At 40.7% G+C, this 61,356-nt stretch overlaps 2 protein-coding genes across 2 annotated transcripts; both read right to left on the reverse strand.

Moving 5' to 3' along the window:
• Positions 1-2,488: 2,488 nt before the first annotated feature.
• On the reverse strand, positions 2,489-41,015 carry prkcea (protein kinase C, epsilon a). Its single transcript, XM_083933460.1, has 15 exons — positions 39,892-41,015; positions 20,956-21,019; positions 15,058-15,223; positions 14,908-14,942; positions 13,138-13,226; positions 12,813-12,942; positions 11,722-11,864; positions 10,601-10,703; positions 9,848-10,047; positions 8,917-9,090; positions 8,675-8,829; positions 8,133-8,271; positions 6,880-7,068; positions 5,584-5,730; positions 2,489-4,373 (listed from the first exon to the last, which is right to left on the reverse strand). Exons 1-15 carry the CDS (start codon positions 40,234-40,236, stop codon positions 4,224-4,226), a joined length of 2,229 nt encoding a protein of 742 aa, XP_083789586.1. The 5' UTR covers positions 40,237-41,015; the 3' UTR covers positions 2,489-4,223.
• A 6,364-nt stretch (positions 41,016-47,379) lies between these two features.
• On the reverse strand, positions 47,380-48,896 carry six3b (SIX homeobox 3b; the record flags this gene model as incomplete). The annotated part of the gene is made up of 3 exons (XM_083932423.1): positions 47,380-47,518; positions 48,074-48,757; positions 48,859-48,896. The coding sequence occupies 3 exons, from the start codon at positions 48,894-48,896 to the stop codon at positions 47,380-47,382; spliced, it is 861 nt and encodes a 286-aa protein (XP_083788549.1).
• Between the last annotated feature and the right edge of the window lie 12,460 nt (positions 48,897-61,356).

The following is a 61,356-nucleotide window of genomic DNA, read 5'->3' on the forward strand; positions in this document are numbered from 1 at the left end:
ACTGTTGTGAAAAATAGTTATTTTCCTCGGAAACTGCTCTTTACTTTTCTACAATTTCAGTGGGTTCAGTATTTATGAACAAAAATGGTTGATTGCGGATGTTATAGCTCACAATCAGTGTGTGTGTGTGTGTGTGTGTGTGTGTGTGTGTGTGTGTGTGTGTGTGTGTGTGTCTCAAAACCACCAGTTTTGCGACTAAAATTTACCACAACAGCCGAAGATACAGTTCTGCAAAAAGTACATTTAGATTTTTACTTCAATACATAAAATTAACCCAATAACTGTCGTTGTACATGTACATTTAAAGGTTTATTTGAAACATACAGTATTTTGGACACTGGCCCATGAATTTCTTTAAAGAATATGATGGAAACCTGATGTATTTTAACATCTATCAAACTTTCTGAAAACCTAACGCATCTTTATACGGTATTGATTGAGCATGCAGACATATCACAGAATCACTGTGACTCAACCAAATATTTGTGGTTAAATGAAAATGTTATTTTGTTGATGTATAATAAATAACTTAATTTCTGTTATTCTGAGTAGAAAAAAAGTCTATAATATGCGAAAGCTAAGTATTTTCATTTCTTTTGACTAAATATTGCAAAAATAAAGTAATATGCAGATGACAGCCTTTGATATATTGATATCAATGAATATCATCTGCATATAAAAATGATTTTTTTGTTAGTTTTGTATGATTTTGAACCACATCCTTTGACCAGAGATGGTGTTAGATGTTTGCCTGTACACGTAGAAGGAGACCCTGTTTAACGTGTGTGACGTGTGATGACCATTGGTACCTTTGAGCAGTGTTTGCATGCGTATGTAGCTGAGGGTGAGGCGAATGACCGAGGGCTTGTCCAGGTGATCTCGGACAGACTGTTGCAGCGGCAGGAGGCGAGACAAATCTCCAAACACCTCAGACTCCACCCGTCGTCTCCTTCTGGCTGCGTCACGGCTGATCGCCCTGCAGAGGACAGGGCAGGGAATAAACACTCAAAATGACTCAAGTCATCTTAATAACATTTACATGGATCTTATGCAATAAAAACTACATTAATTACAATAAAGTCCTATGAACTCACACTGCATTACCTCAGACACTACATATGATAGATATTATAGTTGTTTTGTAACTTTTGTTGTACTACAGACATATTGGTATCTATCTGTATCAGCGTATGATTTTCTGTATGAAAGTCTTTTTTTCCAGAACATATAATCCAGAAAATTTGGGTGATTTAGAATCTATTAATTTTATTTTTTATTTATTCTTAAAAAGAATAAACTGTCAGAAATTGACCGATACGGAATATGTTTATTTCTCTATTTATTCTAATTTATTTTATCAGTGTTTATTTCTAGAATTGATTGAAAATGGTTTAATCTTTAATGCATAAAATGTTAAATATTGTTTAATAGTTATTAGTAGTTTTTGTTTAAGAAATCCTTTGCAGAGTCATATCTTTGTAAAATCAGTGAACAATCAACACAGAAAAGGCACATTTTTTATTCCAGCTCAAAAATTCAATATATCAGCCGACTTACTGGTGATTAGTGGATTGTCCCCCTCTAAAATCTGTATCGGCCTCAAAAATCCCATATTGGCCAGACTCTAGATGAGACTGTAGAGAGTTTCTCAATCTGAAGGGAAGCATGTAATACTTCAACTCAGATCACACTGTTGAGTTACGAAATCTCCAATTGAAGTAGTTCTACCACTGATGAACAGATGGGGAAGGACACAGAGGAGTGCATTGTGGTCAATATTCAAGATGCCCAGTGTGGCCACAACACCATCTATGGGCTCACCACATCACCTCAGTTACTGACCAAACTGGCACAGTGACAATTCAGTTGATCCCAAAAATTAAAGTTGGAATATATAATACTGTGTAGATGGTTATGAAAGTGCCTCAAAGCAACGCAGAGCTTTACCTTCTTTTTTCCTTGTCGGCTGTCATCGTGTCGCGTCTCTATCAGGCGTCATGGTGAACGTTGGCTCAGAATAAGAGAGATGGTGGCAGGCAGCAGGAGTTCACAGCACAGCAGGGGATCTTCCCACTCCAATTTGCACCATCACATGTACTCTAATTAATCAGAGTGGCAATTAGTGGTGCCAAATGTCACAAGGCAAGTATTCCCCCGAAGCACGGATGACTTCAACAGTGTCTCCTCTCCCCTCTGAACGTGCATCACCTACGGGGCCTCCAGAAGTGAGCATGATGATAGGTCAGGAAAGGATAACACTCTCCTCCCCTTCCTCTCTCTGGACACTCCCCCTCCCCTCTCACTTCTTCTTCACTTAAACTTTGAAGCATCCCACAGAACAGAATCTGCCTCTGAACAGCAGCAGGCGAGAGTCAATAAAAATGTTAAAAAAAAACGAGGAAGGAAAGACGACAAGTCTGGGAGTGATGTAGACAGCTCAGTGTTTTATTGGAATCAGACCAGACAGGACTAGCCTGGCTGTTGCACTACATTTTGGCACAGAGTAAGATAGTGTGACCAGGAACAGCCCTACCCCTGGGTGCACAAAGCTTCACTACACACCGACTCTACTGCACACAGAGCAACCAGCTCGCCTTCAGATCACTGTACAGTACACGCGACAACAGTCCTTCTCTGTGTGTGCATGTGTGTGTTTATAAGAAAGAGAGAGAGAGTGAGAAGAAGAGGGAGAGGGCAAAGGAGAGAGTCTGTATGTGGGGTTTTTGTCTGTGTGTGTGTTTGGTATGAGAGGTAATTCAGCTGCTGGTTTTCCACATTTCTTTTTGCCCGGCTGTAACAGACCTATGATAGAATAGTTATAGTATTATACACAAAGGTTTCCTCCAGATACACTTTACAATAATAATAACTATAATAAAAAAAATGAAATAGAGCAATAAGAAAAAAGCCATTCTTGAAAAAAAGCAAAAGTCAGAAAAGCAAGTGGTTTTGGCTGAGTGAGACGGCTGCTGGAGGCAGGAGAGGGGGAGGTTGATGCTTTGGATGAGAGGGGAAGGAAAAGGTGGAGGGAGGAGCTGAAAACACTGATGGTAACTATAGAAACAGAAATGCTGAGGACGAAAAGTCCCACACTAAGAGGGAGAAAGAATTCACACACACCAAAATGTACATTCACGCCAAAACAAAAACAAAAAAAAAGAAACGCCCACAGGCCAGCACATTCACGCCGGCGGGACAGACACGGACTCTGAAATTAGCATATAGATGACGTAGCTGGAAATCGGGCTTGATGCTGCTACACAGGCCGCCTGTAACACTCTGCTCCACATAATTAGTTCAATAGCCTGTAACTTGAAAGCTCGACATTCACTTTATACACACACGAGACAGGAGAATGATGATGAGCGAAAGTATTCAATCATACCACAAAAAAAACACATTTTGAGGAGAAAAAAATAACACATGAACAAACAAATAAAATATATAGATAGTCAGGGTATTGCACAAAGGGTATTTGGCCCTAACTGGTCCACAATAAGGACAGTAATAACACAGGTAGGGTGCTTGTCCATGCGCCACGACTCTCCTTTACTAGTAGACAATACCAACACAATACAGCCACTCAACACAGGCTATATACAGGCCTCTGCACCCAGCACCCACTGCACAGTCCTGGTGCTGGGGAAGAGAAGCAGTGTGTGTGTGTGTGTGTGTGTGTGTGTGTGTGTGTGTGTGTGTGTGTGTGTGTGTGTGTGTGTGTGTGTGTGTGTGTGTGTGTGTGTGTGTGTGTGTGTTTGCGTGTTTTGGTTGTCAGAGCATGTGCAGTGAGCGTGTTGAAAAACGTGGGATTGTCGTGTGTAGTGAATCTGCATTTAAAGTGTGCAACGAATGTGGGAGTTTGTGTGTGTGTGTGTGTATGAGAGAGAGAGCGCATGTGCATTTGTGTATAATCATATTCATAGTCATATTCATATTTATATTTATATTTATAATAAACCCAGGCAACAAGAACAACACAATGCAAGTAAAGAATATTCCAAAAAGTAACAACAACCAATAGCTTCAAAGTAAAGGAGTGTTCGTGTGTGTGTGTGTGTGTGTGTGTGTGTGTGTGTGTCTGTGTGTGTGTGTGTGTGTGTGTGTGTCTTGTAAAGGGATTTATGGTTCTACACATGTATGAGTGTCAGCAATATGTGCATATGTGCGTGCCAGGTTTAGTGTTGTTGAACCAGTGTGTGTGTGTATGTGTGTGTGTGTGTGTGTTAGGTCTGGGTCTCCTCGGGGGCGCAGTAGGAGAAATCTTTGAACTCCTCCTGGTTGATCTGTCGGATGATGGCCTCGTCTGTAGGCGTCAACACGGGGTCCTCCTTGGTGAAGTCCTGGTCAAAGTTATTCACATCTCGCTTGGTCTTCTGCAGAGGGGGGCACACACACACACACACACACACACACACACACACACACACACACACACACACACACACACACACACACACACACACACACACACACACACACACACACACACACACACACACACACACACACACACACACACACACACACACACACACACACACACACACACACACACACACACACACACACACACACACACACACAGAGGGGAAGGGCGTCAGAGGAAGGAACTTCACTACATTCGAGTGTTTTAAAAGAGACATTAGAGCGACACCTTCTGACTGCAGAGACTTGCTGCCTTTTCTGTGACCTGTGCATACTGTTGTGACCTACATGTGTCTATAACAGAGTTTGAAGACATGGTTCGAAACCTGGCCAGTGCTCCCTCGGCTTGTTATCCTCAGAAAAGTGTAATTTAATTTATGATGATTATATGTAATTATTTCTTTCTTCTCTTTACTTCTTTTTCCCAGTTGTTGCAATTTTACTGCACCTAAACATCTAATTATTGTTTTTTTTTTAATTTTTTCAAGCAAATTTCTTCTGGCTGGTTTTTCCCTTACCGTTGTTTTTACATTTTATAGTGAAATACTGTAATTGTGTACTCCCTCAGACATAAAGCACTGTATTGTTCAAAAAAATATATTACATATCTCTTAACTTATACCTGACACCATAGCAACACAATGCTGTTTTAATACTTTCCTTTGAGGAATGTCGACATGTTTGCCCACAAATATTTAACAAACATCTTGAATGGATCAGAGTTGAACTTCTACACAAAGCAGCCATACAGGAACCAAATACAGCTTAAAATGAGTAAAATTATGATTTAGAGTGCAGCTGTATAACAAACTGGAACATGAGCGGTGGCTTATTTGCATTATCCCTCTTTTTTCCATCACTATAAACGTTTTGTGAGCTGTTCGCCACCAGAGGACCTCGTTTTACTGTAAACTGGGTGTTCTTGCAGCAGGACACAACAACTTGTGGATGTGTGAAGAATAAAATCTTAACACACATTTTTTTTCCATCAGTAAAAAAGGAAAAGAAAGAAAAAGTAAAGAAATACTTTTAAATGTAGCATTGATGCAATAATAAGTACATCGAAACCAATATATTCTCACAGTTTTGACGGATTTAAAATGAATAAAACAATAGCGTGTGTTTGTTCGTGTGTGTGTGTGTGTGTGTGTTTCTTACAATACGGGGTTTAAAGGGTGGTTTGACTTTTCTCTGCTCCAGCAGGACCCAGTCGATCTCCCTGAAGAAGGCATGGGTCTTGATGGCCTCCTCACAGGCCTGGCTCACCACGCAGCCCAGACGCTTGGCCGGGTTCTTGGTCATGAACTGCACACAAACAAACACACACTTTTGATTTCCTGGTGATATCATCTGAAAACCAACCCCATGTAAGACGCTCAGCTGTGGTTCAATCCATAAAATGAGGAGGACAGAAGCAGAACGAGGGGTAGAGCAGAAAGCATTTTAGTGCTAATAATAGAGCGGAGGCATTAATGGCTGTGTGTAGTGTCAAAGAGATGAAACAGGTCGGCAGAGTGCTTGTGTTATTTACTCTCACTGAAAGCTGTGTCTCTTTTGTTCTGTTATGCGTGCAGTATTGTGAGAGCACTTTGCGGTTTTATGATTGCAACCTCTTTGACTGACTTGTTTTTTTGTCCTTCTCTGTATCAGAGCAAGAGGACCCTAACACCTCTGCGTTAAATGCACTTTGAATGAGTTTCATTTGTCCATGTGCAGTTCTCAGGATAAAAAACATGAATGAGAGTGCAACAACGATGACAACAGGAAAATAGGACAAGTTCAATCTTTACAATGTAAAGTTTGAGAGGTCAAGGACATCCATTTTATAATGCAGCATGGTGATTTGAGGGTAAAAAGACAATTAGACTTCTGGCCAAATCTGGCGGAAACGTGAGCTTCTAGGTTACATATAATTGCAGCATTTAAATTACGTTCTGTCAACATTAACATCTAGCCTTTCAAAATGTGCAATATTCCGCATTAAAATGTCTAAAAACGACTATGTTATAGTTCTTACAATAGCCCAAATGTTCATTTTATCCAAGGTAACGGTCGCTACATTTGGTCGCCTGTCCATGGCGTCATATTGCCGTTGTACATGGGACAGAGTTGTACTTGTCGGGCAGAAATTGACTATTTCATCCAGTTTTAAGCCACATTTTTACGATCTTAGATGTTTTCAGTCATCGGATAACCTGATCTTAAGTATAAGAGAAACAAGCTGAGCAAACGTGAGAGCTCCGACCCTCCAGGACGTCCTGTGTTCTTAAAAATCTTGTTTAACAAACACAGTACATGTTCTGATTGAGACAAAATCTACTAAATTCAATTGTTTTAAATCATTCTTCATTTCGACACGGATATGCCTGCCGAAAGAGAGGATTTGATCCCTCTTCCAACTCTAATTAATAATCAAATGGAGAAAATATTGAGTGCTACAGAGACGACTCGTACCGCTCTCAGGATGGAAACAGCTTCTTTGCTGAGCCACACAGGGTAGAGGACGTCGTCATGGAGAATCGACTCAAACAGGTCGTCTTCATTATCAGCTTCGAACGGAGGCTGTCCGGCCATCATCTCATACATCAGCACCCCCAGGGCCCACCAGTCCACCGAGGCTCCGTACTCCAGCTCCTGCAGGATCTGAATCCAACAACATGACACAGTTCAACAAGCTGGACAGGAAACACAAAACACAAAACACGAGTCGACTGGTGCAGAGGATTTGATTAGAAACACTCAGACTCCCAGTGCACTGATGACCTAAAAGCAGGAAATACGTCACCCCACATCTTAATAGTTAACAACTCCGGTGTTAGAGCACAAAAACACAAAATGATTTTACTCTAATTTGAGGACAAGGAAGGACAGAAGGAAGGAAAGAAAGATGAGAAAATATATGTATATTGGTTTCAGACTGTTCGTTGTACAAAACAAGACATCTTAATTTCCCCTATAATTTACAGGCAGGAACCCCACCAGGCCAAAAATACTGCTAACTATCCCTGTGTTCATTGTGCAGCAGCTCACAGACAGTGAGTACATGAGCGAGGCAAGTGTCTGTGGTTTGTTCACGTTTGTAATAACAGCAGGAGAGTCGAGTGTCTGTTATCTGAACGGCTTAAGTCAGCTGAACAGGTGAAGCATATCTGCCAGCACTCCTCAGGTTTTACCGGTTTTAACCCTTTCTCCCACTAATCCCCCCATTTCATATTGATATACAAAACAAAAGGGTATTTCTCGTGTGTTTCTGTGTGAGAAATATGTTGCCAGATCAGATTGGAGGACAGTATGAGCTCCTTCACACATTACCCCATGGCCTTGTGTGCTCTAATTAATTTGGCATACAGTTACCGTACAAGTTATAATTTTGTTTTAACAAAGACTCAACTCCTGGCATTGGCTGTTCTCCACTGCTGCTTGGAAAGATGGAAATAATGGAAGTAACAGGTGAAGCAGCTTTAAATAAATAACATTTATAACTGCAGTAAGTGACGGACAAATATTTAAAGACTCTTTAAAGTAATAAATGTGAGAATGTAATGTGGCCCATCTGTCAGGCCAAAGCAGTCCAACCTAGGGGAAACGCTTACATATGTTGACTTGGACCATCAATATAAAACTGCACTTTAGTAAATGTACTAGATCAGAAGAACCAGGGGAGAATAAACCACAGTGCAGCACGTCCTGTGGACGGTTCAGCTCACCTCGGGGGCGATGTAGTCAGGCGTGCCACAGAAGGTAGTGGTGGTCACTCCATTCTTGATGCCCTCTTTGCACATGCCAAAGTCTGCCAGCTTACAGTGTCCCTCTGCGTCTAACAGGATGTTATCCAGCTTCAGATCCCTGAGAGAGAAACACAGAGACAGACAGACAGACAGAGACAGAGACAGAGAGAATTAGCACCATCTGGTTTCAATAACAGTCACTCGCTGGGAGAAGTGAGCATGCGATGAAAATCTGTGAGAATCACCATGTAATGCAATTAGAGTGTGAAACATGTTGTCATGCACCTTCTGGCATGTTCCTGGTAAGATAATAGACATTTGTGTAATTCCCTAACGATCCTTTAAGTACTTGATCAAATTCTCTGGACTTTCCAAAGAGGGTTCACATCTAAAGAAATACAGAATATGACTATCATGAAGAATCTGTTAGATATTTCTTGCTCAAAGGGCTTTTTTTCAACAGTTTTCCTTTACTTTAGGTTGTCCTTAGCTGAAAAACATAACACTAGGGGAGCGCTTACCTGTAGATGACCCCGTTGCGGTGCAGGAACATGAGGGCTGAGGTTACTTCGGCGGCGTAGAAACGAGAGCGAGGCTCATCAAACTTCCTGGATCGCTGAATCTGGAACATCAGGTCTCCTCCGTTCACATACTCCATTACAAAAAACAAGCGGTCCTGCGCAGAAGGAGAGAGAGAGCGGTGTCAGACCCAGAAGACTATCAAACTATGGCATCTGTAATTGTGTGTGTCTCGTGGTCCTACCCGTGTCTGGAAGCAGCAGTAGAGCTGGGTGAGGTAGGGGTGTCGGCGGGCGAGGGCCAGGATGCGCTTCTCGGTCATGGTGCAGTCCACATCGTCGTCCTGCAGGATCACATCCTTCTTCAGGACTTTGACGGCGTAAACCTCCTCCGACCCCTTCAGCTCCGCCAACATCACCTGAGAAATAAGAGATTAAAGAAAAGAAATCACCGTTATGTATGAAATCAGCATTAGGAAATCTTTGTCAAATCAATTCTGCAGGATGAAAAATTGGTTATTTAACCTACTATTAAATTAAAAATCTTTTGGTTTGAGAAAAAGCTAAATATCTGTTGACTTTGGGAAACTTGGGCTGTTAAGATGGCTTGAAACAGACGTTTGGGGAATTCACTCTCCTTTTAGCTTTGTTTTGGTCTCCTTTTTAGCTGCTTAGCTAGTCGCTAACTTTGTCATATGTGTGGTAATGTTTGTTAATTAAGAAAGACAGCTGCCTGCTGCTAGACCAGAAAAAAAAATGATGCGTATAGAACCAAAATAGTAAACTTGTGTCTTTTAAACCAAAACAATAATCTTAAAGATGCTAAAGACTCTGCAAAAGGGAACTGAAGCCCTTATCTACCCTCTTAAAAGCCACCAGACTCCATTGACAAAACCAGTCATTTTACCTCACAGAACACAGGAGTTGCTGGTCTACTGTTGCCTCGATTCATATTTTTTATTAATATAAAGACATTGACTGGTGCAGCTTTCATGTTATCCATAACTGCATTTGAGAGATTTTTCATCATTTTGTTCGTTGATGCTTTGAAAGTAAAAAACATAGCGAAATGTAATGTCTGCAAACAGTCGTCTCCATACATGCAACATAATTGTTATTTCAATAATGAACATAATGAGCAGTAAACAAACAAACACCCTCTCTGTGTCGTCGCACCTTGCCAAAGCTGCCTTTGCCGAGAACCTTGATAAAGTTGAAGTCCTTGAGGGTCCTCCTCTGGATCTGTCCGTTCTCCCTGACTGCTGAGGAGGAGGAGGAGGAAGAGGAGGTGGTGGAGGAGGAGGAAGAGGAGGAGTGTTGGGGTCCCTGCTGGTCGAGTGACAGTGCGTCCTGCAGGCGCTCTAACTGTGCCAAGTCTGTGGGCGTCAACGGAAGAGCAGTTCAGACATCAGCGGTAAAAACAGGCCGACTGTCTTTTTCGTTTTTAATGCTGCTCATTATTTGTTACCGACAACTTTCTTTAAACTTTCAAAAATGAACTGAGGCAAGTCGGTTACAGTGACTCTAAACAGGGTGATTGAACAGCAGCAGTGGCCTGTGTTGTTTGGCTCCATACAAAAAAAAAAATTGGGAATCATTCCACATAGGGAAAGTTAACTTTTATTTCTCAGCTTGCAAAGTGAGAAAGGACGATGACTAACTGTGACAACCAAATGGTGGTGGGCGGTGGGAGATAATTCTTAGATCATGCAAGTTTAGTCTTATATACACACAAGGACAATAACACGTTCAACTACTTATTTCTTGAAAGGAGCAACAATATTATTCCTGAAATGGAAATACTACCTCTTACTGGTAAAATGAACACATTAAAACCACATGCTGCTAAGAACGCATCTCAAAAGGCTTTGAAATGTCTGCCTGTTTGAGTCAAATGTGTGTCTTTTTTTATGTTGTGTTCAGTGTTACCCTGCTGTGAGGGGGAGGTGGGGACAGCTGGCTGGCTGAAGCTGTTCTCCTCAGTCTGGGAGAGCTCAGGAGGAGACTGGGGAGGGTCCTGCCCTGGAGTCAACTGGGGAAAGACAGAGACAACATGAGCGTTCCTTTGGGCTCAGCGTTTCAAAATCGTTTACTTGAATCATGAGCAGTTGAATGTCAGTATCTCAGCTGAAGCGCGTGACTTTGCATCAGTCTCCACAGAAATACACAGAATAAAACCTTGAGCAGGCAAAAAATTGTTTCGCAAATCACGGGGTCTCAAAAAAAGGCATGTGCTGAAACCTCCCCACTTTTCTCGAAATATAATAAATAAGCTATTTTTGATTATACTTCAAACATGTACCTTTATTTTTTAAAGTGCAGTTCATGAGTACAGACTAGTACAACTTAAGTTAATTTTCATACAACCAGACAAATCAATTACCTTTACCTACCAGTGGTAAATGGACTTGTACTTATATAGCGCCTTTCTAGTCATCTGACTACTCAAGTGTTTGTCACATTCACCCATTCACACTATATTGTGCATTATTTTTAATTCAGGCACATTTTTTTTAGTGAAGGTAGAGAAACACATTAGATAACCCCGCTGTAGGTCTCTACCTCACCTGCACATGTATTTTATTTTGTATTTACTTTCTTTTCAGAACATTACAAATAAAACATAATAGATAACATCTGATTTGTAAGCTAGGGTAGGCAGGTTCTTTTAGCTTGGTCTTTGCCATCATTGGGCAACGTCTTGTACCCACACAGGTTAATGTATGAAGGGAGGGCCTCAGGACAGGGAGGGGAGGTCTGCAGGAGAAGGCAGCATATTCAAATTCAGTTTTTTTCTTCCTGCCCAAAACAACTTTAATTGACTTGTGAATAAAACTTAATATATCATAAAAACAAAACCATCTGTATAAGTAATGACAAAAAACAACCTTACAGAGATTTTAAAATCCCCCTCTAAGTATTCAAAGTGTGCGTTTGAGCTGAAGAAATTCAACAAGGGCAGTCCTGTGTTTCCTGCTTGTACGTTTCAAATGTTTGAATAAACCCTTAATAGTGGAAATATCTTTATTTGTCCGAGAACAGCTCAATACCTTCCTCCTGCGCTGTGCGGTGTTGGAGATCTTGTCAGGCGTGACTCCCAGGTCGGACAGGACCTTAGCGATTCCTCGGGCGTCCACACCGCAGTTAGGAGCTACATTGCTCTCACACCGCCGGTGCACATTCATCTTACACACTGCAACAACAAGAACACATGAAAATGGTTCAGGTTCGGCTCTCTGGCTCAAAACACTGGACCATTGTTGTTTATTTTGGATTCCAGCCACTCAAACACTAAATAAAGGCTGCATTCAAGTTAAAGTACATTATTATTAGCATCAAAATGTACTTAAAACATCCAAAGTAAAGCACTCATTATGCAGAATGGCCCATTTCAGAATAATATATATTATAATAGTGGATTATAATAAGTGATGCATTTATGTGTTCTTCACTTGAATGTTGCAGCTGGTAAAGGTGGGTCTAATCTTAATATTTTAATATATATTAATATATTAATCAAGATAGTGAAAGTATGTCCATGACATGTTCTGAAAACATGACACTTATAAATGTTTATTAACAGTCCACAGCTCACAAATATTACATTTAAAATGATTGGAAACCAGAGACAGCTGTGAAATCCCATTTGAGGGGCTGCAGGCTCCTGGAATAAGGACATGTTTGACATTTGGATCGATTGCATTAATAATCGATTCATATAATCATTCGTTTATTATAAAAAAACATTAATGCACAAAGACAGATGGGATACACATGGCTGTTTTTTTGCACTGTTTCGTTAAAAAACAGCAAAGTTATTCTCAAAGTGTTAAAAAATGCATTGGTTCATAACTTAACATTTCAAAGAATGTCTGTAAATCTGTCCACCAGTTTTTGATCCTGTAAATAAAAAGTAAAAAAAAAAAGCAGGATGCTGTTTGTTGGGTGTTGGCATTTCTTATTCAACTGTAATGAAATGTAATTTTGAATTTCATTGTGACTTCCTAAATTCATTTACATTTACTGATACATTCGTCTTTTTTATTCACAGCCCTTGACTTTGAATGTATGCACGTTAACGCTCCAAGGCAGGATGCAGAACATGAGCACCTCTGCAATTCCCCACTGCACATGAACTCACCTTTGCACTGCAGGCCCTGCCTCATGAGGCCCCACAGCAGGGAGCCACAGTGGTCACAGAAGGTGGGGACCTTATAGTTGTGGATACTGAACTTATGGGGCATGTTAACACTGAACCGCTGTGAACCCACCTACAGAGGGAGACACACACACACACACACACGCGCACACACACACACGCACACCGTTACAAAGAGGTCACTGTTGTATTAACGGGGGAATAATGCATGTGCTTAAGCGTTAGGACACAGTGTACACACTTTAAGTGGCACAGGTTCCTGCATGAATGGTGAGTGTCTCTGTCTCTCTTGCGTGTTTGCATGTACCTCCTCAGGTGTGTCCTCCTGCTTCTTCATCCCGGCACACTTGGTGATGATGAGCTCATGGCAGCGCTTGTGGACGACACACGTACACACTGGAAGCACAGCATCAACACCAGGCGTTCACAAATGTTGTTAAATGTAGTCAAATAAAGTTCACGTGATGATTAGTTTGGCCTATAGAATTTGTTTATTACTGATGATATCCCTCAGGGGATAAATCAGGAAGATTAAAAAGTTATGTTCTCCAGTCCTTCTGATGCAACACTGATGCAGCTGGTGATGCATTGGGTGTCTTTTTGGTCAGTTTTGTCTCTTTCTGGTCATTTTGAGTCAGTTCTTTGGTCATTTGGAGTCTCCTTTTGTTCATGTTGTGTCTCCTTGGAGTCATTTTAAGTCTCTTTCTGGTCCTTTTGAGTCAGTTTGTTGGTAATTTTGTGTCTCTGTAGTTGTTTTTGTTTATGTAGCTGTTTTGCATCCATTTGTGGTCATTTTGAGTGTCTTTGTAGTTGATCTACGCATTTACTCATTTTATGTTGCTTTGGGGTTATTTTCCATCTCTTAGTGGTTGGTACATGAGTCTTTGAGTGCCACAGACACTTTGGGGCCAGTTGGCCTATGCCCAGTAAGCCCAGTATGCCCATTCAGTAATTTATCCATGAGTAGATGCTACAACTATCGCTCCACAGTCAGTGAAACATACGTACAGCAGATACACTGAGACAAAGAACTGTGCTGGTGTCAGATTGATACTCTAAACTCGCCGGACAAAACATTAACAATTCACAGTGTGTTACTTTTAATGCAATATGTTTTTAAATTATTTCTACAATCTCCGGCAAGGATAGCTACAATATGATTAGTAATATACAACTTGAATTTCTTGTTTATTAGTTAAGTAACACGTTGACTTCCAGCTGAATTTTTAGGACATTTGCATCCACTGAATAAAAACATTCTCAGAAAATGTGCAACTTAGAGCGTGATCACATTATCCTTTTGGCCGCGGCCAAAACCGGTTTTTCAGCTAAAGTCTAGTACCTTTAAGTAGTGTGAGCGCACCCGCTCCGCGCTCAACTGGGGCCAGCTGGCCCTCCACGGCCCGCTTGAAATAGGTGGGCTTTAGCGGAGCCGTTTGCACATGTACGAGCACGAGCGTGCGCACGTGTACGCGCACGAGCACGAGCCCTACGGCAGTAGCGTTATGTCCGCCTGTTCGGACATGTAAATAGAAGGACGGACCATGCGCGGATATTTAACAACAACAACAATGGTGGTGAAAGGTTCACGTTGTGTTTACTGCAGATTTGGTCGGATGAAAATATTCAAAAACAGTCGACAAGACGCACAAAAACTCCGAGGTCTATGGAAAGATTTGTAAACAAAGCCACACACACGCGATCAATGCGTGTGACGTGTTACGGCTTGAAGGCGTATGGACAGCAAGAAGTATTGGCCGAGGCCCTGGTAGTGTGAGTACAAACGGGGCTGGGGCGCGGGGGGGAGAGGGAGGGGGGACAAGTACCCTAAAGTCCGGGTCTCGGCCCGGGAGGACAGTGTGAGTCCGCCCTTAAACAATTGCACAACAATATTTTAATCGTAGATGTTGACGGTGTAATGTAAAGGTCATCTGTGGCTCTGGGGGAAGGTGGCTTTAGACCAAATCACAGCTGTCATTCGGCAACATGTAATCCCTCTGTGTTCTCATGCTTAAATAATAAATGACGCCTAGTGTTACTTGAGAAATTGGAATCTGCCAGAGAGAAAAGTACTCACCCTGACACTGGTACCCCTGCTTCCCCAGCACACCCCTGTCAGATCACACACACACACACACACGCACACAGAGAGGAGTCAGCGTTTCAACCAGGTTGGTTTAATGAAACATAACAGCAGGTCAGACTGATATGGGTTTGAGTTGCCTACCAGATAAAATCTCGGCAGTGTGAGCAGTAGGTTGGTTGTCTCAGGTAGGTGGCCATGAACTTGTGTCCGTTGACTTGATGAACGCGTCTTCGGACGGCGCCCTGTCGTCGGCGAGGACCGATCCTCTCTCGAAACACCCGCTCCTCATTCTCATTGGTCCCCGTGGCTGTAGAGGGAACACACACACACACACACACACACAGACACATTTTACACTAAATTTCATAGTAAAATGAGATAATAGACAATATTTTTCATTTGTTGACAAAAAATATAAATTAACAAAGGAGTTTCCCATTTGGTTATTTCATATACATATTATCATTGAAGTACCAGAGAACATGCTATATTTTTCTGATTATTCCGCCACCACATAAATGCAACACAGATGCCCTATCCTGCTATGTTAAAAAAACAAATTGTGGATCTGGCCCTTGAATTTGATCTGCTCCAAAGTTTAACGGTTGTTTCTTGACCCAAGCTACACCCTTCCACCAAGTTTCACAAAAACTGGGTCGGTAGTTTTTCCAAAACTCTGAAAACAAACAGACAAACAAACAAACAGACAAAGCCGAAAACATTACCTCGTGGACGGAGGTCAAAAGTAAAACACAAAGAGAAATTTTTGTGTGTTCGTGAGTACATTTCAGATTGACATCACACTGAAGTTTTCCTAACGTCTATTGATTTTACTTCCTGAGACACTTTGTACAAATAGGATCGTTTACATCATGTTGCTCGAGATGTTTAATCATTCAACGGCCTCTCATCTTCCTTCCCCCCTCTTCCCTCCCTCTTCCTCACAATCACCCCACACCTACCAGAGGCCTATGCATGCAAACGTACGTGTGCTTGCTATTTATACATTCATGTGTGGGCACTAAAACGAAGGACAGCATATTAAAAAACTCCTCCTCTGCAAGCACCATCCAACCAGCCGTTCCCTTCCTCTCTGCAGCTCCCCGGAAAGATAAATGCTTTCCGAGGGTAACCTTAAGACAAGAGAACCACCTCCACTCTCACTCCCACACACTCTCTCTTCTCTCTGCGCTCCCGTCCTAGTTTGCCTTTTTTTCACACTCCCTCCATCTCTCTCCTGGGCGCGTTATAGATGTGGTTACTGCTGAGTTCGATTACAGACAGGCTGTCTAGGGATTCTGTGTGTGTGTGTGTGTGTGTGTGTGTGTGTGTGTGTGTGTGTGAGTGGAAGTGTGTGTTTCTGTGTGTGTGAGGGTGGCGTTTGGGGGGGGGGGGCAGCTTAACAGGCCATTACTGGGATCACTTTGTTTTACATAATACATCATCCATCTGTCCTGGACACACATACACACAGGCATGCTGACAAGGAGGGGTGATGAGGCATAACAACAGTTAAGAGTGATCGCCGTGGAGACGAACGTTCAGCTGAATGACCAACTGGGAGATGGTCGCCCAATAACACACACACACACACACACACAGACACACACACACACACACAGAGACACACACACAGACACACACACATACGGATGGACAGAAGATTCAAATGTGACACAGACATGTAGAAGACCGGCAGACAGCGACGACAGGGAAGAGGAGAGAAAAAACAGCTGAGAAAAGCTGAACTACAGATGGTGATATCAACAAATATGACATAGAAATGAATGACAATGCAACCGTGGCAGTAATCCATCTGCTTCTCAAAATTATAACTGATAGATTTGTGCACAAGAATAGAGAAATAAAACTAGAAAACTAAGCTTCATTTGCTGAAATCAAACAAACAATACAAGCTGTACCCAAAGAAGGTTCAGATTAAAGTTGTGTAAGAAATGATATGCGTCTATCAGGCAGTCTTCTGTGAAAACGGCAGAATTAAAGAAGATAAAAACAGATTTTTATTTTATTTATAAATATGAAGCAGAGGTGGTCTTCATCGTGTCGAGGAAGAGGAGGAGGGTGAGATGAACTCCTCATAATTCTTTCTGCTTGGGAACTCATCACTGATGCTCTTTTGTCGAATCATTCTGGTACAATTTTTAAACTCTTTTAAGACTCGAGATATTTTTATGAAGTCGCTTTAAACTAGTTTAAATTATTATGTTTTATCATTTACTGTTAATTTTAATTCTGGTACAATTTTTAAACTCTTTTGAAACTGGAGATATTTTTATGAAGTTGCTTTAAACTAGTTTAAAATATTATGTTTTATTATTTACTGTTAATTTTTAATTTATTGATGACTCTAAAATTGCCCGTAGGTGTGAATGGTTGTCTGTCTCTGTTCGTCTCTATGTGCCCTGTGATAGACTGGCGTCTTGTCCAGGGTGGACCCCGCCTCACGCCCGATGTCAGCTGGGATCGGCTCCAGCACCCCCGCGACCCCGACAGGGACAAGCGGTTGAAGATGAATGAATGAATGAATGCTTTGTATTCTGTAAATGCACTGTATTCATTCTGTTTTCATATCTGTAAAGAACTTTATAAACGTTTTTATTATAAATTATTATGATGATTTATTAAAATATTACTGTTAATTTTATTATTATTATATGTCAATTTGTAGGAATTGAAATTCTGAACTGAATCTACATCATTAACTTCCAAAACATGCATTTTCTTAAAGGTAATTCATTTGGATAGATAAAGATATTGCATTGATAAATAAGAACCTTTTCTTTTAAAATAAACAAACATTACTCTGGTCGCTTTAAGTCCTCAATCGTGAAGGTTATCTCTTAAGCTTTGAGGAATGCGAATAAAATATTTAAAGGGAACAGAGGAGGATGAAGAAAACAGAGAGGGAGAGACTGCAGATGGTCAGATTAGGTCAGATTATTGTTTTTAATTCGCTTCCTGAGACCAACAGATGTATGAGGAGAGGAAAGGAGAAGAGAGGAGGGGAACGACTCCTTCCAGCTTCTGACGCTGAACACAGAACAGATTGCACCAGGGGAGAAAAAAAAAGAAATCTGCTAAAAATACCACCTCTTCCTCTCGTTCTCACCCTCCATCTCTCCATCAACACACACACACACACACACACACACACACACACACCATTTGTTTTTATCAGCATACATTAACATGACGAGCACTCCTCATGCCAGCTGAACTCAGGGAGGAAGTCCAGGAGTGGGCGGGGAGTGGGTCGTGAGGTCACCCCCAGAGTGCCCAATCATCGATGAGGAGGGCGAGAGACTGACAACAGTGTGTGTGTGTGTGTGTGTGTGTGTATGTGTGTGTGTGTGTGTAATCCGTGGCTCAATCTCACCTGCTATTTTAAGAATCTATTCCCTCTCTCTTCACTATCTGCTGCTCTTGTTATCCGTCCTTACACAGAGAAACTATACTGCTGCATCTCACAGACACACACACACACACACACACACACACACACACACACACACACACACACACACACACACACACACACACACACACACACACACACACACACACACACACACACACACACACACACACACACACACACACACACACACACACACACACACACACACACACACACACACACACACACACACACACACACACACTTCTTCTGGAAGGCAGAGAACGTCGTCTATTTATAACCAGGTCTAAAGTCACACGGGTGCAGGTGAAACCACTCGTACGAGGCAGCATGTCAGGCAGTGAGCATATGGTTGCCGAAAAGGCTAACTGAGAGAGATATTCTGGATGTTTCCGCGCTTAATAAATAGAAAACAAATAGAGGAGAAAGGAAATGGATAAGAAGAGCAAAAAGGAGGAGGAGAAAGTTCTATGAATCTACTAAGTAACTTTCTAGGAAAACAGGAAGTAATCTTTCCATCAAACTCGAAGGCCTCTTGGTTCTAAGCTATGCAGTAAACTGGCAGAGGATCTGTGTACAGTATGTTGTGTTAAGCACGCTATAATACTGATGTTTTGTCCACTTCTCCACTGACATATCACTACCTTTTAAACTGACATGGTTCGCAAACAGTGAATTATTTACAACCAGCTGATATAGAGCATTGATATAGGACATTATCGTTCATTTGGAGGTGCGTGTCCAATATTCCAATATACTCTTTTAGCAACTCTTGAAAGAAATATCTGTCTCTTTCGCTGCTAAATGCTCCGCCGTCTTCACCAGCTATAGTCTCTAACTGTGTCAGTCTGCTGTGTGGTGCTGAGCAGGTGTGTACAGGTTTTTTTTAGAGCTTTTTTCACTCACGGCTGCCTGCTTCGGCCAAAAAACTATGCTCTGAGAGCGGTGAGTTGAACCAAAACATTGATACGTTATGAGCTGAAAATCGCAGAAACGCGTTCTATGAGGACCACACGTATAATGCTAAACACGTTATGCTTTCTGGTGCACTTTATGAACATAAAACACAGATGTGACTTATATCTTACATCTTAATCACTATCTGACGCAGCATAGATTCTTTTAAATGCATGAAAATGATTACACTTTCCACCAACAATTAAATGTTATAATAAAGGATGAATTATCATTAATGCATTAGTATGTACTATGCACTTTAGTTAACACATGCAATGATACTGCTTAGACTAATACAACACTATGAGTCCTTACTACAGCTGATGTTGAGGTGCGTAGAGGTGAGTGTAGGTAGTCATCAGTCACATCTTCAATTATGATCTATTTGAAGACGTTATATGTGTTTATGAGTATAATCATGACTATAGATGTGGTCTTTTCAGAAAGTGTCACCAAACTCACCGTAAAGCTCCGTAAAGCTGCAGATTCAGATGATGATTCTCTATAGGTGTATTACAATAAGCGACTGTATTATTAATAGGATACAATATTCACATTGTCATTCGAGACACTTAAGACATTTAAGCTGCGGTGACATTGACAATATTTATTTAACTATCTGAACTACTATTACATGAAAGCTAAATAAAGAGATTCGATAAGATGTGCGTTTACATCCTCCAAAGCATTTCGTCGAAATGTAACTTTTTTGACGAGCGCAAAGTAATTCTGCTCGCTGTAGAGCATCTAGTTTTTAACTTAGATTTCCGCTACATTCATCTTATCAAATTTGTGTTAGAACAACTCATTGTTTCGAACCTGTCGACCACAGAGGCAATCCTTAAATCTTTTAAGGTTGCCAAGGAAAACGCTGTATCAGCCACAGACCAGTTTTGTTCTGTTACCTCTGTGTCTCTGTCCTGCCCGGTAGCAGCGTCAGCTAATATATTTATTCCAACCTGAGAGAAATCTATTGTAATATCTTTCTACTGAACGCTGCGTAACCACCCTTCTCACTCAAGCTGATTGAAAATTCTTCTAGATCGATCCAGGCTCCTTTGGTTTAGGTGGTTATATGAGGCATTTGTGTTCTGATTGGGCTATTATTCTGATTAGTAGTTGAATATTAGGGCCTGTGTAAAATGCATCTATACAGTAACACATTTCTACCAGATAAGGGATAATGTGGGAATACAGAATAATCCTGGCTATAATTAGTAAATGACATAGATATCTTATTATTCAGTTCTTGTTGATAGCCTTTGCCAACATCATAACGCTTCTATTTGTCATGGATAACCTGATGCCTCCACTACTCACGACACAGGTATGACAGGTATAATGAAGAACAAATTTCAAGTTGAAGCTAAGCTGTTTGTTTTTATCATGCCAATGAAAATGGTCAAATCTGCATTAATCAATAAAACTTGAGATTTGGCGCAAACTTCACTATATAGTGGCGCACCTAGCTGCTCAAGAGGCAGATAATTCCCTCAGGAGTTGGAAAAAAGCAAAGCAGAGACCAAAGAGGACTTATAATTGAACATACTTTTGTTAGAAACATGCATGCTAAAGCTTCTCAGTGTGCTGTTTGTATAAACAGGTTGTTTGTTTTCTCACAAGTTCACCATGGTTGGTTTTACCTTCAGTGGAGGATCCGGACAGATCAATGACCACGTACACCTTCCCCTCGGGCTCCAAGTCAATCTGTAACAGACAAAGACGGAGAGAAACAGAAAGGAAGTAAGTGATAAATAACACAGCTGAACAGTGAATGCAGCAGGGGGGCTTTCCTCCAGCGCAAACAAACACAACTGCAGCTCCATCTGGTATTAAAGGCATAGTCCAGACGTTTGGAAGTGGGGTTGTGCGAGGCCATTATCCATAGTCCATCCGAGCTGTATTATTATCTTTGGAGAAGCAGGCAGGAGTCACCAACACAGAAATTAAGAAATGTACTGCTGCGGACTGGGGTAGTGGATAAACATATTTTTGCCATCTAAAGAAAATGTACATTGTGAGTCAATATCCGACAGCCCTTTCTGACGGGGAACTGAAGCTGTTATATCGCTCTATTCAAAACCACCAGACTCCTCCGGTCTTTGATGTTTTAAAGGGTTAGGACATAACAGAATTAACAGCAAACTAGCCGACCGAGGCAGCAGTAGACCAGCAAAAAGGGGCAGTGTAACAGCAACGTAAAGCTGTAAAAATATTCAAAATATAGTGTACTTTCAAACTCTTTTAGGTGTGACATTTGTGAGTGGCTTAAATACATTTAGCAGCTGCCCCTGTTCACAGCAGTACATGTCTTAACTCTCTGCTGGTCCTTCTGTCTGCATCCTCAAACTGGGGGTGAGCTGACCGCCATCTACTAAAGGTAACACACTGACTACAGATACAGTACTTCATAAATCACCCCTGAAAACAAATACCCCTTTAACATAAAATCTATATCTTTAGTGCTGGCCCATTTCAACCACTGATAAATGTGTGGAGCGGTCCGTTGGATTATGAACACAGAGACACCAAAGAGGAAAAAAACTCACAGCTCAACTAGTATTACCTACATTTTACAACTTTCAGTCAAAATAACTCATGAAGCCACAACAACTCTGTATTTATCCACCTATCTAGTGTATGTTGCAATCATCTAACAGTCTCATTTCTCCTTCCTGCTCAGGGGTAGATAACATATGCAAGAGAGGATCATTTTCATGTAGAGATTAATAAGGTATAACATTAACCTTATGGATATTATCACAGTGTGTATGCATTATGTTACTATTAACCACAGCAGCAATTTAAAAAAAAAGGTTAAGGCTGTTTAAAACATTTCAAATAATATGTTCTCAATAGAGTCAAATCAGCTTTCTTGACTAAATGTTCTTGTGCTGTGAAGAGTTTGCAGCCAACACGTTTGCAGCAGTGCATTTTGGACAAAGTAGCGGAGTCTTATTTTTAGATCACCAAAGAGCCCAGTCCTCTCCGTGTCAACAAACTGTAAAATGGTAAGAACTGATTTCTTGTTTTATACTCACAGAGACGTTAAGAGTTGCCCAAACACAGAAAAGTTGTTGGAGAACGACTGAAGGTGGAATACCTGTGTTTTAATTAATAATTTTAAATGAATCCTCTATATGTACCGCATAAATTACAAAAGCTAATTAGATCGCTGCATTATTTCTACGCTTGTATTAATCATTAAGTTTTTCAAATATATGTATTAGCTTCAATTTAATTAATCTTCAATTACAAGTCATGATGAGTTCTGTGTGTTTGAGCAGGTGTCATCAAAAAGGAGGCTAATTATTCTGGGAGCTTCATATGCACGCAGAACAAAAAGAGATTTCGCTGCTCAAACATTACTAGATAAGCAAACATACAATCTGCATACGCACACGACTTATTCAACAAATAATGACACCGCCCCCCTTTCAATATACAAGTACAGAGATTAGAGAGAGTGCAACAGAGAGCGCTAGAGAGACAGGCGACACAGGAAGAGAGAGTGAGAAAGAGAGGTTTAAATCCTTAGTTAAGCTCTGGGACAGCAGCAGATCCTCTTATGCAACAGTCAGACACACACACAGGCAGCAACACACACACACACACACACACACACACAGACACACATACACGTCCATGCATTGCTGAACATGAGACACAAAGATTGCATAGAAATCAGACACACTGCATACATCTCACGTAGCAAAAGCACGCAATCACGTGGACACGAATGGACAGCGTTGAGAACTTTAGCAGTGCTCAGGACTCATATTGGCACTTCTCTGACTCAGCCATAAGCACTAAAACTACGGCCGTTACCAGACGGATAACATGAATACACAATTGAATAAAAAATTCAACATCTTCGGGTGAATGCAGTGTGAATTGTTCCAGTCTGGATCTAATTTTTCCGATTATTCCGACACCACATGAATGCAGCACAATTGACTGATGTTGCAAAGTTAACTAAAGATAATTCGTGTATGTGCCAGTCAAAAATGTAATGGGTGCTTCCTTGACCCACGCTTTGCCCTTCCGCCAGGTTTAATGAAAATCAGGCCAGTAGTTTTTCCGTTATTCCGCTGGCAGAAAAAAAACAACAAAACGAGCCGAAAACACAACCGCCTTGGTGGATGTAATAATTGTTTCAGGTGTTTTTCAATCAAAAACAGTGAAACAATGCCAATGGATTTGCGGAGTTCTGGTTTTCTGATTGAACAAAAATTAGATTTTGAAGACTTCAAGCATCAGTCGGTAAAAAGCAAAAACAGAACGCAAGAATTTAAAGTATAGTGGGACGTCTTCTTGCAGCTCTCTTCCGTATCAGTCCAGAGCAATAGAAATGCACCGTCTCTTTCTGATATATGTGATTGGCCAAAGTCTCCCGTCGCAGGCTAGACTCTCTGAAGCCCGAAAACAGAGCCAAGACGAGGTGCAGGGGTCTAGTTTTCTCTCAGAACACTTGAATTACAATATGATGAAGGATTATTATGTTGGGTTTTTTTGCCCAACATCACCAAAAATTAAATCTCTACCACAGGTTTAATATGGGAAGTTTTGATATATATATATATTATATATATTATATACTGGATCCGATCCCAACTGACATCGGGCGTGAGGCGGGGTACATCCTGGACAGGATGCCAGTCCATCGCAGGGCACATAGAGACGAACAGAGACAGACAACCATTCACACCTACGGGCAATTTTTAAGAGTCTTCAATGAACCTAATACCTGCACGTCTTTGGACTGTGGGAGGAAACCGGAGAACCCGGAGAAAACCCACGCAGACACGGGGAGAACATGCAAACTCCACACAGAAAGGCCCAGGCCGGGATGCGAACCTGGAACCTTCTAGCTGTGAGGCAACAGTGCTAACCCTGCGACCCCGACCCCGGGATAAGCGGTTGAAGATGAATGAATTAATTAATTAATATATTATATATATATATATTTTATTTGTTTTTTTGAGACTTCATAAACTAAACAATCAGAGAAATAATGAATCACTCGTTGGAGCCCTTATGTCAAGGAATCTATCTGAAGCTAAATACGATAAAAGAAACAGAGAATGTAGCACACATGAGCGTATGGTAATCCTTTTGTTGCATGTGTAACGCATAACAACTGCATGGGATTTATGACCTATAAACGCCATTGGATTCTTGATGTCTACCCTTGAAAATGATGTGCTAATCCCCAAATGTAACCTCTTGCATAACAGCGCATCTCAGTGGGGATTTCAGCTGAAAGATGGACTCAGAGTGATTTGGAACAGAGTGGAGCAAATGGACAGCGCCGTCATTGATTCAGTGCTGGGGATCCTGAGGTGGCATAGCAGCCAAAAAAACTGCACCGCTCTCACATGAGAAGCTTCAAGCTCGTATTCCTTTCCATCCAAATCGATAAGAATTACTACCACACAGATATGGTTTACTGGAGATGAATTAGACCATGCCAGGGTCCAATATCCTGCCAAAAACACTTACACTTATGATCTAAAATAAACAGAATGTTTCTTCTGAATTTTATTTTTGGCATTTTTGGCAGGATGGAAAAATCTTTTCTACCGATTTACACATGAATTTAATAGTAAAACAATCTGCTAAAACCCATGACACAGTACCAAATATTCAGATCCTTCAGTAAAAGTACTCGTATAACACTGTGAAAACTCTCCACTACAAGTATAAGACTTGGATTCAAAACCTTACAAGAGTAAAAGTATTATCAGCAGTAGATGAATGTGTACTATATTTTACTGCTGTAGATGTTTATGGTTGTGCTCATTTGAACTCTTTTATATACTGCTGGGCAGTTTAATCTACAGCAGTGCACCATATCCTATAAGATCATCATGTTTGTAGCGTTACTGCCCTGTGAGAACCACGGATCAAGAAGAAGTCAGGAAAAACAGCCGTTTTCTGCTCTGTGAACGACCCATTTTCCAGCTGATCCAAGAGGCTTTTTAAACAGTTTATTTAGCTTAAGAAGTAAAAGAAATTTCCCAACACATAAAGGAACACTTCATCCTGCATGACGAAAGTGAAACATCAACACATCTGGAGATGCATCTCACTGGACAAGAAGGGGAATGTATTAGAGTAGAAGTATAAAGTTGCATAAAACGGGACTTTGAATTTGTACTTAAGTAAAGACCTTGAGGTAATGTACTTAGTTACTTTCCAGCGCCCACAGTAACTCAGGTGCAACTGAGAATACAGCCTTATTTAAGCTGCAATTGAATGATTGATATATTTGAGCAAAATGAGATTAGATCCGCCTAAAAGCTTCCAATAGCCAGCGTAGCATTGATCCGTTCTCAGCTCATCTGATGGATTATAGTAAAACATTTATTAAATGTGGTGCAGTAACATAAATTGAATAACTGGCTGTTAAATTACCTGACAATGTTAACGTGTATTTAGAACGAATATAAGAAAGAAATACTTGTTTTTCAAATATCTGATGTTAGCTTTGCAGATATTTCTGCGGTTACCGCTCTACTACAGTGTAACCATGTAACCTAGCAACAGACGTTTCTATGGTTGCAGTGCTGCTTTTTTTGGTGGGACCTTGTAAAATACTGTCTCTTATAACAGAATTGTTCAGAATGAATGTATGTTGTTGTGGTTTAAATCAGCTTTCGCACTGGTACACACTTTATTTTATAATGATATTTTAAATTATATTAACACATTTTAACAGATTTGCGGTCAGCTTCCTTGGCTTAAGACATTGATATCTCCTCAGTGGCTGAATCGATTTTTCCCAATTAAACTGCATTTTAAATATCCATGTTCCTTCGTTCTCTTGCGGAGAAAATTGCTCTGACTAATCTCTTACAGTGCGGACCCTGGGAACAAAAGGGATGATCCTTTGGGGGCTACATTCGGCCTTCATGGCATCCATCGTTTATCTTATTGGTCACACCTTTGCTTTTCCTGCTCTGACAAGTCAACATGTCTGCCGTGAGAAAGCTCGAGTCGTGTCAACTTGTGATTCTAAGCTCACCTGTCTCTATTTGAACAGTCATAAACCATGTCATTACATAAACCCAATCTTTCAGCGGATAATTAAGGATAAAACAAACACGAACCCCACTGGCATTTTAATATAAAAAATTGAACTGGGTCTAACCACAGTGATTCAATTAGTTTAATCATACAGAATTTGAAAAGTTGGATAATTTCTGGTCAGGGTCAGGCAATGAGACAATACATTTCTAACCGGTCCTCAAAGCTGCACTAATCAATATTTCTATACAGACAGTGGATCAAATGACTATGCAATATGTCAAAAGGTAGCTTGTAGAGATGAACCCACAGAGATTTATCACCAGACTCTGCAGTTCACCCCAGCTACAAGGTGTGTTGTAGTGACTTCTACCTCGTTGTTTTTGTGAAAAAGCTCTGATAAACCGACTGTACCCGACCGGCCAGCACCTGACAGGCAAAACTCATGAACTTAATGGAGCATTTAGCCGCTAAACAGACAGTTTTTTCCCTCAGTAGTTGGTGGAGAACAAAAAAAGAGAGTGAATGTTGGATTTAAAGGCGGCACACCACTCCAAATTAAAGCTAACGTAGCTCCGTAACTGCTCAATGAGTAAATAGTCAACTGTTGATGAGTCTCACTTTGCCACACATTCATTCTGGGATGGGAGGGAAGGGTGCGCTGACATGTTTGCATTTCATTAAACTGATCACAGTTGTCTTGGGCGGTGCTCCCGAGGCGGTGAAGGTGACTTTGAAAAAAAAGATTCTCCAGAGGGGACTTGTTTTGGTGGAGCCCTAAAATATTAAAAGACGAGTGGAATGGATCAATACATTGGTCAACTCAATGTCACTGGCACATACCGATGCAAGAGTTCAAAGACGTGGCGAATAAATCCCAACTGTGAATGGCCCGTTGTGTGCCAAGTATTAGTCCTGTAGCTGCAAACTCAGACTGAATACACACGAGCTAAATGTAGGTTTCTAGCTCAAAGGTTGTTTTTGTTGTATCCTTTGGCCAAGGACTTTTGAGAAAGTTAACACACAGATATCAGAAGGGGAGCAAGGGGAGGGACACTGTACCAGCACTGTACTGTATATCCATTGAGCCAGACCAACTGTTGGTTAACAGGCTCGTTATACTAAAATAAAGGAATAATATGTCAATTTTGTGTCTTCAACTCCACAAGTGCCCCACACAAAACAAGTGTATAATTCACCTGATGAGCCTAAAAGTGACATCTTAATCTATTTAATTTTACAAATAAATTGTTTCTTGATGTCATTTCCGGAAAATTTCACAAAATCATGAAATACATTAGAGCTGCAACTAATGATAACTCAATTAAATGACTAAACATTAGAACATGGTGAAAAGACTCGTCATAATTTCCCAAAGACCAAAAGATATTCGATTTACAATGACATAAAACTGAGACCATGTTTACCCGATAACTATTAACTGATTTATAATTCTATCAACAGAGTAATGGATGAATTGACTTGTTGTTTCAGCACTAACAGAATGACATATACAATGATAGAAGATTCAACCACATCACCACCCCTGTGAAACAAACTGTAACGTGACTTGGATTTAACCTGCTGTGTACAGACACACACATGCACCGAGTTTCCCCGCCCCGACTACAAAACATGGGAGGAGAGAGAGCCAGAGAATCTAGTTCGCCTCATTAATCTTGTTAGTCCAATTAGGACACTGATACAGCCAGGGAGACGGATAACTACACACACACACACACACACACACACACACACACACACACACACACAGGAAGTTGAGGGGGTGTGTCTGGGGATTTTAAAATGGACTTCAGAGGGAGGTTAGCGTTAAACACACATACAAGCTTAACTCTCTTGTGTTCGCCCCGTCACCGCACACACACACACACACACACACACACACACACACACACACACACACACACACACACACACACACACACACACACACACACACACACACACACACACACACACACACACACACACACACACACACACACACACACACACACACACACACACACACACACACACACACACACACACACACACACACACACACACACACACACACACACACACACACACACACACACACACACACACACACACACACACACAAACAGACAGAATGAAAACACACACACCATATGCAGCAGCACAGAGAAGCACTCAACCAAGCAGACAGGCCACTCAAAGCTTGCATTATATCAATACTGTGGAGCTAACCCCCTCCCACTCTCCGTCCATCTATCTCTGTCCAACCAGACAGCTCTCTCTGTCTCTCTCAGGAGCGTTTAGTCTCAGTGACAGCCTCCCACATCCATCTGTCAAATAACAAATTTTGGCTTTGAGAGAGCTCGACCGCATTCACACAACGTGTGTGTGTGTGTGTGTGTGTGTGTGTGTGTGTGTGTGTTTGTGTGTGTGTTTGCCCTTCTTTCTATCACCCAAGCGTGTCCGCCTGCACACACACACACACACACACAAACACACTCAGGAGGCCCATGCTGAGTGAGACAGCATGAGAGTCATGCATCTTTAATGTAACATCACAGACGGCTAATAATGTAAGAGGAGCTGAGTTGTGTGGTGGTGGTGGTGGTGGTGGGGAAGGAGGGGGCATTGGGGGATTTTCGACAAAGCCCGCCCCCCTGCCACGAGTGACAGGTCCAACAGTCCAGTAGCAACAACTACACATGAGGAGAATTTGAATGAGGAGAATGGACATTCCCGATCAAATCATCCTGTCTGTTCTGTCATCTTAGAGCTCACACACATCCAAGACGAGTGTGTGATATCCAGATGGACTGGCAGACGGCCTGTCGACAGCCTCTGTAGATGAGGCAGTCAACGGTGTTGGATCTGCCTAAATGAAAACACACCTCATGAAGACCCAAGCTGTAGAACCCTGGCCTGGGGCTTGACGATTTATGGAAAATTGTGAATTTTCTAACCATGCTGTGATTGCAAATGTATTAATTAAATTAAAGTTTATTATTTTGGCTTAATATCTGCAGGGACTACAAGGCAAGAAATATAGTTAAAAGGCCCAAATGCTGGCGTACCAAAGGTTGATCATTAAACTTAACATTAAATAGTTTTAACCATCTGAAAAAGGGATGGTGACTGGCCTCCCCCCTTGTTGGAAATATGAGCCTTTTAGTTTGTAGATGCCAAGTGTCAAACAGTCGGAACAAAACTATGGCTATATAACTAAACTATATTTAAGTATTAAGCCTGCCACATAACACTAACTAACTAATTAACTAACTAACTATCTATTTATCACCTACCAGCACCTCTAAAGTTCCCTATTTAACATATCACGTTTGCAAACAAAAAAATAAAAATGACAATTTGCTATTTTACTGAGGTTATGTGTTGGAGCAGTTGCCAGGCAACCAACTGAGTTTACGTTACGGATCCTGTCTAATAAATGGTAGACGCTAGGTCGTACCCACTGAACGACAACACTGACATACTGCGCAGACATTACCACTACAACTGTTATTGGAACTCATGAGATATAACATTACAAGTAGCGTGATGTAACCCTTACCCTGTCTTTAACCCTTTAAAGCTAACGTTAGTTAACAGTTAACTAAAGTGTTGAGGCTTGCATAGTATGCCAGAGTTGTTTATTGATTCATTCGGCGGGTACGATTTAGCATCTACCCCAAGAAATAGTCCAAAACATAATCCAGCATAAAGGAGCAATATATTTTTTTCATTTCGATATCTTGAACAGTACTGACACAACTGTTAACGTGACTGGCGAGAGTGTGGATGTGATAACGTAACAATGTGTGCAGGGCGCTTTGGGCTACTAGTGGAAGTGACGTAGGCATTAATGAAATCTCAACACAAGTTGTCAGCTGCAGACGCATGACAGACACAGGTGGGAACAGTGATGTTTCTCGCCTGTCCGCTTGTGTTCAGATCACCGAAACACTTTTTAAAACAAAGTGTAACAGGGTCAAAGACCGACTCCTGGGGTGAGGGTGAGGGGGTGAACAGTGTGCATTTCACCTGCTGTCCCAGAGCTCTCAAATATCCTCCGCTTTCTTCCTTTTCACTGTGACAACATGTATTAAACACCCTTCAGAACACACAAACACACACACCAAAGGTTGACCTGCTTTGGCATCAGTGGGCAGAGCACCGTGCTTATCTTTTTGTGTGAGTGTATGTATTGTCACGGTGGCATCAGCGCATCTTAAATCCAGTCTGTCCTACTTAATCAGCAGGTCACTGAGGGGTGGAGCCTATTATGTCATGCAATTTGCCGTGGTGAGGGGAAGAGCTAATGACAATATGGCTGTGACCTAAATGATTGGAGTCATGTCTTGGCTGAGGATCAGGGAAGGGGATCAGGAACAGGATCCACTTGACAACTTTTAACAAGTTAGAATGAGAACCAGAATTATTATGCCCTTATCAATACTTTTTATCAAAGCTGGCATGCTTTTCTGACAGTTTTGCGTTACAAAACAATGACGTCAAACTCATGCAAATACTGCTGCTGGAGTCATGGCAGGGAGGAAGAAACGGTCCACATAAGCACCACGCAGGCCGGTTAAGCAGATTTTCTTTGAAAAACCTTAAAACCTAAAGAAAAAAGAAAGCTGTTATCTTATTTCATCTACACTGTGTTTGGATGAAACAGTTGCATTGATGCTATAAATAAAAAAACACGTGTATAGGCCGTTTCTGTCTAGACAGAAATGGGAATCTATAAAGAATCGATACTGACATTGATATCAATGAATTCACATCCCCACCGAGGATGTCAACAAAGTGCTGCCCCTTAGACAAAAGTACCATGGTAATATAATAAGATGGTAAAAAAAAAATATTCTAAACTTTTTTTCCGTGGCAGAAAATACTTAAAGGTCTAAAAGCTTGGTGATGCCGTCATGTCAAAAGCTGTAAAAATGCTGCAACGCCATTCTCGTCACTGACATTCATAAAATTCAATTAACATTAACATCAACATATCAGATTCAGCTTATTACATAGAAGCTTTACACTTCTGCTTACATGCCACTTAAAATATGTAACAATAGAAAAAGTTAATTTGGGATTTTATCTGCCGTGACTAGCCTATTGCAAGAAATAGAGTTAAAAGCTCTTAAATGTTGGCCACATAAAGTGTGTGTGTGTGTGTGTGTGTGTGTGTGTGTGTGTGTGTGTGTGTGTGTGTGTGTTGATGTCAAGTGTCAAACAGTGGCTGACATCTGACGTGGTGCGTGTCCCTGTGAGGGAACGTTACACGGTGTGTTCATCACGTCTTAGTCGTTCCTAGCAGCCTCCAGCTTGATGTATTTACATATACACACAGCTTATTTCTACACCTCATCTCCTGCTCTCTCTCTCTCTCCTTCAACACTATTTTCCTCTTCTCCAGTCTTTTCCTCTTTCCTGTCTATGTATTTTAATTTCCCTTTCACCTCCAGTTCACCTCTGCTTTCTCTCTCAATCTGTCTGTCGTTCTCTGGGGCATGTCATCAGGGAAAACCTTAATTAAATACCTTTTTACCGTTTTAACTAGAACTGTGTTGAAGGCTAGAAATAAAATGGATGAAACCAGCCCATTTAAAATGTAAAATAAGTTATACATGCAGAGGATAACTGCATCAATTTAACAATATGTTTTATATATTATAATAACAGGAAGCATACTAAGTAGCTAATGGGCATATCAGTTTTATGATCATGACAAGACGAGCTAATGACTAAATACCATAGCTAACAAGCTGACAAACTGATTTATATCTTGTTAGCCTTCACAAAATCAGACATAATATATCGGGGTCATCCCTATGTTCCCCGGTCACATAAGCCTCTGCTTTTGCAATTTATTCAGCATTTTGTTCGGGCTACAGGTTAGGATGAGGGTCAGGGTGAGTGGGTAGTTTTAGGGTCTACATAGGCCTATTTTCCAGGGAATTTGGCACTGATTGTGGAAAAAATAACAGACCCTAATAGGACCCTTTCTGCGAAAAGCGGGGAACATCAGACCCTTTTTTTTAAAAAAAGTCTGTTCCCCAGTCACAAACAAAGCGAGCAACATAGGACCCAGGGAACATAGGACCCGGGATGTTCCCCGCTGTTCACATAAAGTATCCTAGGTTCCCCAATTTGTTATTTTTTCCACAATCAGTGTAATAATTACCCAGCAAATAAGGCTTATGTAGACCCTAACACTACCCCCCAAGCCTAACCCTCACCCGGCCCCTAACACTCACCTCAAGCGGGGAACATAGAACCCGGGGGACACAGGGATGACCCCATACAAACTCATATACTACAGCTAACACGGTAACAAACTGTTAGCTAATATAAATCCGATACTACAGCTAACACACTAACAAATTACTATTAACTTGTTAGCTAATACAAATCAGATACTACAGCTATCAAGCTAATAAACTGATATTAGCTTGCTAGCTAGCACAAATCAGTGGTAAAAAAAAAAAAGTATTTCCTAACCAAAAATGAACCAAATGTTATATAATTTTGTAGAGAAAACACGTTTTTGCCTCAGAACTGCACTTCAAAAATATGTCTGCCTAATTATCGGTTTGGATTTAAGTACTTTAAATCTATAAAATGCAAATATAGTCGTATATTGGGGATACTGGTTTTATAGTAAGATAGTATAACTATGTTTTAATGTTATAAAAAGTTAGTTCAGTAATTAGCAAATTTATATACCAAAACAATTTTAGCATGGATAATTGTGACTTGTTCATGCTAGTATGCTTAAACAAAGATTGCAATATACTACATCCTTGTTTTCATAGCTTGGATCATAATATCACATCTTACATAGGCTGCATTGTGGACACAATTCTACGTGCAGCTTCATTGAAATCTGTGACCGCAGCCAACTATAACCATTTTATCTAAATAGCTTATTTAGAAATGAAAAGTAAGATCAACAATATTTGAATCATTCTTTGCATTGATCTGCCGCTGCCATGCCATAGTTACACTTCCACAGGAATGCACAGACATGGTTTTGTTTATAGTGGTGTGTGGTTCACCACTTTATAAAGGCCATGCAAGGAAATTACATTTATATAACACATTTCCCTACGAGTAAAATTAATTTGCTCTACGTTAAAGGTAACATGTGGAGACAACATGTGCATAAACTACAGTATGTGGCAGCAGGATTTGAATTAATAGGCTAGCTTGCATATATATAAAGGCAAATATCACTAATTTCCACCAATGATAGGTATGTTTAGTCGATACTCAACTTAGATGAAGCTCTACACTACGATAGATGGATGATTATATTGGACATTTGGGGTAACTAGTAACATTATGGCCTTGACTTCGACCTTGAGACTTTTGACCTCCAAATAAGTGGTGTAAATAACTTGTTTAAAGCTGTCTGAGCCCAGTCAACATTGTTGTAATATTGTGTCTAGCTGAGAGCCTGCAAACACAATCTCTCCACAAATATGCTGGTGAGTAAAGTGGAATTTCCTTTAGAGAACGGACATGCAGCCAAGAAACCTTTTCAGTGTCTCTACCTTTGAATGCCTTGTATTTAAACTATTCTGACTTCTCAAAGAACCACCAATACTCTGCTCTACTTTGTTTTACACTGTTCTTACCAACTCTCACCAACCCATCTCTCTCTCTCTCTCTCTCTCTCTCTGTCTGGTGGGTGAGAGGCTGTCACCAAGGGGACGGGCTGTCATTGTCGCCATGGGGATGGGCTCCGCGGAGCATCTCAATTACTGAGTGGGACAATTAATAAGCATCAAAGCCTGGTTAATATTTCACCGGCACACGGAGCAGCAACCTGGCCCACGGTGCTCAGGTCCACAGGAGATGTATCAAGGAGAGGTGGTGGATGACAAAAGAGAACAGGAAGCAGAGAGGAGGGGAATAACATTTCTGAGACAAGAGGGGTGATGAGATGAGATGAGATGAGTGAAGCAGCAGAAGGGTAGAGGAAGTGAGAAAGACGGAGCTGAGGAACACAAGCCTCAGTGTTTATCTTAATGGCAGGAAGAGTTCTCTTTAATACAAATTTATGGCATCAGATTGAATTTTATTCATTCATATCACTGATACTGACACAGATACCACTGCTATAGTGGTTCTGTAAGGCTAAATGCTAACATGCTACCAAAGATTAACTGTAGTTTTTACCATTTTCACCATCTTAGTTGGACATGTTAGCCTGCTAATATTTTGTTACTTAGCACTAAACACAGAGCAGCTGAGGAGGATGGAAATGGCATAAGTTTTACAGGTAGGTGGTTATAAATTATGGCAGATTATGACCTGAGGATGGTGCACTAGCCTGGAAAAATGAATCTGCCGAGCTCATGTTGCATTTCCTCCCGCAGGTACGTCTGGCCCCTCTCACATTTAAACAGATTATCAGATCCTGAGGGTTTAAGATGATGACTGACAGAGGAGTGACTTACATTAACTGGCCTTTTCAGTCCAGCGCAGTTAACAAAGTTAAAATTATGAAACACAGATCAAAAGGTCAAATTAGGCGGTACTTATCAAGATTATGTTACAGTATTGCCTATTTCTTGCCTTAACTGTTTTTAAATGAGAACGTTTGTGACATGGCCACCGTTGTTCTCCTGCTTCAAAATGGACCAAGTGCCTCAACTTGCATGTGTCACTCGTCGTACCATTGCCGTGATTGGTTATACGTCCACCCAATTGCGTACACTGGCATTTTGCTCTGCACCATTGAAAACGCTCCTCGGAAATCCAAAATGAACTGAGTGGTTCTAGTTTAATACACTTTCACGAGTTAGTCTAGTGATGCCCGGCTGGTGCTACATGAAAAGTCACCAAAATGGTTAAATTGTTCCCAAGTTGGACATGAAAGTGCGTAACAAGCCTCAAAACAATCCATCCAATAATTGTTGAGATATTTCACAAAGTGATAAATTGCAGTTGTTGAGATATTTCAATCTGGACCAAAGTGCTGGACAAACCAAAACATTTAATATATTTATCTTATAAACCTGTATTTCTATAACTTTTTTGGTTTGTTATTTGTAAGCATGGATATCACTGAATTGATTACGAAGCTGAGACTTGGCTGTCTGGGTGTTAGCTGGGGTTAGGAGAGTCCTGTCTGTGTCTGTGTGCAGGTGTGTGTGTGTGTGTCCAGTAATGTGTTTCACTGTATTTCTGTGTTTGACTTTATATTATGTGTATCATTATTTGAAAGGACCCCCTTGAAAATGAGATCATTTGTCTCAAGGGGCTTTCCTGAATAAATAAACTCTGAAACCAACAGGCACATGATCACTACAGTCATGCCACCAGCATGTGCTTACACAACACATTTTTATATGTGTTTAACTGTGCTGCTGAAACAAGCTGATAATTCAGCATTTGACGCATTCTTGATTAATGATAAATCTTTTAAGAAAATAAAATTACCATATTTTCTCCTTTTCCAGCTTATCAAATATGAGAATTTGCTGTTTTTGTTTTATTTTGTTGTAAATTCAATATATTTAGCTTTTGGACAAAACAAGCAAATTGAAGACGTCACCTTGGACATTGGAAAATTGTGAATTGTGAATTTTCCACTATTTTGTGACATTTTAAGGACTAACCATTACTACTACATCCAATAAATTATTGACAGTTTAATAGGGTGGCTGTGTACGGTCGTTTGCATGTTATAAAAAAGGACATTGAGTCTGTTGCTTTCGACCTCTTATCAATCAATCAAGTTTTAGCCTTTACCACCCATCCCCTTGGAAACAGCTTATATTTAATGTTTCAGTTGTATACTCTTTGGAAAATGACGTCAATGACTGAGGAGACAAGAGATGAATTTCTCAATATCACATGTTCATATTCATGCAATTTAATGCAGCACCTGCGGAACAAACGTTTGACGCCAGCAATGGCTGCGTTTTATCCACAAATCTTATTTTGAAATGACTTTATTGATCTGACTAAGGCAGCCTATTAACTACTATATTATACTTCCTGCCGTTTCCTTGTTAAGTTTGAATTTTACATCCGTCAGCGGAGAATAAATGAAAGTAGGAGCATGAGGAGGCAGCAGATGAAAGAGGAGTGTAAGGTGCACCCGCGAGGCAGGAAGGAGGGAAGATGATGGGTACATAAAGGCAGGATGGAGGTGTGGAGGGGGGGGGGGGGTCACTGTGAGAGAGGAGGATGAGGGAGACATGGGAGGCACATGTGGTGAGTAATGGAGTGATGAAGGGAGGAGGACGGAGGGGAAGTGGGAGGGACTGTGTCGCCGTGAGGCAGATGTATTGATGAGCCGGCAGGCAGATCAATGGGATGTGGTCAATGAACAGAGTGATCCATATGCTCTGACCTTACTCTGGATGGGTGAGGGACGAGGTGCGCGTGTGTCTATTTATATGCCAATGTATACTGATACAGGGTGGGATTACATAACTATACACCAATTGAACCACTCCTAGCGAATCATACTGTCTAGTAACAACAAATCATTTATACTTTTACATCATATAAACAAAGCTTAATGTGACAATTTAGTAATTCACCACAATGAGCATTTTTTTGTCTGTTTTTTACGTTAGGCCATGGTCATATGTTAATCCAACTGAGAGCAGTCTGTATTAAAACCTCTGCATTAAAAGTGATTTATAAACAGTATTAATATGCTATGGAGATGCTATTTTGACAAATATAATTAGTAATAATTCTACTGTAATAAGTGCAATAGAACCTTAAACCTTGAATAAATTGAAACGATGGCGGCCTGAACGGTAGAAACAATGTTCTTTTGGAACGATTAGTCGTATAATCTATCAAGTCGATCAACAGAGAAATAATTGTCACTTGTTTTTTTAATATTGTTTAATAGTTAAAGTCATTTTTCATGCAAAAATGGAAGAAAATGCTGTTTCAGCCTCTCAAATATGAAGATCTCCTGCTTTGAACTCATTATATTTGGGTTTAGACATTTAAAGACATCACACTGGACTTTTTTGACATTGTATAGACCAAACTATTAATCCAGAAAATAATCAGCCAGGCCTAATGTATTTAGTAGGTAATGAGCTAAAAGCAAAATGACACATATTGAGATTGGATGTCCTCAGCTCCGAGAACGCTCGTCCCTCCTTTCGTCTAAAGTAAAGCGAGACGAGATCAAACAAAGCGCGGCCGTGGAACAAGATCACATGTTAAAACTGGAGACAAAACTTGCAGACCCGAAACAAACAGCTCTTTATCCCCTCACATACAGATCTGTATGTGGCAGACAGGCCAGCAACACAGTCCCGACGCAAATTAGATAACTGACGAGAAACCGTCCGTAACAAATAAAAGGAACTTCGGTCTCCCCCACTGCCAAGTAACAGTATGTGTAAGCAGAAACTTGTTGAAGACATAAAACCAGTTGTGGGGTCTCGTAACTCTACAGGGGGAAAGACAAGGGCACGTCATGATTTCTTCCGGTCCAGAAGACAAGAGGGATGTGAGGCATTGAGGAAGGACGACTGCAATCTGGAGATGCGCAGATTCAATCTAGTACGAGTCCAAACAGCTCCCATTTCACAGAAAAAGGAGGGATTATTGCTTCAGAATAAAAGCACGGCAGCACCAGCTCTGCCAATACATCTGCAGAAGTAAAAGAAATGGACTACATGTAGGGCCGGGTGATAAATCAATATGATGATTTATCGTCTTTCTATGGAATCGATATAGAGATAAAATCCACTTGAGATCATGTGATACACAATAACATTGTTTAAATTAACAATAACAAGCATATTAACTCAGAAAATATGATCTGAATTAAAATCATTTGTTTCGTTTTTGGAATCAAACTTTACATGACCAAGTAGTTCAATGCAATTCACATAACCTGGATTACATAACCCATATTTTAGCATATATGACGTACGTGAGCAGATATCATGACATATTGAGCTCACGTTTTCCTGGTGATGGGATGAAATTTATCATCAAAATGATGTAAAAATGTCTAGCATATATTTTTCTATATCACTTCTATCTTGATGTCGAACAAAAACGCTGCCAAACTTTGTTACAACATTATTTACATTATTTGGTCGGTTTACGTTGAGATCCTTACACGTTCTGTTCATTTTGCATTAAAGTTGTTAATATAATTTGTCACGTATGTAATTTACACAGGACTACACAAAAATAGGCCTTTCCATTTAATATAGACTATTAATTTACTGAATTTGGAGCGGCGAGGATCAGTCAACTAATCAACTAGTCGATCAACAAAACAACTTTGATGTAATTTTTCATTAAAACAATTGTGTTTCCAGCCTCTTTAATCTGGATATGTTCTGCTTTTCTCTATTTTATATCATATAACACTGAATATCTTTGGGGTTTGGATTAAGCCACTATTTAATGACATAACTTTGGACTTTGAGAAAGTGGAAAAGACATTTTTTTAAAGCTATTTTCTAACATTTTATAGACCGAACGATTAATTAGAAAATAATTGGCAGATTAGTCAACGGTGAAAACAATCATTAGTTGCAGCGATAATTGGATTACCAAAAATACATGCTTGTGGTTTATATATCGTTATATGAAATTACCTATAGCGGGATAGAAGATCTTGGCTACATCGACCTAGCTCTAACTACATGACCTTGTCCAATATCAAACTAGACCTGACTGAACAGCCAGCCAACGTCTCAGCACAGAGACGCACATACAGACGTAAAAGAAGATGGAGATCACGGCAGTAGGGACTTCTCACACTTAAGTTACTCCTAGATTCATCAGTGAAGAGACATCCACCAAAGGTCTGACGTTTGAAGAGAACACCGTGGATTAAGGTAGGGTGACTGGAGAACTGAGAAAAATGTTTTGAACGCCAAAACAACAGAGGTGCCCAAAGGTAATGATTTATCAGCACCGGAGACCCTTTTATGGGTTTGTTATCCTTCATATTTCCTTATAAAATTCACAAGTATATCTTATTCATCCCAGTGAGTCACACACGGTGAAGTAGCCGTTTGTAAATTGAGAGGAAAGACAGCAGTAGGTACCCCTGAGCAAGGCACTGAGCTCCCCCCTAAGCTGCTCATTTACCTACTGGCCATGCAGCAGCAGTTGTGTCGGGAAGCTCTCAGGAAGAAATGTGTGTAAATTAAATGAATTTTGTGAAGCAGCAAATGGACAAATAAGTCTGTTTACTGGATGAATAGGTTTAAAAAAGAGCTTAGGCTCAACTAAATGTAGGAACACTGTGGCGAAGGAACACTGGTCTGACTGTACACAGTGCATTTGCCTTTCAGTGACCACAAGCACCACATCAAATATGCAATGCAAACCATGTAACAGCGGTGTTGTTGCAGACACCGTATGTTTCTGAAACTCGGGGGCCCTGTTTGTTTCAAGGGCCTGGGGCTCTGTTATCAAATTAAATCTCGATGTGCACATTTACCTACATGCAAACCTGTGAATTTGGGGACCTGGAGGACTTCTGCCCCAGTGCTCTGCGGGAAGCATACTGAAACACATCAAACACATACCCAGTCCTCATAGTGCCTGGTTCCGTTCTGCAGCAGGTCCTCCAGCTGGATGGTGCAGTTGGCCACAAAGTCATCATATCCGATGGGTGCATCGTGGAAGACAGACAGCTCCAGACTCCTTCCCTCACGGACCTCCGTGCAGAACTCCTGGTGCCAGGCGGGGCTGTTGGTCTTGGTCCTGGTGGCGGTCTGGCCAAGCCGGTTCTGGTCCAGATTCAGGGCCAGGTAAGGGTCCAGCAGGAAGGAGCCGCTCTTCCCCACAGCGTGACGCAGAGCCCATGGTGTGGGCTTCAGGTCCACTGCCTCACACACTCGCACCTTCAACAGGCCACTGAACACAGGCATGGCTGCAGTCTGCTGGGGTGTGTGTGTGTATGTATGTGTGTGTGTGTGTGTGTGTGTGTAAAAGGATGAGTGTGTGTGTGTGTTTAGGCTAGTCTGCCTGTTCCTGCTCCTGTACGCAGAGTGTTTCCTTCCAATGAGCGGGGGTCACTGCACAGTCCTGCTACATCCCATAATGCTGCTGGCTCCTTGGACTCTGCCTGCTACAGCCATATCAAAACACACACACTCTCTCTCTCTCTCACACACACACACACACACACACGCACGCACCCTTACAGTACAGCTGATCTCTAACGGGCTGAAAAAACGCAGTAACAACGCAGACTCACACCCTTCAGAGGTCGCTCGCTTGCCTTGTTTGTTTATGGTCGTTCCCGGGCGCAAGACACAAGATTCCCGTTTCGGCGTAAAACAGGCCGAGATATCACACAGCAGCGCGGGGGAATGCGGGTTAACGAGCTCCTGTTGGATTCACGTGAAGCCCCGGAGCCTCCCCACGGTCCTTGTGCGTGTGTCTCTCCCGGGTCAGGGTGGGAGAGAGCGCGAGCAGCCGCGCCTAGCCATCCGGGATTGGAGCTCCGTTTCCAGCCCCTTCGCTCTCGCTCTTCTCTGGGATTATCTCCTTTGCTTTCGACCTCACGGTACCGCGATATTTGCGCGTACTCTCGGGAAGCAGTGCCTTTTTAGCCCCCTCAATGCAGTGTTTTTCGGGCTCGCGAGCACCCCAAATACATCACGGTGCTCCGCTCCCGTGCGTTTTTTTTCCTCCTTTCGGTCCTCGCGCGCGCCCCCTGTTTCCCGTCCACCCCCCCTTCTCTCTCTCTCTACTCTCTCGCTCTCCTGAATCTGAGCGCGAGCTGCAGGAAATGCGCAAAACGCGTCACCCGCGCCGGATGAGAGAAAAGAGAGAGAGACTGTGCGCGTGCAGATGCAAGAGGTGTTTCTTTTTTCTTTTTTGGGAGCCGAAGAGGGGGATGGAATTCACCCGCAGGCGCGCGCGTGTGTGTGTGTACGTGTGTTTGTGTGTGCGTGTGTGTGTGTGTGTGTGTGTCTCATGGCCAGACAGCCAATAGAGCCAGTCAGTATGCCTTATGCATGGTCACAGACACACACACACACACACGCACGCGCGCACACACACACACACACACACAATAATGTTATAAAGACATTATGACAAGTTGTTTTCACAGAAAACTCCAGAAGTGTGACGGTGTTGATGAGCACCTGTAGGCTACAATGTCCTATAGACCTTTTCAATGGAATTCCGTTGCTAGGTAACAACCTGGGTCCTTGTTAACTTCCTGTCAGTTGCAACAGGAAACCCACCGGGACACATTCAGAATGTTTATGTTTACATGTGTGAAATTGTCTGTTGATCCCTGCAGTGTTGATAGTTTAAATATTTAATGTAAATTCAATTTATTCATTCATTATATTAAATTATTTTTATCATAAGTGCATTTATGTTTTTTTCTGCTACTTTACTTCTACTCCACCACGTCTCAGAGGGAAGTATTGGGCTTTTTACTCCACTATAGGCTTTGTTTTTTCCATACATCTAATTACTTCAGATTAATAATTTAGAATAAAATCAACAGATACATTATTATTATTATTGTTATTATTATTATTAGTAGTAGTAGTAGTAGTTGTTGTAGTAGTATTATTACTACAGGTTAAGGTAAGACAGTATTGGTTCCTGGGGGTAAATTCCAGTTTCCATCAGTTTATGAAATCATTCAAATTAGCTCCATCTCATACCAGCTTCAACAGCAATGAACGCAGCGATGTAATTATAATCTAGTATTTAACATTTATAATCGCTAGTCTTTACATTAATACATTCATGCAATTCTATGCTAATCTACCCAGTAGTGATATACAACGTATCTAAAATTGTCCCCACATTGATAAACATTAAAACATTAAACATTAAAATGCTCTCACTTTTAGTTAATAGGGATACAAACTGAATAAATTATATTCTATAATAAAGCATTTTGAGACAAGCCATTGTGCATAATGAGTACTTTTATTTTTTACATTTCACTGAAAATACTTCTGTACGTTCACGTAACATTTTAAATCCATATACTTATATGCTTATATACTTATATGCTGATAATTTCACAATCAAGCACTGTTTTCTCATGTATTAAGAGCAAGCATTTCTCTGTAGGACGTGTTTTCCATACGTTTACATTTACATGTAACTGCTGTAGTTTCGTCGATGTTTTGTTATTTTTTTGTTTGTTTATTTATTTCCCAAAATCAAATAAACATTGCCTATCTACAATATATTTTCAGGTGTTTAACATGACCGAATATTATCTTTTAAAACTCCTCTTAAAGCGTACATTTATGTATTTACATGCTTATTTATTTGTTAAAAAGATGTGTATTGTTCTAAGCACAATGACAATAAAGATCCATTCTATTATGTTCTACTTTTACTGTGATTGTTCCTGTAATTTGTGCTTGATTTTTCTTTTTAAAAATGTTTTTGATGTTATTTGACTAGATGCATTCTTTTGTCGTAATATGTTCTCGTTTGTATTATTGTACTCTTCACGTAAAGTAGCTTGCATCCCTAGACTGTGCAAAGACACTACAAAAACTACATTTTCAATATAAAAAGACATATTTTATCACAAAGAGTATAACAAGTACAGAAAACCTTTGCACAAACTGTTGTGTGCAGTGTTGTGAAAACAAAAGTCAATGTTAATTTAAAAATATTGTCACGTTTTGAGACACACTCTACAAATAAACATTATTTATCTCATCTCATCTTCAGCCTCTTATCCGGGGTCGGGTCGTGGGGGCAGCAGCTTTAGCAGGGGACCCCAAACTTCCCTTTCCCGGGCCACATTAACCAGCTCTAACTGGGGGATCCTGAGGCGTTCCCAGGCCAGTGTGGAGATATAATCTCTCCACCTGGTCCTGGGTCTTCCCCGAGGCCTCCTCCCAGCTGGACGTGCCTGGAACACCTCCCTAGGGTTCATCCTTACTAGATGCCCGAACCACCTCTACTGGCTCCTTTCGTCGCAAAGGAGCAGCGGCTCTATCTATCTATCTATCTATCTATCTATCTGTCTGTCTGTCTGTCTGTCTGTCTGTCTGTCTGTCTGTCTGTCTATCTGTCTATCCATCCATCCATCTATCTATCTATCTATCTATCTATTATGATGATTAAACAATTAAAAGGAAGTAAAGCAGGTCATGTGCACAATATCTGCATCTGGTGTAAAATAATAAAACAAAGTTGTTGTTTTTTTTCTGTTTGCATGAACACTGTGCAAACTGAGAGCGTGCAGCGTTGAAGAAAGTAAACATTCCTTCACACTTAATCTAGAGATTAGATAAAAATAACTTTACATGCAACATGATGACAATAACGATATGAGAGTGGAGAAATAAAAATGTCACATCTTCTTCTCATAAACACATAATTCTGATCATGTAAATAATAATAAACGATGCTGAAAATTAGACATTTATTGTGGATATAGAGCCTCATAACCCGGAACTCTCACCTGTGAGGCAGCCGGCCCTGGTCAGCTGCGACACCTGCTGGCTCGTGTGACGTATCACCGGGATGATGACGCTACCCAAGGACGTGACGTCACGGGCCGTTGTGTTCAAGTGCTCCTCGTAGATTCCTGTGACGCGCATCTGTGCTGCAGCAAACACTCACGGTTTGAGTTTAGTTTATTAGGAACAAAGTTGACTGACAGCTATGAGAAGAGGACACGAAGAAAGAACTGGAAATAATGTTTAATAAACTGCATCAGGACAAAGTAAAACTCCTTGACTCTAAAATGTTTTTATTGTTAAAGTGGCTACATATAGTATTAGCATTATTAGTGTCAAAATTCAAATTCAGAATGGTTTATATTATGGTATTAGACTACTCTTGTAGATATTAATGTGTGTAAACAGTGTTTTAATAAAGTAGTTGGTCAAAGTGGAGAATTGTGTAAATATAATTAAAAATAATACAAATAAAATAATAATAGTAGTAGTCAACATTATTATTATTAACATTATTATTGTTGTTATTGTTATTATTATTATTATTATTATAAGTATTAACAAGTAGCCTATAAATATAAAACAAAAACCCTGGAAATGTCATTAAGTAGATATTAGCAAAACGTACCTAAAGTTTATAAATTAGATAAAAGATCAGATACAATTCAGAATGGTTTATTTTATTGTATTAGCCTACTCTTGTAGATATTAATGCGTGTGTTAACAGTGTTTTAATAAAGTAGTTGGTCAAAGTGGAGAATTGTTTAAATACATTTTTTTAAATAAAATACTTATAATAAATAAAATAATAACAGTAGTAGTAAATATTATTATTATATTTATTAAGAGGTAGCCTATAAAATCAAAATTTCCAAGTACGAAAAACCCTGGAAATGTCATTAACTAGATATTAGCAAAACGTACCTAAAGTTTAAAAATTAAAATTCTGATTCAATTCAGAATGGTTTATATTATTATTAGAGTATTAGCCTACCCCTCTAGATATTGTTTGTGAGTAGTGTTTTAATAAAGTAGCTGGTCAAAGTGAAGAAATGTGTACATAATAATAATAATAATAATAATAATAATAATAATAATAATAATAATAATAATGATAATGATAATGATAATAATAATAATATAAGAAGTAGTAATTATTATTATTATCATACCTATTATCATAAATATTAAGAAGTAGCCTATGAATTTAAAATACAAAGTCCAAAAACCTCAGAAATGTATTTAAGTAGCGTACTTGAGTGAATGCACTTAGTCTGCCTGTCTGCATTGCTACAATATGAGTCACAGTCAAAGCAGTTAAATGATGTAATTGACCTGTTAGGGTTAGGGTTAGGGTTCAGCCTCATTTATTATCCAAACTTGGTTTGTATGGACTTGTTTTATATTCACAGCTTTACTTTAGTGCACACTGTGACCGCTGGGTGGCGCCACTCCGCCTCCACACTGTGGTCAGCAGATGAAAGACAGTGAGAGAATAACTGTTTTTGTGCAGTTTGAGAGATTAATGTGTCTTCATGGTACATGAAGGTCACTGATATGAAGGGAAAATGTGTATTAGAGATTACTTTTCTGCTCCGACCTCTCGGGAACCATCTGGGAAATCTTGTTTTACTGTAAGACGTGGAAAACACACAAGCGACAGCAGAGGAGGAAATATTCAGATATTTTTTAGTAAAGGTAGAAAAACAATGTAGCAATATAATCACAAGTCAAAGACTGTTAGCATCAACATAAACTAAGAGTGCTCATTGTGCAAAAGGGTCGGTTTCAGAATAATATATATATTATATTATTGGATCATAATTATTGTGTGGTCATCACTGTTGAAGCATAGAGGTGGAGCTAATTTTAATTATTTTATATATATATATACTGCTGGGAGCTTTGGAATTTACCCTAAGGAATTTATACTGTATGATAATACATAATAATGTATATTTTGATTATATTATTATTATATTCTATATTCCTTGCTCAACAGCAACTCGGCAGTGCCCAGGAGGTGCCAGTTCATCTCCTGGGCACTGCCGAGGTGCTGTTGAGCCCCCAACTGCTCAGGGCACTGATTCATTTGCAGCACCCTCGCTCTGACATCTCTCCTTAATTGCATGTATATAGGTCCTGTCTGTGCATGTGTGTGTGTGTGTGTGTGTGTATTTCGAGCCTGTGTGTGTGTAACCTGAATAATAATAACAGAGTGGAAAAATTTAATTTCCCCTTGCGGGATTAATAAAGTAATTCTTCTTCTTCTTCTATATCATTCATCTGATTCTGCAAAGTAATACAAGGTATGAAATAAATGTAGCCTAAAGAGGAGCTGAAAGTACCATATATCTCCCTCCGACTTCAAAAAGTACAAAGTAGTATAAATACTCGAGTAAAGCATCTCAAACTTGTACTTGAGCTGAATGGCACCAGACGATGGATCGCTGTTAAATTCAACAAAGAACTCACTGGAAGAATAACATGCGTAGAGAGCGCGTTGCTTTCATCATACTGAGAAGATTTAAAACCATTTGTTACTTTGTTACTGAGCCAATGCATCGATTGTGTTTCTCTTTACAAAGTCAAGATGGGTCATATTAATAAACGTTATTTATGAAAAACTCTGAGAAGCCCTTTAGGTAACACTGAAATACATTTACCATCTGTTTCACACCCACCTGAGAGTCATTTGTACTTGTTTTTTTAACAGTTGACGCTGCTTTATAACACAATAAGGATTTGTTCATGTGTGTAAATGTAAAGTATAAAAGTAGATCCTACTCGTACTGCATCATGAATACATTACATTTTTAAATACGGGTTATCGTGGTTCCATTGTAGCGGCTACAATTGTTAAAAGTGATGGTGTCATTAAAGAAGAGTGTGCACAATAACAGGTATATATTAAATAATTTTATTTATATAAAATACCAAAACATTTATTTTGCATTAAAAGTGAACATACGACAAGACAGACTGCACAGTGAACGCTGTGAACTTTAAATAAAGTAGAAGTGAAGGTGAAGAAACAAAGTTCATAAACGTACAAACAGCCAGACAGGAAGGAGGCTTCTGTGTGCAGTGATTGTCTACAGCAGTGGACATCCAGGGGTCTTCTAAAGAAACAACTAGTTTCATTTAAAAAAATAAAATAAAAAGAAAGGAGAAAAGGGAAAAAGAGATATATAATTAGGGGAAATAGGTGATTAGCTCACTGGCAGGTTTCAGTCTGTATAGGTCCTTCCGTGTTAAAGTCCAACAGGGGTCCACAGCGTGATGTCTGTTTAATCGTGTTGATGGTGTAAGCTGGGTCAACAGATGTGCTCTGGTGATCAAAAAAACAGAAAACCAGCAGCATACACAAAACACAATCATATTCTCAGGAAACAGAAGAGAAAAAAATCTTCATGTAACTTGTAACATGGTACTTGGAAGGCTGAGGTCACATCTAGGATGAAGCTGTTTAACATTTATTGCAACCCAAACCCTGACATCCTCCTCCTCCTCCTCCTCCTCCTCCTCCTCTCCTCTCTCCGCTCTCCCGTAATCCACGGCGGGCCATCACATGCCCATGCTGAAGGTCCGTTTCATATTTTAGTCTCAAACATCCAAGTCAGAGTCACTGTCTGTTACTGAGAGAAGAGTTTCTCCATCTGCCCGCTCCCCACTTTCGTCTGGACTGCACTCTCCTCCGCTGAGTGACCGCGCACCGCCTGGACACATCCGGTGATGCTGTAACCTGAAAAAACGAAGAGAAAGAGAAGTTAAATGTCGGGAAGTCAGAAGTAAAAAATGAAAAAAAAACTAATGTTGAAAAACTAAAACTTATATACTTATAAATAAAAAATACTAATAAAACCAAAATGAATGGTTACAATTGATCGAAAACTGAGAAATAAAGCCATTGTGCGGTAAACTCGTTGCAACCAATTATGCAGGTTTTGTCTTCACCAATACTGAAGCAAATTATAGTGAGAGAGAGAAAGAAGAAAGATCGCCCAGGTCACACTGGCTGAAGGAACACAATAACCTACGAGCTGAATGGCCGTGCGCTTTTACGCATGAATGGCCCTTTTACGCACCGCCGTGGCTGCCTGTGGAGACCAAATTGCCTCAACGAGAGAGTGAAAGAGTGGGTGGGTGATCATTAAGCCTCGATTTTAACAGCATTTGATACTTTACTAATTCGACAAACTGTTAGTTAAATAGTTAATGTATAGTTAATTGTGGCTCTCTCGAGTGCAATACCTGCATGTGTCTTCACTATAAGTTATTTCCAGTCAAAGTCACTGACCTGTTTTTGGCAGCTGCCGCCCGGTCTCTCTGTCTACGGTTTTTGAACCAGTTCCCAACTTGAGTGGGTGTGAGTCCGGTTGCGTGCGCCAGCTCCCGCTTCTTCCCGGGGTTCGGGTACGGGTCCTGCAGGTACCACTCTCTTAGCAGCCCCCGTGTGCGCTCTTTGAAGCAGTGTGTCTTCTGCTCACCGTCCCAGATTGTCCTCGGTAACGGGAACTTCTTCCTCACGCGGTACTTGTCAACAGGTCCGAGCGGTCGCCCCCGGAGTTTCTCTGCTTCCCGGTAGTGAGCTTCGAGCCACATCGCTTGCAGTTTACCGTGCGAGGCGCGCGTAAAGCGGTGCGTCTCCAGGATGAGGTAAAGCTCGCGGAAACTCCCCGTGTGGTAGGCCACCACGGCTCGAGCCCGCTGCACGGACTCGTGCTCAGAGATGGAGTCGCGGCCGTCTGCGGTTACCGGGAGCGACCAGAGGAAGCGGGCCAGCCGCTCGATGTCTCCGGTCTCCTCCAGAGTCTCGCAGACGCTCGCGATCTGCGCCGCGGAGAAACACAACCCCGGGAGAGTCAGCGGAGGACAGGCGGAGGGAGGGTCCTCCGGAGACCGAGAGCGGGCCAGAGCAGCGGGGGCATCCGCAAAGTGTGGCAGGAGGATCCGGGAGGCTGAGAAAAAGTCGAGCGGCGTTCTGAACACCATCTGGATGACAGAGTGGAACCAAAGAGGTGACGAAGTGCGTCTCGGAAGCAGTCTGACAGAAATGTGCTTAAGTCTGACTCTTTAGCTCACCTGGGAGTCAGGGAGGGACCCCGAGTCTGACTCCTCATTGGACACCGTGGAGCTGATGCGGGGTCGTCATGGCAGCGCTGTCAATCAAACGCAGAGGCTTTATCTCCCTCCGTTGGACACTTTGAGTCGCTTCTGAACTGACTCTCTATTGTGAACCATTTCATTAAACAGGTAACAGAAAGGATAACTCAAAGGTCACTTGTTTTTTTACACTTTAAAACCATAAATTACATTTATCCTTGCAGTGAATTCCCGGGACTTGAATTTAATATGGACTGTAATGAATGTGCTTTTTGTAAAACAGAAGTAGAAAGACATGAACATTTAATGCTCTCTTGTAATGCATCTGATTTGTTTTTGAAGGACTTATAAAAATGGATAACCTATAATAATATTGATGTGCCACCCCTGACTTACAATAATGTGAAATTTGGTTTCATGATGGAGGAGAGAAAACTAGAATATAACATAAATAACTTGGTTAAACTCGCCAAAGGCTTTCCACACAAACTACCCCACGTTTCTACATTTTAACTGCACCTTTACTTTGATTCGTTTAAACTTAGAACATCACAGCCCTATTGCTGTATGACACTTTATCAACTTTTACTTTTCATTGATCCCCTATAAGAAAAGTTTTACTGTTTTATTTTCTATTATTGTTCTGTTTATATCCTATTCTGTTTGATTTAAGAAAGTCTACGCTCAGTTCTGAAAGCAACAACTTTTACAATTGCATTTGAATATTCTTATTTGTATTGCATTTTGCACTTGGATGTAAATAAAATAAAAACGATGCAACTTTATTTTGATTACATTGTTGTGCTGTTAGTTCTCTGTCATTGTACAAAAGTTCATTTGTAATACCATTCTGTTTTATTTCCAGCATGTCTCATGTGTTTCTATTAACTCATCTTAAATGATGTATAATAATAATGTTTATTTCATTTTTGTATAATTTTTGATCTAATCCTCAAATGTTTTTATCCTGGTTCAACCACGTATAGCATTTTTTTCTGATTTTGTTTTAAAAAGTGCTGTATGAATAAAATGCATTAATATTAATTGTATTGTTGTTGTTGTTATTATTACTATTATTAGTAGTAGTGTTGTTTTATAGACATACACTGCTGCCCCTTTTTTTAACATATTAAATCTATTTCATGTTGTTTCATCTCCAACTAAACAGCAAAACGATGTGTAGACAAACACAATTCTTACTTTTGGCTTATGAAAGATAGCAGAGAATAGACGACTGTAATAATAATAATAATATCAATAAACAAATAAGAAGAAGACCATATGGCTCCTTACACAGAGACAAACGCACTGATTCTGATGATGATGTGTCTCCAGTCCAAAGCTGCTTGCATCATTAATAACAGCAGTAACGGTGATGGTGTGATTGAATTTCTCACCTGGACCTGAAAGCGTATGTTTCTCTAAGTGGTCTCCATCCACTCTAATCACTTTCTCATCACTCTCCTATTCTGTAATATCCATAAGTTCAGAGATAAGCTGCAGCCTCGGCTCCATTCTGTTACCACGGATTAGCATCGGGCCTACACAGCCTGCTAACATTAGTTTAATAGAGCAGCATATTCAATCAGTATTAACACATTTTGGCTGCCCTGGGCCATATGCTTTGGAGTGTGTCGCCCTCAGTGCAGAGTTCAGGTGTGTGTGTGTGTGTGTGTGTGTACGTGTGTGTGTGTGTGTGTGTGTGTGTGTGTGTGTGTGTGTGTGTGTGTGTGTGTGTGTGTGTGTGTGTGTGTGTGTGTGTGTGTGTGTGTGTTTGTGAGAGAGAGAGATACATGAGTATTAAGTAGATATTTTTGGACAAAATCACACTTTTATACCTTTTTTTTGTGCACAATCTAATTCTCATCTCATTTTGTGTCGCACACACATACACACACACGTTCACTACAAATGTGAGCTCCGGTGCAGATATGTTGGGCGTGAAAAAGGGGGTCACCCAGCTTAAAAGGGTCAATGCCAATTACCCCAACAGACAGATGTCCCTGCATGGAGACGTGTGCCAGTTTTTCACCCCAGATGATGCATGGTTGGGGTAATCTCCTTCATGTATTAAATCAAATCATATATGCTTTATAATAATTATAAGAGTATACAGTATCTTCAAGGATACAGATTTGGGAAATGGAAAAAAAATCAAGGAGCGTGGCGTTAAGAAGAGCTGGCTCCTCATCTCTGTTTGAGGCTACTCCACACTAATACGTTTTCACTTTAAAACAATGTTTTAGAACAGAAAAACAAGCTCTGTCTGCAAAAGTGTGTTAGCATTGTAACAAAAAATAATGTAAAAAAAATGACATGCCTGAAAACACAGCGTTTTTTTGTATCCCGTGACCATTCATGTACACTGAGCGTGCAAGAAGGAGATTGTCTAACGTGACTTTGCGGTTGAAAATACAGAAAATACCTCAGAGGAAGAACAGCAATGGTCAAAAGGAAAAGAAGACAAGAGATTTATTTGCTTGAATCAACGATGAGGTGAAGGTAATACATAAGTCAATAAATAAAAAACAAATCTGGAGTCATGGCAAAGCAAATAGGGCGGTCCCAGGAGCAATATCCATCACCGGAAGAAGTCATGTTAATGGGAAAGGAGTACGCACAAGAAGGATTCAATCCCAAAGAGCTAGAACCCTTTAGCTAACTGATACGACTGACTGACTGACTGACAAGAAGACCCAGTCAGGAAGCGAATGTAGGTGTCTGCGTCATCGTTTCTGAAAGTATCCATTTGCCTTTCAAACTAAAACGGGGTCAGTAGCGTTTCCAAACACCATCGTTTTAGGGGATCGTAAACGTCAGCAAAGTGTGGATGCTGGAAGTAAATGTAGCAAAGTACGTATACGCTCTTAAAAACAAAAAATGTAGTGTGGATGTTGCAGGTGATCTTGAGGCAATGTTAGCTGCCACTATTATGACACATCCGATCTCCAACCAAACTTTTGATGGTCAGGTTGCATTATGGGAAATGTAGGTGTCAGGTTTTGACAAGGAGGAATGTGTGGAATAACAAAAACATGATATCTCTGGTTTTCCAGCATTGACGCAGGAGTGTGACACTAAAACTCTAGAAAACAAACACTAAGACGAACAGTGGGGCATATTCACGAACAAAGTTGATTCACGGTTTCGCTGCCAAGAAAGATGTTTTGGTATGGGTTAAGGTTCTTCCCACATTCACACGGAGTGGCTCACTGGGCTCTACTTGAGATGTTTGAGCGTCCAGAGGGTCGCAGCGTGTTTCTCTGTGGGGTTTTAAAAGCAGCAACAATGGACAAACATGAGCGACAGTCATGGCCAGGACTCCTCCAAGTTGAAAAGACATTCTTCTGACTGAAGCAGGAAGGACGAACCGAACTCAAGGAAACATACTCAAAGTGTGTGTGTGTGGGTGTGTTGTGGTGATGAGGGGACGAGTGTGTCTTAATGGTGACAATTAAGCTAATTCAGCGCCATCTCCTTTCAGCGACAGGACAATTAGCAGGGACAAGGAGGGAAAGCAGTACTGGCCAAGAGCGGGTGGATGACACTTCCAGGGTGGCTGGAGAAACACAGTGGTGATATGAAGTGAATCGCCTCCTGCGTCTCCTTATCCCCCGTAAACAAAAGCCCTGCTCCTAATTAACCTCTCCACTGACCTCCCCAACTTAACACTGACCTCTTAAGCCCTGAAACTTTAACCCCCTCACCTCGTCTCATGGAAGAGGCCGTTCAGCCCCCCTAACTCCCCGCAAAGCCTCCTCTTCGTTAAGCCACTAATCACTTCCTGAGTCTTTGTTGTGCTTTTGTGCTCTTACAGGGATCCAGGATAGTTTGGTGCACAATGGTACCCAAAAAAACAGGAAGGCGGGGGGTAAATTGTGGCGGGCTGAGTAGGATGAAAATAAAGATGCAGAGAGAGAGGGAGGGAGGACAGTGCTTTTCATAGCCTACATACCAAGAGCGATGCTTAAGTGAGTGTCGGATAGTCGGTTAATGAAGTAGTTGGTTGGCAGAAAAGTAATCAACAATTAGGAAAATCAACGCAGAATTTAAAAAAATAATTCATGATTTCTGGGAAGTACAGTTTCTTGCTGAGAGTTAGATGAGAAGATATATACCGGTCTCGTATCTGTACGTTAAATATGAAGCTACAGCCATGAGATATTTAACTTAGCTTAGCATTAACCATGGAAACAGAGGAAAAACTGCTAGCATGACACCGTCTGAAGGTAGCAAGACCTGCCTAGCAGCACCTCTGAAGCTCATCAACTTGTTATCTCCTGTTTGTTAAAGCCGTAAAAAAACACAGTGTAAAAATGTTTTTAATGGAGGTTATGCGTTGGAAAGCGCAAACTAGCTGTTTCCACCTGCTTCCAGTCTTTATGCTTAAGCTAAGCTAACCGTCTCATGGCTGTGGCTTCCTATCTCAACTCACAGTCATGAGAGCGGTATGAATCTTCTCAGCTAACGTCACACTGAGCACCGACAGACGCTGAGGTATTTGACGTCCGCGGGAATGAGGACCGGTTGGGTCATTCTGGTTGAAAATCCTGTACTTCTGGCTTCATACAGCTTTTAAAGCGTAAAAGTCAAGCACTTCAAGTTACCTAAACCAAACACTTACAGACTCCGAGCCTTTGTCATCTTCTCTGGGGATTGTTTGATCTCAAATATTAACAGATTTCCCGTTTATATGAGTGACCGTGTGGACGAAACACCAGATTATGTTTTAAATCAAATATTTTCTCAAGGGCTATATTGTGATACGAGCATGAATTTCTACACTGCAAGATATAATGGTTAAAATTAAGGATTTTCCAAGACTCTTTACGAACCCTGTACTCCTGGAGCACTTGCACTGCAGATTCAGTTTCATACTGACGCTCAAGAGTGTCATCCTGTATAAAACGCAGATGGTTGTGACAAAGCAGCAGTATTTGACAACCAGGGAACGAGAACAGACTGGTATAAAAGCTGGCTCCAGCCTCTAAAATGCTGATATGCCGAAGATATGCTGCTTTATTATCACTTTAAATTGAAGATATTTTGATTTTGGAATATTGGTCAAAGGAAAGCCGTCTGCACAGGTTTTGACAGATGAGACATCTGCGTTACATTTGTGTGTGTGTGTGTGTGTGTGTGTGTGGTGTGTGTGTGTGTGTGGTCACCATTTGACCACATCTCGACCTCTGTCACAGAAAGCTGAGGAGGGCAGGTACTCAAATCACTGTACCTGAGCAACTAATCCTGCCCCCTGATTGGTTTGTAACCCAATACCTCAAAGTTAATCCTGCTACTTTCAGTGGCGAGGCCTCAGTCCAGCTGTGTGAGCACTGAAACAGCTGGAGCAGAGATGGTTTTTTGTTTTTCCAGACAAACATGATTACACGTGTAAACACCTAACAAGGCTGGAGACACAAACAATCGTCCACGCCTGACAGATGGGCGAAGAGCACAGACGTTAAAGCACAAGCACCTCACTGATAAACAAAAATAATCAGATAATTTGACTAATAATTCCCCTTATGTGCTGCACTGCTTTCTAGACTATAGATTAGGACAGCTGGGCCAGATGTGAAGGCAGCGATTACATCATTATCCTGTGTTTTGTTAGTGTCATCTCGCCACTCGCCGTGATTTCAATTCATAGCTTGAATGACACAAACACAGCAGCTGCCTGACAAACAAACCACAGCGGCCAAAAATACAAACAGCTGGAGCCTGAGCAAACGTCTGGCAGAGACACACGGTCAACCAGAAGTAAAGAAACACACACACACACACACACACACATATACCGCACGCCCAGCTAACACAAGAACCAATACATACATTCATGCAAACGCAGAGTCGAAGAAAAACGAGTCAGATTTCTCAAACCGTGTCAATCTGCAACAACTCTGGAAGAGTAAGGAAAGACATAAAAAGGTTTACTGAGGGGTTCAGAAGTAAAATACTTAGAGTTAATGACATTGTACAGTAATTAAGTACATTTCCACATGAAAAGTAAATGTACAGTATTGTCACGTCACAGTAAAAAACGTCCACAGTAAACCACGTAATGAGAATTGTTATATCATTTACGTTTGACCATCTACGGTATCGAAAAATACGTTTACTTTATTTTCAAAAGGGAGAATTTTTTCATACACTTCCATTAGAAAAAGGCTTTCAAGTTTTACTTATGATAAAGCATTTGCTTCATCCCTTCAAGGGACAATATATAATAATAACAATGATAATTGTGTGATAATGTGATATATTCTATGTATATACTCTCTATATAGGAAAATCTCATAGCGTTACAACACTAGAAGAAGAAGAATTCCTTTATTTGTCCTGCAATGGGGAAATTAAAATGTCACTCTATTTGTTCATGTTACACACACAGGCCTGAAATACACACACATGCACGGACAGGACCTATATACATGCAACTAATGGAGAGACGTTAGAGCGAGGGGGCTGCCAGTGACCGGCGCCCCGAGCAGTTGGGGGTTCGGTGCCTTGCTCGACAGTACGTTGGCAGTGCCCAGGAGATGAACTGGCACCTCTCCAGCCACCAGTCCATACTCCATTCATGGTCCACACAGGGACTCAAACCAGCGACCCTCCAGTTCCCAGCCAAGTCGCCTATGGACTGAGCTACTGCCGCCCAAGGTGCAACATAAAAACAAAATCAAAGCCAAGCAGCAGAGCAGTTTATATGCTGAGTTTTATATATATTTATAAATATCTACATGTCTCCTGTAATATAAAGTTCTGTCAGTTTCAGTGATTCATAAATTTAGTGGAGTGTAAAAGTCCTGCCATGTTTGAAAATGTGTAAGGTATTTTACTGTAACTTTTAGTGTATTTATCTCATGTTATGCTTCAATTTACTGCAAAACATACACTTTGTATTTTTACGTGTGCTTTATACTTGTGTTTTGTTTCATTTTGTGCGTCTATATTTACATATCTATATCAGAATCTGTGTGTTTTTGTGCTGAATGTGTGTGTAGGTTGTTTAAAAATCCAGTACAGTTCACACAGTAATAAAAAAAGATGAATTCATTCTTATAAGATCTTTTAAATTTCAGCATTTAGGCACACAAAAATCGAAAGTCCCTCAATCTCATGATTTTAACTGGTTTGAATACATGCAGGTAGAAGTTAGTGTAATATATATATATATATACATACAGACTTATGGCTGGGTCTAAGACATTATCTAAATGGCCCTGAAGAATTGATTGATAGATGTTTCTGCTTAAGAGAGGAAATGATTAATGGCAGTAGGAGAAAGTGGTGGAGGACAAAGTATTAGGTAAAACCCAAAGAGACTGATACAGAAAAAGAAAGATAATAGGACAATGATGTGAGAATAAAAAGCCACGAGAGGATGGAATGAAGCGAGGTTGGGGTCATGATGAGTGAAAAGAGGAGGAAGGCAAAGAAGGGAGGGTCGGCTCAGAGGGAGGGAGGGAGAGGGGGAGGAGGCTGTCCTGTCTGGTGTGGTTTGGGGTAATCTGTTCTAATCTGCTGCATGTTAACCTATCTGAGCAGCAAGAGCCAGATTATCCCTCTAACAATGGCCACACGCTCATCTGCTAAATTACTCCACTCAAAATCATATGTTGACTGACACACGCGGACGAGAAAACACACACACACACACACACACACACACACACACACACACACACACACACACACACACACACACACACACACACACACACACACACACACACACACACACACACACACACACACACACACACACACACACACACACACACACACACACACACACACACACACACACACACACACACACACACACACACACACACACACACACACACACACACACAATTATATATCACCGTGTGTCGATATTGCATCCACTGACACTGACTTTCATCTGGAGCCTTCAAATCAAATTTAGAGGCGAGGTGTCTCGTTTGAAACGTAAATGCAGAATCACCGGGTCAACATTTCTCTCACCCAAGGTCACCGCCACGAGCGTCAAATCCATCGCTGTGAAAGGATAAAGTGTGGGTGGAAGAAGAAGAAGAAGAACTTGAGTGAAAGCATGGGAGCAGATGAAAGAGACACACACAGCTGTTGGTTTTTCTAATGGTATACATCCTTCAGCATGTCGGGGTCAAACGGGTCAGATGACCTCGCGAAGTAAAGAACACAGACGGCCACTGGCGCCGAACACCTTCAACCACCCTTTCAGGAGAGGGAAGTATTAACACGTGTTTTGACAGCAGCAGTACATACAGATAGATTACATACTGTAACGCAGGGCAGGTTCAGTGTTGCCGTATATATATGCGGGGTAAATGGAGTTTCTGAAGCAGCTTCTCAAACAGCTCCAGGTTAAAGAAGACGCTGACCGCTCAGATAAGAGGGATATAAGAAACAGGCTGAACATATGTGATTTAAAAATATATATAATTAATTAATTCTCCACTGGTTCTACATGAACAGCTACATGTGGCAAAAGGCAGTACGTCACGAGTACCCCGATGCTGCGCTCGTAACGGCCAAACACTTGAGTATGGCTCACGCTCAATGGTTGCCATCTTGGCTACCCAGCTCAAGGGGAGGGACCACCAAAACTTGTGAAAATGGGGACAGAGAAAGCTGCAACAGGGAACACTAAACTGTGATTTATACCTGGTATAGCTTAGCGGCAGTGTAATGTCTACCTTGTGTGAAACAAAAAAAAAAGCATCTATATTTTTTTTAATAAAATTGAAGTCAATGCATGTTACTAATTCAACTTCTTTCCCAGAGTTATTTGTGCTTTGTTGTCTCGCAGGTCTCTGCTGATCGTGGTGGTGCCTGCTGCCTTGGTCCTGCATGACGCTTCCTGCTACTATTATAATCTATAACCTTAGCTGTGCTTGTTTCTACTATTCTGCTGTATTAACTGCCATAACCTATAAGTCATATTCACATTATTATAGATATTATTATAGTTACTGGAAGTGTGTCTGTCTCTCTCTGTCCATCTGTCCGTCCTCCACAGAGCTGGGTCTGTCTGACGTTCCTGTCTGTTATAGTGAAGGTTTTCGTTGCCACCGTACTCTACGGGGGAATTGTTGGGTCTGTGTAAATCATAAATAAATCATAGAGTGTGGTCTTTACCTACTCTGTAAAGTGTTCTGAGATAACTTTTGTTATGATTTGGCACTTTAAATAAAACTGAATTGAATTGAATTGAAGTGAGAAAACAAGATGGCAGATATTTTGGCAGGTGACAGGCGGCAGTAATGCTCCGCCCAGTTGCAACTCACAATTAAAGAGAGGAAGAAGCGGTCAAATGTTGGCATCATCTTTTGGGGAAGTGCATCAAGGATATAAGTGATTTAAAACACTAGGGAAATTATTGTGCTTTTTACTTTACTACATTTATTTATCAGCTACTGTTACTTCTTAATTTGATTTAGCATACAAAACATACAATCAGCCTATCAAATATGATACATTATTATAGATGAACATGTGTTTTTAAACAGAAAGTCTTTTGAAAAACACATTTTTCACCTTTCATGACATCCTGTTGGGCACAAAAAGCAATTTTACTTTTGATATTTTAAATTTGTATAGCGGACAATACTTGGGTATTTTACTCAAGTTTAATTCTGAACACGTGACTTTTAAAGAGATTTTTCCACCACTGGAAGATAAAGAAATATTTCACTTGATACTTGAAACTTTGACCTGCTGGTGGAGCCAGAGGAAAAGTACAAAGTGATCAGAATTGATCCTCTGCGGACCATGCCCATGTGTAGCAAATTTCATGGAAATCCTCCCAGCAGCAGTTAAGATGTTTCAGTGTAGACCAAATGGTGGATCGGTGACCGTTTAAAAAAAAGCCAAAGTAGCAGAAGATCTGTGTGTCCCCCTCGTCTTGTTTTGTTTCATGTACTTGTACACAAACAAATTAAAGTGAGAGAGATTAAAGATGACCTGGAGAGGGGAGCACGAGCGCAGTTTAACAGGTCACTGTCTATTGTTTCATAATATCAGGCTTAAAGTGGATTCAGCGGGTGAATCAATGAGGGTGAAGCCTGTACCCCACCATCATCAAATTAAATTCACCCCCTTTACCCGCCCTAAACACACACACACACACACCACAGAATTATATTCGGATTGCTCATTCACACTCTAACACACATGCTCTGCAATCCCATAATCCCACTCCAGATTGAGAACACCTTTAAGATACAATGTTATTATGATTAGAGATTATGATCAAATTATGACAGAGTGACAGATTGTGACAGAATGTGTGTGTGTGTGTGTGTGTGTGTGTGTGCGTGTGTGTCAGTGCCGCACATACAATCTTTTTTATAAACATGATTTCTTTTTCAATGCATTCTGGTTTGATTTGATATTTATATTCTAAAATAACGGTACAAGAGTAGCAGTTTGATTTTAGGAAAGTAAAAAGACAAACACGTGGATGGATAATTTTGTTGTTCAGATTATTTTATAATATTAGTTATTGCAGGATTGGATTACCGTACTACCAAAATCTAATACCTGGGCCAGTTCCTTAGCACCAGAGGTGGAACGCGTACTAAATGATTGTAATGTTGGTTGTTTTTTTTCCACTTTGCACATCACACAGTAGGTACAGCGAGTACTCTGATTACTTGAAGTAGTCCTGTGGTCTATTTTTAAACTGTCACATACTCTTTTTATACAATTAAATATAGTCAGGCTTTGATTTGTGAGGTATCTGCTGTTCAAACAAACACTGTAATCTATTGTGTACTACTTATGTATGCAGCTACAGTTTCCACTTGAGGATTAATAAAACACCTTCGTACCTTGCTATGCACCTACCTCTAGAGGTCAAAGGTCAGGGTCAGTTACAGGGCAGGTTCCTTGGAGATGGTAGGACTTCAGTACCTTGGCTCAAGACATTTTAGCAGGCTGCGGACGCCTCAGCTACTGTACCTAAGGCTGGTTATCTACAGACTCAGTTAACTCCAGGTTTTCCACCTGCTGGGTTCTTGTGAAAGAGGAATTAAAGACTGAAAGAATGACTCCTACAGATAACAAAGCACTTTCTTTGGGGTTCTTTATCCTATAAACTCATTTTTGCTGTTATATGCCTATGCCAACCAGTCAAGATGCAGCTTACATACAAACTGTCCAGACTTCCATAATATATGTAGTAAATACTTTGAAGGAATTAAGTGTATTGAAACCGACCACACACTTCTTCAACCAACCAGCACAGTTTCAAGATTAGTGTCATGAGTTCAGGATCCAACTAAATGTCTCCCAGTGTGTGAAATGTTGTCATAATTAGAGTAGGAATTCTTGACTTATGGCCAAAAATGCACTTTGCGAGTGCCCTTTGACCTCCAACGCCTCGTATCACTTCACCCCTGAGTTCAGAGTGGGCATTCGTGCCAAATGTGAGGAAACATTCCCGTCCAGAAGGTTCGGAGATGTTGCGTTTACAAGAAAAGGGGATGAACGGACGGACAAAACCCGAAAATTTCAATGCCCCTGGTCACGGAGGTCGTCAGCAGAGAGGCGTAAAAAAAATGAGACTGTGGAAGAAAAAAGTGAATGATTGATGAGGTTTCTGACAGAAAAGCTGCATGGCTAATTAAAGTGTGGAATTTGATTCCAATAAAAGACAACAGCGGGTGTATTTTCTTTATTATCAATCATCGTCACAAGGTCACCTCATGTTCTCCTGAGCTGTAGGAAGAGTGTTTACATCTATCTACACGGTCAGGGATCCTGTTGGGAATGTTAAAAAGCAGCAAACATTTTGTGATGAAGTGATGAAAGAAGTGTCAGAGCCTTCTCTTAACGTAACGCACTAATACCACACTGTGGAGTCACTGTGCATCCACAACCCTTACTGAAGTAAAAGATGTCAGCAGTAAAATGTTCCCCGTCAGTGTTTTCCTCTTATAAATGGCGTTTCTGGATCATTACTGCTGCGTTAACGTGCAGTCGGTTTGTGCGAATGTTATACTTTGTACAAGTTTACTTTAAAGGTACATCAATGCATAACCGCTGTCTCAAACATTCAAAATCACCATATTTGGAAGTACATGGTTTTCACAGGACAGTAAGGGGGTGAAAACTGTCGTCTTGAAAAGAAACTAAAGCGGTCTCACAAACATAGTGAGGTAAAAAAGAACAATATTTCTCTGTGGTGGAGTAGAAGGTTTTAATGTTGAAGCTGTTCATGGTGTAGCTAACTTTAATTACTTTACACTGCTGGACGGTTTAATCTATATCATAATTACATGAGTTAATTTACATTTTGTATTAATAATCTAAATTTGGAAAGCAACAAGTAACTTAAGTCATGAAGATCAGTGGAGTAAAAGGTATAAAAGTATAAAGTTGCATTAAATCGAAATACTCAAAGTACAAGCTCAGTAATTGAGTAAATGCTTGGTTACATTGCACCAGTGACTTTTGTACAGTGTC

The sequence above is a fragment of the Echiichthys vipera genome, assembly GCF_963691815.1.
Source record: "Echiichthys vipera genome assembly, chromosome: 18".
Taxonomy (NCBI): Eukaryota; Metazoa; Chordata; class Actinopteri; order Perciformes; family Trachinidae; genus Echiichthys; species Echiichthys vipera.

Excerpts from the sequence above, each read along its gene's own strand:
- prkcea (XM_083933460.1), bottom strand. The coding sequence starts at position 40,236 with ATGCCTGTGTTCAGTGGCCTGTTGAAGGTGCGAGTGTGTGAGGCAGTG. Across the intron at positions 8,830-8,916 it reads ACTGCTGCTTCCAGACACGG|GACCGCTTGTTTTTTGTAAT; the intron begins GTAGGACCACGA and ends CCTTCTGCGCAG. Across the intron at positions 8,272-8,674 it reads CGCAACGGGGTCATCTACAG|GGATCTGAAGCTGGATAACA; the intron begins GTAAGCGCTCCC and ends TTTCTCTCTCAG.